At 38.3% G+C, this 72,089-nt stretch overlaps 4 protein-coding genes across 4 annotated transcripts; 2 read left to right on the forward strand and 2 right to left on the reverse strand.

The window, feature by feature from the left end:
• Positions 1-3,931: 3,931 nt before the first annotated feature.
• LOC136277057 (uncharacterized) lies at positions 3,932-5,997 on the reverse strand. Its single transcript, XM_066158691.1, has one exon. The coding sequence runs from the start codon at positions 5,956-5,958 to the stop codon at positions 4,573-4,575; it is 1,386 nt and encodes a 461-aa protein (XP_066014788.1). The 5' UTR covers positions 5,959-5,997; the 3' UTR covers positions 3,932-4,572.
• Positions 5,998-6,836: 839 nt separating this feature from the next.
• LOC131798749 (UDP-galactose translocator) lies at positions 6,837-13,405 on the reverse strand. The gene is made up of 4 exons (XM_059116417.2): positions 13,372-13,405; positions 11,424-11,761; positions 10,273-10,534; positions 6,837-9,191 (listed from the first exon to the last, which is right to left on the reverse strand). Exons 1-4 carry the CDS (start codon positions 13,397-13,399, stop codon positions 8,764-8,766), a joined length of 1,056 nt encoding a protein of 351 aa, XP_058972400.1. The 5' UTR covers positions 13,400-13,405; the 3' UTR covers positions 6,837-8,763.
• Positions 13,406-24,421: 11,016 nt separating this feature from the next.
• LOC131798747 (protein bark beetle-like) lies at positions 24,422-30,817 on the forward strand. Its single transcript, XM_059116415.2, has 6 exons — positions 24,422-24,460; positions 24,548-25,166; positions 26,098-26,576; positions 27,451-27,682; positions 28,091-30,726; positions 30,809-30,817. The coding sequence occupies exons 1-6, from the start codon at positions 24,422-24,424 to the stop codon at positions 30,815-30,817; spliced, it is 4,014 nt and encodes a 1,337-aa protein (XP_058972398.2).
• Positions 30,818-30,840: 23 nt separating this feature from the next.
• Positions 30,841-60,110, forward strand: LOC136284234 (uncharacterized). The gene is made up of 37 exons (XM_066174086.1): positions 30,841-30,961; positions 32,117-34,762; positions 35,380-35,514; positions 36,586-36,924; positions 37,476-38,333; positions 38,630-38,724; positions 39,008-39,145; positions 39,861-39,975; positions 40,814-40,992; positions 41,667-41,867; positions 42,421-42,522; positions 43,017-43,305; positions 43,671-43,868; positions 44,115-44,346; positions 44,997-45,153; positions 45,572-45,760; positions 45,909-46,084; positions 46,299-46,428; positions 46,896-46,991; positions 47,664-47,826; positions 48,674-48,905; positions 49,437-49,467; positions 49,627-49,847; positions 50,270-50,364; positions 51,712-51,849; positions 52,058-52,253; positions 52,460-52,608; positions 53,444-53,638; positions 54,346-54,503; positions 55,083-55,200; positions 55,553-55,642; positions 55,996-56,091; positions 56,457-56,546; positions 57,123-57,275; positions 57,441-57,863; positions 58,226-59,134; positions 59,850-60,110. Exons 1-37 carry the CDS (start codon positions 30,841-30,843, stop codon positions 60,062-60,064), a joined length of 10,068 nt encoding a protein of 3,355 aa, XP_066030183.1. The 3' UTR covers positions 60,065-60,110.
• The last annotated feature ends 11,979 nt before the right edge of the window (positions 60,111-72,089 follow it).

Consider the following 72,089-nt stretch of genomic DNA (forward strand, 5'->3'; position numbering starts at 1 on the left):
CCACTTTCACTATCCATATTTATCTCCTCTAGATCAACCTCATCGTCTATAGGTGGTTGTTCTCGTTTTGGAATTTGTTTTGGAGATTCTTGGCTTGATTTAGTTGGTAGGCCTTTCTCCATAGATCCAAATGCTTGTTTGCCAACAGGAACATTTGTACCAGTCACTTGAATATTGCTGTTTGATGACATCCCCTTTGATGAGCTTGTTTTATGGAGGGGCACCAACTTTTTGTAAATGGTTTTTTCATTCAAGTGAGAAAGTTCCCCAGAGCCACTTTCACTATCCGTGTTTATCACCTCTGGATCAACCTCTGTGTCTATAGGTGGTCGTTTTCCTTTTCGTTTTGGGTTTTGTTTAGGAGACTCTTGGCTTGATTTAATAGGTGGACCTTTCTCTATTGATCCTAATCCTTGTTGGCCAACAGGAACATTTGTACCAGTCACTTGAATATTGCTGTTTGCAGACATCCCTCTTGATGAGCTTGTTTTATGGAGGGGCGCCAACTTTTTGTAAATGGTTTTTTTATTCAAGTGAGAAAGTTCCCTAGAGCCACTTTCTCTATCCATGTTTATCTCCTCTGGATTAACCTCATTGTATTTAGGTGGTCGTTTTCGTTTTCGGTTTTGTTTAAGAGACTCTTGGCTTGATTTAATTGGTGGACCTTTCTCTGTAGATCCTAATCCTTGTTTGCCAACAGGAACGTTTGTACCAGTCACTTGAATATTGCTGTTTGCAGACATCCCTCTTGATGAGCTTGTTTTATAGAGGGGTGGCAACTTTTGGTAAATGGTTTTTTCATTCAAGTGAGAAAGTTCCCCAGAGCCATTTTCACTATCCGTGTTTATCTCCTCTGGATCAACCTCATTGTCTATACGTGGTCGTTTTTGTTTTCGTTTTGGGTTTTGAACGTTGTTCTTTCCAGATGCACTTGTTGTAAGGAGGGGCTCTGACTGTTTGTAAAGGTCTTTCAGATTCAAATGCCCATGCTTCAATTCTTTTTTCAATCCTTTCAGTCCATTTGCTTCATCTGCATTGGACTGTACATTTTTTGTGCTGATAGTTGGCCTTTCTGAAGGTGATTCCTCAAAATTTTTTGAACTGCCTTCAATGAATTCATCTGCAAGTCCCTGGTATCCATCGATGTTGGATACCAAAGGCAATGCAGTGGGAACATCTGCCTCCTCTGGAAATGTAGATGGTTGAGATTTTCCTAGATATCAAAATAAGAAAGAGGACTAATCAGTCATTCGCAACATTCGGAACGATGCATTAATTTAGGGTACATTTGTTCACCATCTAAAATAAATAGAATTTTAAGCAGAGCGGTAATGAGGATTGGCGCGATAATCTAGCAGATGTAACAAAAAAGTGCCAGGAATCACCACCAAAGAGTAAAAAAAAATTTCAAAAATTCTCATTAGCTTGTATGCTGTTAAAATCTTCAAACACTTTCAAATTGCCAACGAAACTTGTGCATTAATCGGAACAAGCCATCGTTATTTTTCAGCGTACTGGCTTTTGCTTTTCTTCAGCTACGCCCAGAAGAAATAATTTCTCACCTCGGAGTACAAGCACTGAACTATGGGGAAGACTGCTTTTATGTAATACCCATCAATGGCCGAGCAAAGGGCACTTTACTTTTTAAAAAAAAACTTGAGAAACATGACGCAATGCAAGCCGCCATGTTGTCTCGTGTTCCTCAAGAGTCTGGGTCGAGTGTGCATGCTTAAAATTTACTGCTTTTCGTGGACTGGACTTGAAAAGTTCAATGGTAGAACAAGATAAAAAAATGGTAAGGTGAAGGGAAATTCATTTCCCCTCTGCATCTGAATTCCATTTTCCTTTTAAATTGCCCTTATTCTTCCTATATAGAAAGAAATCTGGCAGCCGTAATGAAGATTCCCTGCGTATGAAAAATGCACGCGCGTTTTAGCTACATCAGTTCGCGTGATTCATTAATAACTGAATGAAAACTTCAACGGCTCAACATTGGTTTTGGGATCTAAATTTCACACTTGTGGCCAGCGCTCAGAGAACTTAATGAGTTTCACTTCCCCAGATTTCCTCGTTAATGTGGGCAGTTGTTTTGTATCTCACGCACTCAATTCCGTTGTTTTCTATTTAAGTTTTCAAAAGCGCGTGTCGAACTTTAAATCATCACAGAAATTCGTCACTTACCTTGAGCAAGGAAGGCAAATGCAAAGATAAGTAAAACAATCCGAAGTACTCTCATTTTCGCTCGCGAATCATTGCTACATTTTTCTTGTCGCAACTTACCCACAATCGAAGTGTCGAGTAACCTACGTCACAATATGAAAGTAATAAATTAGATTTTAATTAATGATAATAAATGCGTCATTTAGATTAATTATTTCTTTGCTCAGCTAATTGCAGTCTAAGTCCACGACTTCTTTAAACCAATATTGTATATAAACGTGATTCTGAGTATCAGAATTGAGGCAGCCGTATAGAAAAATATGTTTATGGCGATCTAATTTCTAAGATCTCTCTTTCGTTTTTTCACCACAGTGCAAATATATAAATTTCATATTTCTAAAATCATTTTTCATCACTTGGATGGTTTATTTGGACCCAACATATTGACCAGCTCCCAGTTGAGGGTCTCAATGGGGTGATGGCTTTTACGGCTATCGGTTAAAATTTTGGCCAATTACCGGCTAACGGTTAACACCTTTCCATTGTTTCCACCAGAGATACTTTTTACGGTTAACTTTTTTTACGTCTAACGGCTAAATATTTTGGCCGTTTTACGGCTAACGGTTGGGACCCTCCCAGTTGGCTTGTTCGCTCAGTTGGAAGAGCGCTGCACCGGTATCGCAAAGGTCATGGGTTCAAATCCCGTACAGGCCTGAATTTTTTTCAGGTCCTATTTTCAACTACTAGTTCAGTAGTGTTCTTCGCTGCGAGGAGCAGCTCGGAGTGACTAGCATTTAATTTCTCCTTACAATATCACTGATGAATCACATGTTATGATCATGAGAATAAATGAAATGATCACTAACTTAAGAAGTCCCTGATGGTGAAACAGATTCTCCTTACTAGCGCCTTAGGAAACGTATGGAAAAAAGCGAGGAGAATGCGCATACTGATGTTGGGGTATAAACGGTCAAGAGGGATTCTTAAGGCCTATTTACACGGTACGACTTTGTCGCATGCGACAAGCTTACGACAGGCCTACGACACGAATTGTATCGTGTAAATCAAACCTACCACTCGCTTACGACTGTCGTGCATGTCACGAAAAATGTCGTAGGATTTTAAAACATGTTTTAAAACGCTGCGACAATCGTAGCCAAAAATTAATAGAAAATGACGTATTTTGTGACAAACTGAGTAGGGGAGGAAGGTGAAATTTTCTTGCGTCAAAATGGCGGAGGAAGTCGCCTCCGGAAAGTCGAAGACTGCTTCCAAAGCGAAAAATACATTCTCAGATGAGGAAAAAGAGAATATGATATCACTGTGGAGCGAGGAAGAGGTTCTTTTCCTTCTCTTGCAAATTATTGAAACAATGACCGCGGCCGAAACGAGTGGAATTGCACGCGATTTTGGCATGTTGTAGGTGAAAATGTCGTGCGGGTGTAAATTGTCCTAAGTCATGTCGTAGGCCTGTCGTAAGCTTGTCGCATGCGACAAAGTCGTACCGTGTAAATAGGCCTTAACATAATCATCACTGGAGAATATGGATGAAATAATAAGTTTTCGAGTAAATTTGTTTTGTTTGTAAGTTGTCGTCGTTTTACTTCCTGTATTTAATTTATTTCCAAGGGGTGATCAGATACGTTTCCGAGGAAAACAAAGCCTGCTAAATTTAAAATTAATTTAAAATTCATTTCACTTTATCAAAAGCCATACAACGCGATAGAGCCGAGCAAATATCTCACCGGCTCGCGTTGCTGAGACTGGACCCTCACCAGTGTCGAAGCTTTTCACTCTACGTACCTGTAGTTGGCTGACAAACACTGACGGCGAAACATTGTTAAATTTCCCGAAATCAGTTTATTTTGTAAAAATTACTCCGAGTTAAAGCTGTATAAATGACTTCCACTTTAACAGTAGTTTGAATAATGAATCATCTACCAGGGTCTCTTAGACATGTACAATAAAACGTTAGGACAAGAGTCCATCTCTTTTGTTTTTCTTTTGTGATAACAGTTGACCACATCTTAAATCAATGTAAAGGAATTAAATTTCTAAACATCCTATTTTCTCATTATCCTACTAAATTTCTTCGTGGTCAGTACATTTAATTACGTAAAGAAATGACTCCATTCTTATATAATAGAGAAACATTCTGCGCTTCAAGCTGTGATTGTTTTGGTAGCAGAAAAAAATTAAAGGTAAATATGCGTAAAATATTTGAAATATTTCATTTATCTGATGCTGTCATGGAAGTTGATGTTGCAAACGTTTTTTTTTAATTTTTTTTGCGATCGACTGACATTTCATTATCAGCGATCATCTTCTGATCTCAAGGCATACCATGTTGGAAAAATTTTAGTCCTAGCTAGTCCTACAAATAACAAATTAACGTACAACTTGAAGTCTCCTCTAATCGCCAGACCCTATTTTCGTGCTTTCGTAATGAAATGTAAGCATTTTTGTTATTTCTTCACACAGTACCTTCCACTTTTTTCCATAGACTCCTTCATCCACTTTATCAGGATGATAAACGGCGAGAGCTTTGATAAGAAGCTTCTTATATGCTTTGGAGGTCGTTTTCAATTCTTCCCAATCTTCCATTTCGTCCTCGCTCGGTTTCTTCCAAGATTGATTTTTAGGTGGATAGTTGGTGTACAAGAATTTGATTAACTCCACCGCAAGATCTTTGTGGTCTTTAATTTCCTCCAGTTCTTGTGACAATTCCTCCAAGAAACCTGACCTTTCCTTGCTTTTCTCTTCTTCGTCCCTCTTTTTCGCTTCCTCTTGGTATCTCAGCAGAGTTGCTGTGCAGTCTTTGTACCACTGACAGGCTGTGAACATGCGAGGTTTTAATGATTCTGCCAACTCAAAACAATGGGTGTAGTAGGCTTTCGCTCGCAGGGTGATCCTCAGGACCTTGTCATAGACATAACCCAAGCGACTTTCGGCAATAGCTTCTTGCTCGATCTCCACATTTCTTGCGAGAACGACAGCTTGCTTAAACCAGTCGATAACTTCAAAGATCAGAGTCATTTGCAGTGCTTCCTGCTCCAACAAGGCGCTCTGAAGAAGTTTCTCTCCCATCATTCGTGCTTGCACGGATTTAGCGGCACAAGTATGAAAGAACACATCCTTCTCTAACACTCTAGCCTCGTTCAACATCTCGTAGTTAATTCTGAGGGCATCACCGCGCTTCGATAACCGTTTAACTTCTTCAATTGGTTGATAACAGTCGGTCATCCGAGACAGGCATTTCTTGTAGTCGCCATTTTGTAACTTGGTCGTACCATCGTGAAAATAAAGTGTCGCTAGACTCATGTGCACGTCGATCGAAGCTTCGTCCACACTAGTAATTAATGCAAGTTTTTCAAGCTGTGCGATCTTTTGATCAGTGTCGACGAAGGCTTCTGAAGCATCGATCACCTCTTGTAAACAAGCACAAATTGTTTCAAATACTTCGCCTCGCCACTCGTCATCTTTCCACTCTTCACTGATGTTGTAAGCTTTACACAAAGCTTTGATGGCCTCATGAAGATAAAAGATGATAACATCTGGTTTCTCTTGCGGCTCTTTATTAGTGAGAATATCGGCTATCTTCCATGCAGCTTTGCCGATATTCTTCGCAGCAGAGCATTCTTCCTCCTGGTTCTCGGATTTATCTTTTGCCTGGTAGTAGCAAGAAAGTGCTCGCTCATATAGATCCTTTGCTTGCAGCGGTGATTCATCCGCGTTTAAACTTCCAGCCTGACGGAAAAATTTGTTTCCTTGATTCCTAAGAAGGCTGGAAAGAGACATGCCGTTTCACCGTCTTCTCCGTTCGCTACTTCCGCAATTTACTTGTAACACTTTCTCTTCAGTTGCCGTGGCAGAGTAAATTGAAACTGGGCCCCAATTTCAATGTTGGACCTCGTCCTCCGCAACTTCTAGTTTCAAAGTGACTTAGCGTGCTTTCGTAGTCACGCAGTTTGACTCAGATAAAAGAAACAGCATGTTGATGTAACTATATGACCATTTGGATAGAAAATGAATTATGTTCTTGCACAAGAGTGAAAGGGAGCGAACTTTCTACGGGGCGAGACCTCCATTTACCGTTCAGTGATCGGCCATGATTTAAGTCCGTGAAGTCGTCACGCAACAGTCAAGTAAGTATTTTGCAATGAAAAGTTCGATATGCGTTTTTTTTGAGTCATCTGAGAAGGGTTGTGTGGCCTGTAGCCATATTTGGCGTGATAAAGGAATAGAAAGTGCGCCAGGAATAAGAGCAAGGTACGGAAGCAACTCATTCAACGTAAACAAAGAGCAGACAACTTACTTCCAGTTGTCCCCTTCCTTCCCATTGAGAGGTAAAGGCCTGGGTGTAAAGTTGCCTGTTGAGTGTCAGTTGGAGCTCACGGTTGCAACAAGGGGAGGGGGGGGAGCTGATCATGACCCCCCTTTGCAAGTCTTTCTTTAAGAACACAACATATAATATTCAGATGAGATGGCGAACACTAGTGAGTAACTGTGTGACCCCTCTTCCCCCTTTGGAAAATCCTGGGTACACCCCTGAAGGTGTGATAGGCCCCCTTCTGTCACCCCCTTCTCCCTACTCCGGTAGCACTGAAATCTAATGAGCTCTTATCATCACAAGGTTTAGTACGATAGAAGTGGAGAGAACACTTAAACCAACACAGTACATCAGATCACAGTTTAATCCATTCATGCTTCACCTTAGTTCCTAATATAAAGACCCTATAAAACAGGGTATCATTAACAACTGCACACACAAGTTACTACATGGCCATACTGACAAAAATACCTCATGATCATAATATATCTTTCCACATGATCATAACACAATTGGTGTAAGGTGCACATGTCTGTTTGGAAGTTGTTCTACTATCTCTATGACAAAACCAATGTACATATTCTTTGTGATATCTTTATCATAACTTAGGTTGTTAAAAAGAAGGAAATCTATGGAAACTCTACATGTGTTCAACAAGTTTGGTATTTTGGGGAAAAAAATAACCTATTTTTTAAGTAACAAGAGTTGCCCTTGTTAAAATACCACAGATGGAAGAAAAATTACCCAAAAGCATAGTACCCCATGATCCACAAGTAGCAAAACTTAAAATAAAATAAATTACTAACAGTGATTTTAGTCAGTTATTTAACCCTTTAACTACTATGAGTGATTAATTCTTTAACTCCAAGAACAAATTTTCAATTCTCCTTACTGTCAACCATACAATTCTTACAGTGTTAGTTCAGAGAATTTAGTATTCAATCAACTAATTATCCCCAAATTAATATTTTTCTTTATTCTCATCACTCATCTGTTTGATATTGTATTGATATTGTAAGGCGAAACTCTGTCTTGGTCACTCGTGGTAGTTAAAGTGTTAACATTTAACTTATCCTTATAACATCCATACATTATCCACCAAACATGTAATGAGATTACTTAAACTTGTCAGGTACAAGTTGTTATCTTGATCGAAGACCACACCCTCATATCAAATGAAGGGGAGAATTAATACTCAGATCTTGAGGGTTAAGGGGTGTCATTTTGAAACAAATATCCTCCTTGAGTCAGTGTTCACTTTGAATTAGCAACTAATGCTATTAATTAAAGAAATGATGCTGTGTTGAATTTATTAAATATAGAATTTTAAGAATATTACCATGATGGTGGACTACTAAATCTGTTCAAAGATTGGGGCATGGTCAACAAGGATTCTACAATCATTTTTTACATTTATTGGTAATCCTTGCCTCTGTAAGATTGACTACTCTGAAAAACTAAGGAGATAAAAATTCAAAATACCTTTAATGTATTATAGTCACTGCAGTGCTTATGTCTGTCCATGAAACATAGCCAATTACAAGTGGTTTATTCTATATACAGCCTTTTCACTTGCAGGTTAAATGAACAGTTGTTTCCATTTTCCAAACAATATTAATTTTGCTTCAACCTAGTAAAAACCCACAATAACTTAATTTGACTTAAATAAATATCCTTTCAAATAGTCCTAATAGTAATCTGTGAGTTATTTCCAATACTTAACACAAATTGTTCAATATTAATTACACACCTTGAAAATAACCATTATGATATCTTAAGAGTAAAAATTATTACTAATTAATAATTCTTTCTGTTGAAAACAATTTCAATTGGAGGGCCACAATTTTTTTGCAATAAATCTAGTATTGTTTCAAAATGGGGCTAACCAATTTAACTGGGGAAATTATTTAACATTAATAATAAACAGTAAATGATAATAGAATTTAAGACATTCAATGACTGGTGATGACATGGCAACAATAAAAATAATGATGTAGTGACTATAATAATGATAACGAAAATGATGTTGATGAGAACAATGATGACAAAAATAACAGCAATTATTTCAGAATAAGGACTGGCATGTATTGAACTCAACTCCTGGTTGTTCATTGTTCAAGAACTGAGTATGAGATTTCCTTGTGGTATATCACATATCAACAAGTTTTTTGTATTATTCAATACACATGTAAGTATTTCCCTGTTGCACAGTGGCCCAATTTTCTGAAAAAAATTGGCACCCCTTGCCATAAATTCTGCAGTGAACAACAAAGTTATACTTTTGCCACAGCAGTCAGTTTTTCACTCCCTGGCTTAGCTTGATTCTGTGGTCTTCCATACAACAGTACAGCTGATATAACCAGTGCAGCACCAAACAAGAACTGTCCACTCACATGAAAGTCGAACAGATACACAGATACTACACAAGAAACAATAATTGCTAATGATGTCGCAAAGCCCTTAAGAATGTTATCTGCATACTTCACCACTACAGCAACCAGAAGCCCACCAAATGCCTGCATAAAGATTACAATCCAAACCAAGGTGGAATATCCAAACATAATGCCTTTCTCATCAATCTTGTCACCATCCTTGACACGCATTCCAATAAGGCCAATAACTGTTCCATAGATTCCCAGTTGAATGTTTCGGATCCAGATGGATGCTTGTGAACCTTTCAAAATCTTCTCAAAATAAACACCTAAGACACAACAGGGAAAAGCACCAAAATGCAGCAACAATGAGTAATACCATGTGCAGGGGTTTCAAAATGTTTTGAAATAGGCATCAGACTCAGCAAAAGTAGGTGACTGTTAAAAATTCATTAAAGGCCAAAAGGTAATTATTTTGACCCGAGTAACCAGTGACACGTCATTATGCCATTAAATAGCTGGTGAAACTCAGGCAGTCACCAGCTTGTTTTAAAATCCCTGCTGTATAGTAAACACATACACCCATCAATATTTTTTATAGGTCAAATACATTTGAATTTTGTAATCATATCAACAAAATCTCTGAAAAAAATGTGACTTCTTGGGAATATCAGAGAAAACACTCTTATGACTTTGATTCCAACCTTGCTCAGCTAGAGGATGCACCTGCTTATGAACATTTTTTAACCAAATACTTGCCAAAATTTTTGAATGAAAGTTGGTGGTTTGCCAGTTAAAACAAAAAAACTTGGAGCTATCTTGCCTCTACATGAAGGGTGAACTCTTAGCCATAGATAAGGATTCAAATAAGACATATTTATGTACTGTAGTTCCATTCAATATAGCTCGTTTATATTGAATTATTTTAAAATGTTATTACTTGTTGCATTGTACAGATGGAGGCTATGCTAAAGATTATACACTTAGTGCGAGTCAGCTTACATACATGTTTTTCAAATACATGCAGGGTTTTTCTTTATTATTGTTACTGGACTGGAAATATCAATTTTTTTTGCAATGTTGTATTGCATGGGGTTTTCTAAACTGGGAACCTGAATTATGTCACAATCTTCAAAATCTGTTAAATCTACAAAAATTTCCATGGTACACTGTATGCACTATTTCATACTTTAACTCATTAACTCCCAAAATCTTAATAGAAATTCTCCTCATTGTCTGCCATACAATTCTTGTGATGTTAGTTTGGAGAATTTGGTATTGGATCAACTTATTATCCCCTAATTGATATTTTTCTTTATTCTTATCACTTGTCTGATTGATATTGTACTAATATTGTAAGGAGAAATTCTGTCTTGGTCACTCATGGGAGTTAAAGGGTTATAGCCTAACCTGCAAATCCAGAGCAAAGTGTGGACAAAATAACGGCAACCAAACCCAGCAGTGGGCTCTGAGATTCTTTCAATTGCTGTGCCGTCTCCACAGACTGGTTATCTTTATCACTTGAAGAAGTTCCACCTGTTGGCTGCAGCTGCACAATTGAGACTCCAACAAAGAGCATGACTAAAGACAGCCACTGAAGTTTCACAAGAGTTTTGTTGAGCATGAAGACTGAAAACAGGGCTGTTGTCAAAATTTTTAACTGATATGTCACCTAAATGGGAGAAAATCAATAATAAAAAATTTGAGTTATCCCTAACACTCTAACATCAAGATGCATATTCTCCATTCTGTTCTCTATACATTTTTTAAGGCATTGAGAAGGAGAATTTGTTTGACAATCAAGAACTCCTTTAGTTGGAGATCATTTACTTTATTCTCATGATATTAATGTGTGATTCAGTGGTGATATTGTAAGGAGAATTTAGATGCTAGTCACTCTAAGGGGTCAAATGACTAAATAAAGGTGAAATGAATATTAAAGATAATTTCTGCACTTAAGGAGAATGACTGACTTAGGGGTGTAATGAATTCCATGACTATTATCACAGTGTACAGTCTCTGAAATCACTTCAGTCAGCAATTAAACCAAAAAGAAAATAAATCATCATCTAATGCACTACTAGGCCCAGTTGTATAATGGGTGGATAATGTTATCCAATGGATAAATCGCTACCCAGCGGATATGTGATAGCAAAACATGTAGCATTATTCACTGAATAGAGATTTATCCAATGGAAAGCATTATTCGTTCTTCAAACAACCTGGGCCTGATGTATTTTTTTCTTCCACCTCCGCACAGAATTTTTTAACCATGTAAAAGAAAAGTTATCAAATCAATCAACAAATAAGGAAAATAATGAAAATGGGTAAGAGTACAATCCAATAATTAACCATTTACACTCTAACATCAGTACTCATATTCTCTATACAGTTATCTGTACATTTACTAAGGTGCTGACAAGGAGAATTTGTCTAATAATCAGAGTTTCTTTAGTTGGTGATCATTTCCTTTATTCTCGTGTAATTAATGTGTGATTTAGTGGCAATATTGTAAGGAGAAATTAGATGCTGGTCACTCTTAGGAGTTAAAGGATTAATACCTGAAAAGTGGCAGCATCCAGATTTGAAATAGCAGTGTACTGTAGATTATTCTGTACGGTGTAAATTAGTGCTGGAACAGACAGTTTCAGTGTATCCCACGGCTGTCCAATAATTGATGAATATAGCAAATCAAAAAAATCTGGAAAGCTCCGCTTCTGGGCAAGTATAATTAACAAACATGCCAGTACTTTTAAGACTTCTGCAAACACCACGGCAGTTGTAGCAATGTACATATCTCCAGGCAAGGTGCGTGAGTAACGTATCGTAAGAATAAGAGAAGCATTCTGTATTGTCAAGGTGAGGAGACTAATGTACTTCAGGTTACACCAACCACTACCTGTGTGATGAACAGAAATAATGATAAGAGTGACATCAAGCCAACCATTAGCCTTTGAAGTAAACTTTAACACTTTAACCTTTTCACACCCAACAGTGATAAAAAAGAACATTCTCTTTACAGATTTGATACAATTTTGCACAGAATGGTGATGAGAATCAAATGATTAAATAAAGGGAAAATGAATATTAAAGAAAATTTCTGCACCTGAGGAGAATGAATGACTTAAGGGTGTAATGATGAATTCCATGACCATTATTACAGTGTACATTCTTCAAAATCACATCATTCAGCACAGATAATCATCAATTACAAGGTATAGTTTCATTTTAACACCAAATTCTCAAAGCAAAAATTATAAAAAAAGTATAGCAATCTGTGCAGAGAAGTTATGTATTGATCTTGGGAGTGAGCGCATGGGCTAATATTTTGATTCATTGCACAGAGGCCCAGGAAATAACAAAATTAATACTTTTAATCAATGTATCCCTTGGTGGAGAAGGCTATCTCAGAGTGGAAACTCCTATACTAAAAAAAAATCCATTTTGAGCTACAAGCATGCTGCAGACTTACAGACTTATGAGTTCAAAAGATCAAAGAAGGAAGAGAGAATTTTGATCTAATTTGTTTCTCCAACGTGATAATGATTGATGGAAGCATAAAGTAATATTGTAGGTAATTTAGCTCAGAACAGATGAGTTTGTATGTTATTATATGGTGCAGTGAATCATTCCCCTTATCTTTTCCCTTCCTGAACTAATTGTGAGCAGAAGAACAAGTTCCCAATAACAATATCTGTACTAAACTCCAGCTAAAATTATCAAAAATTCAGGTACCTAACCTCATCGAGGAGCAACCATGAAATACTGGCCTATCGCCCTCTTAGTTCACCTTGTTGCCAATTGCAAGGCTATGGCGATGAGGGATTACAAAATTTAAATGATAATGCTAAAACTTATTCAATAAGATGCAAATTAGCGACCCTGTTTTCTGTAATATACCCTTTGTTTAGTAACAAAAGCATTAGATGTCCACGATAACTACAGATTACTACAAAAAAATATAGAATTATTTCTACGGCAGAGATTTCAATAATTAGGGTCATGGTCGACGGGGGCGGTTACTTCGGTAGTGGAGACAAGCACAGTAGAATTGAAAAGGGTACTGTTCAAGCACAGTTGAATAAACACCATTTATTACCACACGATTTATTTCTGCCACGTAGATATAAATTTCGAGCTTCGTTTAATTTTACATCTTGACTTTTCAGATTAGATTCGTAGATATCAGATTTTCCACTGTTCTTTCGAGGAATACTAGAGCAAACATATTACAAACCCACAATTTCTGCAGATCGATATTTGGCTCACAGCAAATTAAAAGATTAACAATATACACCAGATACCGCGATATTCTAGCGGGCGAAGAATTAAATATTGTGAGAGCACACTGCAAATGTTTATAACAAATTTGGGCCGAATGCTTCGACAATTCAGCGATTGTCATCGTTACGCTCGACAAAGGAAAAAACACATTTAGTTAACAAGATAAGAAATGATTGATAAAATGGGAAGATACATCCCTGTAACCTAACAATCTGATTCATTTACCTTCATTCACTTGCTTTGTTGCCACCATGTTTGTTGCCTTCTGTCTTATGAGCCCGCGATGCCAGACGCTACGTCAAGGCGGACTTCAGATAGAGAAGGAATACAATAAATATTCTGTAACGTTTTGCTAATAACACTGAAGTATGTTCATCATGTATGATTCGTGTTAACTGTACAGGCATTTTAGGCGTGCTTGTAGGTACGATGAATCCCTAAGGCTACCAGGCTATCTAAGATTTTGTAACTTTTGCATGCAAGAGCCACTCAAAGGCGTCTCTGTCAACTTTATTCACTACCGTAATTTCTTTGTAACGATGTAACGCTCGCTGTATCCTGCATCAATAAACGAGATCCCCTCTCCTGATGCTGCGTTTGTGTTTATTAAGATTAATTAAAGAATATTTTATAATCGTTTCAGGGTGATTATGGGATTAAAGGACGTCTGTGGCTGTACGAATATGGGGGCACGCAAACAAAATTAGTTTCCCGTTGCAATCAAAATACATATTTAACATTCCCTACCCGCAGTTAATCGAAGGGGTGGGGGGAATAAACAGTGACAGAAATTCTTCAAAACCAACATCTTGAAGGAAGCGGTCGATCACCATTACGGCTTAACTGCGTTGATGATATGTGATTGTGTTGAATCCCTTGCGAGGAACTGACATTTAGACTTGTGAATTCTGATGTTCTTCTCCTAAGAAACCGATAGACCACAAGCAGTCACTGCTTTTCAGCGAGGTTCATCACTCGAGCCGTAAACTGGAAAAATCGATGAAGAAAAAATTTTAGGTGTGCAGCGCGAAACTCTGGGGATGGGGCGCACCTAAACTACGATTCGTCACGACTCTGAAACACAGTGCCCTCCACTGAACCGTCCGTAACCTTGGGACCTGCGACAGTAGCGTAATACGACAGAAGAACTCACAGTAGCCGAAACCAAGGTAAATTAGCCTCTAAACGCCGAGGTTCGATCCTGATTGGAACAGTAAAACACAGATCTCGTTAGCAACTCTTGTTCCGTGAAGAACTGATACCTCAGCGCTGGAACGCTAGAGAGTAAAGCTAATCCAATCGCATTGATAATGCTTATCTCCCGCGACCCATGACTGCTGGAGAAGTCGGGAATCGAGTCAGCATGGAGTGCTCCGTAGTTCATAATTAATTTTATTTACACGAAAACATTGCTACGAAAATATCGCTACAGAGGAATTCTGAAAAACGCCGTAAAATTTTGCCCATGGCTTCCGCAATCAGTTAGGCTCACCTGCTTATAAAGGCGCTAATATCGAGAAACACTGCTTACGGTCGTGATTGCAATTTGCGTAAATGTCTGGGCTCTAATTGTCGGAACACAGATGGATTAACTCTGGAAACATACATTTCAGTACCATGGTGCAAACTTTAAAATGAAATGTTAGAACGGACCTGAAAAATTAAAGTAGTGAATCTACCTGATAAAATACTGAAAGAGAAGAATCTTTTCGTTTGAAGAGCCTTTACGAGAGAAAATTTGTACACCGTCCTAGGCAAGAGAGGTAAAACTGTTTGGCAGCCTATGTTTTTCATAGGAACGTTAAGTGTGCGCGATTTCTTTCATTTTAGGATGTGCTTTTTCGGTTTATAATTTATAATGCAATGTTAAGTTATTAAAGACCCTAACAGAGTTGGGTTCGATCAAGATAACAAAGCTTCAGCTGTAGAAACTATGCTGATGTAGTCTCTTCTGGGAATAGGATAGATTGCGTGACGCCTTACTCGGCAGTGGACTAAACTCATTGTTCACACCGAGAGAGTCTCACGTTCGATTCCTCGTGGTAACTCAGAATTTTTTCTTTTTCCTACGCTCTAAAAAAGACAAAAAAGTATCTTTTTAAAAAGTACGACATTTATTTCACCACATGTTTTCCGTGCGTTTATAATGTTGGCAAGATAACCACAACCCGCAACCATAACCTGGCCGGTTGTGAAAGAGTTGCGAGAAGAAATGCCCATATATTTGTTCTGATACCTGTTCGCTAGTAAACTTAAAAAATGTCAGATTCGTAGATCTAATAACGCAGTATGATAGGAATGATTTCTGAGAACAAATAATTTGTATTAAAATCACTTTACCGAGAAAAGGAGAAGATAACCAGAAATGTCATCGTGCCTGACCCGAACATTAACGAGATCTGTACGATCTATCATAGGTGAGCCTGTAGGATCTAATTTTTTTATGTTTTTCTTCCCTTGTCAATGCGTTTTTTTTTCGTAGAGAAAAGCTTATTTATTTTCAAATTCTGTATGTTTTCTTCATCATTTGTCTTTCGGTACTAAGAATAATAAAACACGATACGTTACATCGTCAAGTTCGCGTGCAATTTTTTAGTGCAGTGTTTCATGTCTCAAGTTTCAAAATATTGGCCAAAAAATATTCAAAATTAAAATGCTCTCGGCAAGAATAGAAATCACGAGAAACAGAACTTACCATGCACATTATTACGTTGAAGAAAGAATTGTACGAAGCAGAACCATTTTGTTTTCGCTGTTGACGTAGTTGTTGGTTTTTGAAAAAAAATCATCGATCGGTAATATACCAAACAATTCCTCTAGACTCAATGGCTGCCGCTTTCCCAGAATTACGTGACGTCACTGTGTCACTCAAACAGTATATATCTTTCACGCAGTGGGATGCTATTGGAAGATTTTTGAGGTTACTTACCCAAGCGAGAAGTTCTCAACTCAAAACTCATCATTGGGCGGCGATGATATTTGTTTCTTCTGAGCTTCTGAAACAGGGAGGATAGTTTACGTAAGTTTTTACATTTTCTGTATTAACTAGACGCGTCGCGCAAAGAAACTTGGAGAAAGCTTCTTATATAGCAACGAAATAATTCAGTTCAATTTCGTCCATGGGTATTTTCCATTATCCAACGAGGTTCGAAAGGAATGGAGATGGAGTGGATTTTCTCCAGTATAACTTTTATAGCACAAAGATGTGAGGTTGATTTGTAATTTTTAGTGTTCGTTGACTAACTCATGTAATACAAAGATGACTAGCGTGTAGAACAAACCGTGAAAGTAACGTGAAATTTTATTTGATTTGTGCCTCAAGTTCACAGTTGACCCACACACGAAAAAAATATACCATGTATTGAGGAAAGGATAAAAACAGGGCAGTCACTCAGAAGTTTTATGATTAAAAAGCGTGTCTGAATACTGAGTTCGAATGAATTTCCCGGAGATCAGACAGATTTTGTGAATTTGGATAAACACTTGACGTCTGAAGATTTTGGGAGGAAACTGACTGATGCCTGGGGTTGTAGCGAATCGACTGCTCCAGTTTTAGCTTTGAATCAAAAGCGAACATGATTTAAGTGTAACCGCTGCACTATGAGCGCATTCATCGACGGTTTTGAATGTGCGTTTATCATAGTTTCTTGTCTTCGCAAACAAACGAGACACATCAATTAATCTCAGAAAAAGGGCAACGTTTCCGGGAATAGAAACATAAGGTCATTCGTTTCTTAAGAACTACAGATCCCAGAAATAACCTTTCCTAATGAGAAAAATTACATTAACCTTTTAAAACACGGTCATCGTGGATTCAAGTCGAATGTAAAGGAAAAAAAAAACAGCGCGCCAATGATTGCAACATGAACTACCCTGCGTTTACTACAGATGTGTGGTGTCTACATTCGCCCGAAAATTATACTATCTTTGATTGCGTTTGTTTGACTATTTTTTTGGCATCTTCTATCTTCTACCATAAAAGGATAGAATTACATAGAAGGTACTCTAAGATGTTATTTTTTCACTGAGAAAAACGCCACAAGCGGCAAGGATAACTGCAATGTTTCATCGAAAATCACATGCTGCACGTTGCGTAATTATACCTCAATGGCGGCACAGCCATTATACCTCAATGGTGGTACAGCAAACGCTTGTTGAGAAAAGATAAGATGGTGTCTTATTTTTTTCGTTTGGAATGTTTTTCACAATGCTACATTATTGATATTGTGTCCCAGCTAAAGGAAAACTAGTCCATTAATTTCGTCTCTAGCTATATGATAGTGACACTTTGGATTCTCATCTCATGGGCACAGAGCAATGTTGTAGACATTCTTTGCCATTTGCCACGGGAGTTGTTGATTTTCGAACTCGCAGAAAATGATTTTACTTTGTTAATTCTAGAATAGTATTTGTTTACATCTGATACCATTGAAAAGCATTGTAACTTGTGGTTCTAAATGACGAAAATCAAGAAATAATTGAAAGGAACCGAGTGCAACATGATTGCATGTGCAAAGTTCTATTCAGAATTCGTGGAAACGTTAGATGGAATTTCGCAAAATCATCTGAGTTTACAAGACACATCGCAACAGCAGTCCTTCTTGAGATCATATCTATTCACACTATTAGTAGTGGCTGCATAGAAATCAATGTCCAAAGCTGAATTCTACGAGTAACAAACAAAGGCATTAATGCAAGTATTGTTAAGTATGTTGACAGACTTTTCAGACTCGTTTCAGCGCTCGGTGAAGAAAACTTCCTCAGGTATCACTTGAAGAGAGCTTTTCGGGAAAGATATCTCCTTCTTTGATATTCACAGTGCTCAGTTCGTTTAAAGCTTGAGCATGAAAGCTCTCGAATTCAATTGAGTGGTTTAAGTGTCTGTGAAAAAGACGGCAGAGGCCGATGAAATGGGTCAGCAGTGAGATCTCCTCCATGTTTACTGTTGCTTGCTGCCCCTTCCAAAAAGTCTTGAATGTGAACTTTCTCAAATGGCTGTTTCCCAGCAGTGTTAAAAGATACATGAGCAGAATACAAAGCTATTTCAGATGTACTCATAACACCAAATGGTGCCACCGTCTGTCCATTATCTTGTTTTAAATAAACAGCAAAATGGCGCATGAATTACTCTGAATAGTTAGGACCCAATTTAAATGTTTGTGAGAAGGAGCTGTAAAAGTATTGATGTTTGCTTCCCTCGTTGCGGCGGAGGAGAAATCTCGTCGATTTTTCGGTTCATAGACAAGCTTCGTTAGCAAGAACGCTGCAAAACCAGCATGTCTGGGTTTGGATAAAATTTGGCCCCACAAGATGGCCACTTTACTGCTTAAAACTTGCAAAAGATACAAATTAATTAATACGTGTTCTTCCATTTATTATCTGCTAAGCGCTATTAAAGGTAAGGGAACATAGAAAAAAAGGACGAAAAAAAGATGCCCATACCAAATACATATAATGAAACAAATAGCAAAATGTAAGGGGAGGTCCAACTGCTCTTGCTTTGTGTGTCAGGTTCGGAGACAAGAAGGATGAAATCGAGAAACGTCGTACTATGTCATTATAATGATTCCTAAAGGTTCAGAAGTTTCCATCAAACTCGTAAATCTTATCCAAAGAACCCTCTATTGTTATTAAGTTGCCAGATAACCTTGTAAGAGTTTTGCAACTATTTCTCAATCAAGTTTGGAAGCTTGACCTTGACCTTACAAATTAATTTATTATGCTCGTTTGGGATTTTTTGACCCCCAAAGCCCAGATGACGAGAAAGAGAATCCGCGACTGTCGCTTGATGATGAAAAACTCGTTGAAGACATCTTATGAAACACTGGATTTGCATTTTTGCTGGTCTAGAGGTCGCAAATAGTAGAGCTTTCTATTTTCAATTCGGTTTATTTTTTAATTTAAAAACAAGAAATTTGTTTTGAGGTGAAACCTGATTGTTTGGTTGAAAAGCAGCTCAGGTATCTTTCATGTTTGTTTCTTTTTAATTTCTTTTTATTTTCGTAAACCAAAAAGTCAATTGGATGAAACCGTGTATAATGCTTTTCAGCCCTTCTCATTCTCTGTTATAATCTGAAGGGCCATAGATTCCTGAAAGTCTATTCCGCTGATGACAAATGCAGCTAGTCAAGCAGGCAGTACTTGAAACCGTACTGTTTTGGCGTTACTCATTTATAATCTGCTCAGGTTCGTATTCTACACTACAAGAGCCAGAAACATCATAACATTGTTGATCCTTTTTCAAGCAGTTTATTTGTCTTCGTAGTGTTTTGAATTTGAGATTTTTTAATCATTTCTCGGTAATGTCTTTTCATGAATCGCTTGATTTCTTAGAACTACCAAATGTTCCAAGGCGACCCTTGATATCACTCAGAAAAGATACTTGACCTTACGCCAAAAGATGTTTTGGGAAATTTCTTACTTAGAAATCTTGCCGTCTGGAAAGAAATCGAATCCGCTGACAGAAAAGAATGTAGAGAAAAACGTTAGGGAAAGAAACCACTCTCGTGTCTGTAGTTGGACAGTTGGGCATTTCGTGAACTGCTCACAATGTCTACGTTTGCAAACCTTTCTCACACACTTGTGTAGTCAATAACAAATTTCTTTTTCGACAAGATAGATGTTCAGAATGCTTTTGCTTTTTGCCATAGAAGGGCTTGTTTATATGTTAATTCTGCACGTCTAACAAGAATTGGATATTTACTACTTCTTTTCCCTTCATTGTCAAACGTAATCAGTATATTTATCACTTCGTTGGGTTAAAATATATATTTTTTGAATTTTTGAGACTACTTTTTGTCATTTTTGTCATTTCTCGTTTTCTTAATGCTCTCCAGAATGATAATGAATTATAATACAGTTTATGCTCATGGCATGCTACGAAAAATGCTACGAAGTTGTCGAACGTTATTTTCCAATGATTCCATTCCCTGGAGGCCTCGCTTCTATTTGGATCACTTTCAAGGCGCTTAGGACGAAGTACTTTATCTATAGGAACAAGTTATTATACTTCTTTACACGAAGTATTTTAATCACACGGAGTATTTTACTTACGGTTTACAGCAAGGTATCCTCAGGGCTGAAATAAACAATTGCTGCTCAATCACAAGAAAAGAGGTCACAGCTTTTGACTAACAAAGACACTACGTCCAATTTTGTAACATTCAATGTTCGTGGACTAACTCATTGTGTGATGCGAAGATGATCAGCGGAGAGAACAAATTGTCAAATAATATACTCTGTAGAAAAAGAAATCCAAAGAAATGGCAGAGACCTAAAAGTTTTATGATTGACACGTGTGTTTGAATATTGAGATCGAGTGAGTTTCTGAGATTAGAAAGACTTGTTAATCATATTTGGAGACATACAGGTCACCTCGTGTTTACGAGGAAACTGTTGAATTTGAGGTAGCATGCACTGGATCAACGTAACTTGTGATCTTTGCACTATCACGCTGAGGTTTTCAATTAAAAATATAAATGATATTCGATGGCTTGAAATATACTTTCCCCGTAGTTTGCCTTCGTAATTTGTAAACAAGCGAGACATAGCAAAGGCTACATTTCCGGGAATTGCTTTATAAGGTCACTTGCTTCTTAAGAACTACGGTTCCCTAGAGAAATTCTTCAAGCGCACAACGTTGATTTCGCCTTTCTTATATTGATCATCGTACATTTTAGTCGATCACCAAGGGAAAAGCGACGAACCAATAATTTCAAATTGAACTACCATTTGTTACTGCTGATATGCGGGTTTCTATACTCGCCCGAAAGTTAAACCAGCTTTGATCATCTACGACAGTTTTCGTTTGATTCCTTTTAAGGCATTTCCCACAATAGAACTGTATAGCGGATTTTCGAAGATGCAATTTCTCACTAGTAGAAGAAAAGGCGAAAGGTATCGAGAGAAATTGCAATTTTCAGTCGCAAAGCTCCCATGTAAAATATTACATAATTGTATGAATATCACGACATTCGTGGATTATCAAACGTGTGCTACTTCTGAGATGATATTAATTCGTTGTCATTTTTCGTCTGTGTTGTTTTGTATCAAGCTTCAGAGTTGACATATTTCTCCAATTACGGGAAAACAAGTCCCTTTTTTCGTCTGTAACCATTAGGAAAAATTGATGAAAGGCAGAGTGGTCTGACTTATACGGCGTGTGTTCAGAGCTTACTTGTGGACAATCTTTACCATTTACCAAGGGAGACGTTCATTTGTAGATGGAAATTATCCTGCTTTTATTCATTTTGGGTTTATGTTTTTATCTATTTAATGTAATTGGAATATATTGTAAGTCAGTTACAGTTCTTGACAAACGGAAAGTACATTGGAACGTATGTGGACAAATTGGTGCTTAGGATTCGTGGAATCTATCAACCAAATTTCCCAGAATCAGTGCCTAAGACGGAGTGAAAACTGGCTACAGTTGTCCTTGTTGAAGTCGCTTTTAATCACTTTTTTACTTGCGGCTGGTGGCTGCAATAAATTTCGTTCCGAATCTGATTTATGCATAAAAGACCAAAATTTTTGTCGATAACATGTTGACATACTTTAGCGCCATACTCGCTTATGCACGGGAATCTGTTTCTTCACCGAGCGCATAAGCATTTTTATCTTTGTTGTTTACAAGACTAATGACAGTAGCATAGTGCGTGTGCATGGACCTCTATGAATGAATTCGAACGTATGTGAAACCAAGCCACTTCCAAAGTTAAGCAGAAATAATGAGGTCAGCACCGAGATTTCCACTTTATTTCTTGATTTGTTGTTGCCCCCAGGAAATTAGTGATCGACTTCGATTGTTCCGAGAACAGACTAACGAAAAAGTATCCTTAGAGGGGTGGCAAATTGGAAAGACTAACTCTATACGGATTTCAGAGGGGCATAATTCTGCATTAATTTTTACAACTGATTCGAGTATTTATATCTGTCCTCGGCCCGCTTCGAAGCGGAAATTGGGGGCTGTCCTGGTGTACCAGTACACGGGGGAATTCCTACTGTTTTCACATCCATACATGGAGTTGTGACGCATTCGTTAATGTTTCGTTCCTTTGTGTACCGGTACACGAGGACACAACCGGAAATTGCAACGCAGTCTCCGTTCTTCGGTAAAGTTCTGTACATCACTAAACGATGCACAGTTCGAGATATTTCCAAAAATACTTTAATATTTCCTGAGTGAAATGGCCATTTCTAGATAGTTCGGAAAGGCGCAGACACTAAGCTACTTCTGATTTTCTCGCCGAACAATTGAGACAACAAAGGAAATTGAGACCGGTGCATTTTTAGCGGTTGCTCGTGTTTGTCTTATGTATTCACTGAGCCCTCAATTTACTAAACTGCTCCTGATTGTATTCGACTTGGTAAAGCCAATATGGATCTCTGTCGGGATTTCCTGTCTCATTATTACCTATTTTTGCCTCCATGGAAACTAATTATCAACGAAATAACGAAAAGTGTCAATGAGCTTTGAACATTGCGTGACAGAAGGGAGTAAGTGATGTTCGCATTCTTGTAACGGCCAGTCAGCTCTCAAAGATTCCTTACCAAAAAAAATTTGGTCGCCTAAGACTGCGTGTGGCTACTGATATGGCACAATTACCAAAGCATCGAACAGAAATACAGATTAATGACGCTAGAAGTTAGTTCTTAGTTCTTAGATCGAGTTTTAAATACAAGAAACAGGAGTAACGCGCTGCTGTGTGATAGCGCTGCTTGTCCCAGAATTACTCACAATGACCTCATTGTGTCACTTGGACAGCGTTGCACTTCAGTCAGTGTGAAGTTGGACGAGCTTAAGGTTGCGCCGGCGTCCCAACGTGAAACATTTATACAGAGGTAATCATTGAGCAGTGATGATATCTGTTTCTTGTGAGCTAGTTGCTAGTCGAACTGCGTCACAACTCCATGTATGGATATGAAAACAATAGGAATTCCCTCGTGTACCGGTACACCAGGACAGCCCCGAAAACCCTGTGGGTTTGAGGTCGCGTGACGTCAGTTATTTGATACGCTAGCTGAACGCTTACATTTTTTGTAATTTGCAGCGATCGATCTCGGCAAGACGCGAGAGATCTCGAGAAATGTTTCATAAATTCCGCAAATCGTATCATTTCATCCCCAAAATCCGCTTGATGACGGAAAGATAAATAATTTCACTTACCCTCTCCACGCCAGGGCTGGTTTGTACCGTCTTTCGACCAACACATTATGCACTGGAGTGGGGAGGGTCGGGTGAAATCTGAGCTCAGTTAGTGATTAATTTGAAATTTAATAAGGTTAATCGAAGGGATTGTGACGAACCTCTTCGGTCACATCATCTGTTGACGGCAGATGATGAGCGAATGTCGGAAATCGGGCACGCTTTTGAGGTGGTTAGAGGCGGGAAATTGCACTGATTTTTGGTTTGGCTCTTACACGTTTATCGACTTTTAACGTACCCGAAGCTGGGAGGTGAGCGACATTTGGAAGCGAAAGAATTTCGGCGAAGTTCTGGAGACTTTCGGCCCTGACGGTCCTAGAAGTTGCGCGCCTTGTGTTTTTCCTTTGCAAAGTGGGGAATTAACCGTCCCAAAATCCCGCAAAGTCACTCGAGACAACACAGAAAATAATTTACCTGAACGAACCGTTTCTCAATTGTTTAGCGAGGTACAGATGTAAAGCTAATTCTGATTTACCGCTAGAAATTCTGGGGTATGACTGCTCGTGGGGTACTCAGAATTTTTCATTGTTCCACACTTTTAACCAAATGAATAATGTATCTCGTACCGAGCTAAATGATTTAGAAACTTTCTTGGGCTACCTTTTCTTTAGTGAATGATCTCCAGTCACGCAATTAATGTTTAAGGCGTCATATCATTTTTTCTTAATGCGGAATATGACATCAAGTTCAGGTTCAACTCGGAGTATTTAAGGAAACTTAGTTTATACCTTAGACAAAACAGAGCACTCGCAAAAAAACCTCTGGTCCCGATCGCAGGAACTAGTTTCTCTAACTTTAATTTTTCGTCCCAAATCTTTCGCGACTCTGCCACCAATGCACAATTTCCCTGTAGATAGGGATGTGTCGCTTGACTCCCATCAATTTGAGAGCGCCAACTACCTAGCTTGGACATATAGTCGCCTTCTCTCTAATTCTTAAAGGTGTCGAATTCATCGGACGTACAAATGCAGGGTAAAAGGAGGGTAGATTACCCCCCCCCCGCTCCCCCTTCCCTGCACTCCCCTACCGTAATTTGGCGAAGCTAGCAACGTAAAAGTTGAGATACGAATTATGCTACGCTACGAAGGGTCTGTGACAGCATTTAAAAAGGTGAACATTTGGGAAATAAATGTTTATTTCGTCTTGAGATGAACTTTTATGTCTATTGATTCCAGTTCATTCTTTCCGTAAAAATAGACCAGAGTAGACACGATGTTTCTAAAATACTGCATTCTATTGGCCATCTTTCTCGGATATAGACTTTGTGAGAGCGAGATAAATATTTCACTACAGTTGAATGGCACTGTCATTGGTAACCAGACCCTTGCGCGTGCAGATGGGCCATACTTGGTCACCAGTGACCTTGTGGTCCCAGAAAATGCCACTCTAACTATAGAACCTGGTGCAATTGTGAATTTTGTTCCATCTGTGGGGATTCGTGTTCGTGGATCATTTCACGCAAAAGGGACACCTTCGCAAAGAATAACTTTCCGAGCGGTTCCCTGTGGAGAAACAAGTTTTTGCAATAAAACAGACGGGGCTTTATTCTACAGTCACGGGATAAGACTTATAGATGGATCGTCCTACAACAACGGGCGCCTTCAGCTGCAGTATAATGGAAGGTGGGGGACTGTCTGCAACGACTGGGGATCTTGGGATCTCACAGACACGCACGTGGCCTGCAGACATCTTGGATTCCTTAGGGGAAAGCGGTATTACTATGATCCCGGCAGCGGCCCCGTGATGATGAAGACAGTTGGCTGTAAAGGAACTGAAAAGAGTCTATGGGATTGTTCTTACACGCTATCTTCCTGTGGTAAGTTCATTTTAGTCCTAAACAATGCTTTTGCTGTTTGCCGAATGTGCCTCTCCATGGAAAAATTCTCTTTCTGGCCGCAAAGCAAGTGATTACCGACAAAACTATATAACAATATGCCCTCACATCTGGTCGGGTAAAGTCTATTTAATTCATGAACTAAGAGAAGCTTTCGCTCGTGTTTGAAAGCAAGATGGCCCCTACGGGCAGCAAAAAAAGTGTAACTGAAATACTTTTCTCACTAGTAATCAAGTACAGGTGACAAATGCTCGGCTTTTCAACGTCTTAGTCACCTTTCTGTGGAACCGGGTACCGGAGACAACCTTTCCTTCGAGAAAACATCATTATTCATATTCTCCATTCTGTTCTCTGTACAAAGTGCTCTAAGGTGCTGACAGGGAGAATTAGTCTAACAGTCAGGAGTTTCTTCAGTTGGTTATCATTTCGTTTATTCTTGTGATATTAATGTGTGATTCAGTGGTGATGTTGTGAGGAAAAATTAGATGTTAGTCACTTCGTTAGGCATTTGAATGCTTGGTGTACGCTCTGTTTTAACTTTCTTTTGATCTTCGTGGACACCAGGCTGCGTTAAATTTGGATTTCTTGTGATAATATGAAATTTTTGCACTATGAAGCTGAACACTTCGTATGGCTATCAGGTGGGTGACCTTAGTCTCCATATGAACATAAAATTATCCTGAATGGCCAACTCACCCACCCGACTTGAAACCCTAATACAATTTTATTAATGTTTAGAGAAACAGAGCATAGATCAAGAGAGGAAGAGGTTGTGTCGAGGTCCCCAGAAATCATTTCAGTGAGGACTTTCGTCAGTAAAAGCGTCAAACTACAAAATCGGCTTCTTTTAAGCCACTAACCACATTTCTATTTTAAACCCTTTTATTTTCCATCGCAACAACATCTATCTCAGGTCACAGCCGGGACGTTGGCATTGAATGTGACACTCTCTTGCCATATTTGGCCGAGATTTTTTACTGGAAAGGTATTTACTTCGAGCCGACGAATTCCTCTGAGATGAAAAGAAGCTCTTCTCTTGAGCACGTGGACATTGAGAATGCTCTCGAGGCGGTAAATGCCGTGAAAAGCGCTCCAGATTTACTAAATGTTAGAATCAACGATTGCGCCTCCGGCTTAAATATAAAAGAACTTGCCAAACCCTTGGCCGTAGTCGATTCTTCTATCCTCGGGCCTATGCTGGCTGGTGTGAACATCGAGAGCTCCTGTGGTTATGTTTTCATTGAAAATGTCACAGTCCAGAATACACGATTTGGAGGAGGCCTTATCTATAAGCGCCTGGCAGTGAATCTATGTTCTGTCATTCCAGAGAAAGCTTCTTTTCCTTTGCTCCTAAATGCCGCTGGAAATCATCTTCCGGTTGATTGTAGTAAGGTAGGATCGAGTGTTTTAGTTAAAATGTCTGAGTGATTTGGTAAAAAGAACTACGGAGTACGCTTTGAATTCAAAACCAATCTAATGTGAACTTTAGAATATCTATAAATATCCAACACCTTTTCGAAAACAGTTTTTTTTAGTCAACTTCAAGGTTCAAGTTTCTTGAACTTTAGTTAAAATGTACAGGTTTTTGTCACATTTGGTACATATTTCATTCAAGATTTTACAAGGTAGAACGACAAGCTTCCAATAGTGAGGGATTTAATTTTTCTATCAAACCAGGCGAATCCTTTGAGGAAAACAACGCGGTCTCCATGAGCTGAAAGTTCTGGATCCTTGGCGATCCTTGGAGAATCGAAGGAAAAAAATATTTTGATGATTATCGAAATAATTTGAATTAGAAAGGACACTTCTTCCCTGTTATAGGTAGTGGTTTTTATTCGAAGGGAAGATTTTTCATGAAGATCACAATGCAAAAAGACAACCCCTGGTTAAGGGGAGTTTCATTCCTCCCCATATGCAGACACTAGTTTTCAGACATCTAAAACTAATAGCCAACGACGGAATCAATAAGTTTCCTCGAAGGCTACAGGAAGAAAACACCTACATCAATGCCTCTTTTTCCATTTTCATCTGTCAATTGAAGTCGATTCGCACCTCTCGAATGTTATTTTTTAGGATATTTTTCCTCAAAAGGAAAGTATTCGTGAAAGACATCTAAATTATCAAAATGTTGAGCCAGGTTTCAGGCTCTATAGGACTAACCGCAACTTTTAACGTAGAGAAATACTTATCTGTATGTTGCTTCCTTTTTTTATCAAAACTCTTCCAGTGAAAGAAATGAATTAAAAGAAACATTTGCATTCTTAAGATTTTCAGAGCTTCACCAGGAAGAAAGATCTCTGTGTATTTGAGAATAATTAATGGAAGTGGATTTGAACTAAATATTACCGATGCAAGCACAGCTATCAAAACCAGACTGCACAGAATCACAAGGGACTACAATGGAAAGACATTTAAGACTGGTTCTACTTCTATATTGGAACTTTCCTTCTACTCTAAAGGCAGTTCCAACTTGGAAATGGTCGTTATGGAAGATCAAGGTAGCTCTATTTCTAGTTATGTCTTTAAATGAGACGAATTGGTCTATCTTCTGTTCACTTGAGCAGTTCATCACTCATTCAAAAGGGTAGTTGTGTAACCTCTCCATCAGTAACCTCGTCAATTTTTTCCTTTGATTGACTAGACCGTCAGTCAGTCGACCGGTCGGTCTGTCGGTCGCTCATTCGGTCGTTTGCTTGTTCTTTCGGTGGGTGGTTCGTTCGGTCAGTCAGTCGGTCGCTGAGTCAGTTAGTCAATAGGTAAGCTAATTACTCAATAAAGAATCGACCAAAATAATTAATTAACTATCCAATACGAAGACGAAATGACTGCCCACAATTAGTCTATAAATTTGTTTGGATGATGTATGCTCTTCGTAACATTAATCCATTGGCCTTTGATCATTTTAGGCGAGACTTCATCACTTGTGATAACTAACAGTACCTTTTCTAACAATTCTAAGTCCGGTATTACCGTTGACAACTTGATTGGTAATTCTCGAATCTCCCAGACAACGGTGATAGGGAACAACTACAATGGACTCTACATAACCAAGACAACAGGTACTTTAGAATTTAACGACGTCAATTCCTCGAAAAACCGAGCGTCAGGAATCGTAGTCGATGCTGGAACTCTTTCATTCCGAATGTCTGACAGCCTTGTTGAAGAAAATGGTGGTCAAGGATTGCACATCTTAAACCAGGTCAACTCCACAATCAAGATTTACAACTCGCAATTTGTTCGTAACAGTAACGGTGAAGGAGTTTATTTACAAACATTTCGCTACTGCTATGTTCGACTAGTGGAAGTACTGTCTCTTGGAAATTCGCAAAATGGGGCTCTGTTTACGAGATTATCCGATACCAGATTAAATTTCAGCTCTTGTAAATTTGACGGAAACTCGAATAAAGGAGTTTACGCTGACTACTTTTTAAGAGGAGGACTTCACTTAGAGAAGATTTCTACCTCAAACAATTACAGATCTGGTTATGCTTTCGAATTTGGGGATACCAACATAAACATAGAGTCTTCGTCTTCTTTTGGTAACGGCAGGGATGGTTTTTACGTAGAAAATCAAGGAGGAGAAGTTGTCTTAAAGGATTTTGTTGCTGGTGGCAACAAACGAAACGGATTGTGGTTTCCAGATACCGAATCAGCTCGTCTTCGATCAGTTCATCTTCTAAGCTGTAATGTTTCAGGGAACATTCAATACGGTGTGCTCTTTTATCTCACGTATAGATTTGATCAACGCCCGGAGAACTATATCATTAAGGTTTCAAACTCCACAATTTTCAATAATTCTCTTGGTGGTTGTAAGATCTATCCTTCTAATTGCGGTTGGGGAAACGATGGGTGGCAGAGAAGCGTTCGACTTTTATTCACTGGTAATAAAGTAAAGAGAAACAAAAAAAATGGTTTGGATATCTATGGCCCTGAATGGTACGTGTTATCTGCTGTCTTGGCTAATAACATATATTACGAGAACAGTGGACTTGCTCTGACAGTGAGACATGGGCGAAGGTGTTCCTATGAGAATTCCTCACCCTTCAATCTGCAAGTTTCATCCAACATCTTTTTGAAGAATAAAGGGGAGAACATATTTTTCGTTGATTGCGGAACGTTACCCACAAAATGCCGTGTAACCATCAGAAACAACACGTTTTTTGACAATCAAAGAATCCGCCTGTTTTCCAGCAATTACCTTCGAATTAAAACGCAGGCAGTTTTAGCTGTAAACGGAGGCAACGTTACCATTAAGTTTAATTCGTTTATCAATCCTTTGTTCTCTCACGAATTAGCAACTCTGCTTAAAGACCGCGAACACGTTCTTCTTGCGGAAGAAAACTGGTGGGGAACAAGAGATGAATGTAAAATAAAAGACCGAGTGTTTGACTTTGAAGATCGAGTGGAACTTGCACAGATCCAATATTATCCATTTTTGGATTCCTACAATTCTACCAGCTCTAAATTACACGATGGTGTCAGACCTTTCTGTTTTCTTCGAGGTAATAAGTTAGGAGGAACATTAAATCAAGTATTAAATATTACAAACCAAACTGATGCCTACAGAGTTATCAGTGATGTTACAATATTGCCTGACGGCGTTTTGGTTATGGAAGGAAACATCACTTTAGAATTTCCATTGAAGAGCGTTTTCCTAGTACAAGGAAAGGTTATCATAAAAGGCACTAAAAAAGAACGGGTAAAGTTCCTTCCAAGAGGACCATTGCAACAGGACATTAGACTCGACGGAGGTCCTGCTCCGTGGGAAGGGGTAGTTGAAATATGGATCAACGGCAGGTGGATGCCAGTTTGTATGCGTACCTATGGATACGAGCACGACATAGTATGCAGACAATTGGGATATGAACCGGTGGACTATTATTACCATGACCCAAGTGGAAAAGAGAAAGAATTTCTACATAATGTCATATGCAACACAGATCAAGGAGACAGCATAACCATTTGCAACAAAAACAACTGGAATGTATTATCATCCTGCACAAAAAATGTTTTGTATGTCGGCTGCAAAATTCCTTACTGGGCTGGCGTTCATCTTGCTGTGACTTCAAAGGAAAGCGTCTTCAGCGATGTCGAGGTGCGCTATGCAGGTTTTCCATATAGAGACGACCTGACTATCCCCGGAATCGCCTTCAGAGTGGATCTCCCACGTCACGTGATCAGCGGTGTCTTTGTGAGTAATTCTGCTGCCATTGGTTTCCAGATTATGTATCCAGACCCCCTAAAAGATTCAAATACAATCGAGAATTCAACAATAGCTAAAACTGAGTCGGATGGAGTACGTTTGGAGTCTCCATTTATCGAGTTTGTAAGTACAAATGTCGTAAACACAAAAGGCTACGGATTTTCGTATCGTTACAACTGGAATGCTCTCAACACACACGTGATAAAAATGGCAGATGCAACTGTGAAGAAGTTTGTGGACATATGCACTGAAAGTGAAACATTTATCAGTGACTCTAGTGTGGTGTATTATCTAGTTGTGACATTATGGAGCAGAGCAGCTTGCAGGGCCATAATTACCGTTCCACCAGAATATACGATAGGATTGCAGCTAATATATCACAATGTATATGACACAGTTTTCCACGTGTACAATGGAACAGACAAGGTAAAGGGCACTCTCTGGGATATCCATATGTTAGATTGGTACAGCCGTCCTGCTTGGATGTCTGGCAATAGCTCAATCCTACTAGAGAAAGGGTATGGATATCCATATAAAGACGACACGGTGCATTTCCTACTGTTTCTCACCAAAAGTAAGTTCAGCTATTACTTTAATCATATCGGGTTAAGCAGTGATCTCCGTCGGTAGACTGCAATTTTTGCAATTGCAAAAATAAGCTGCAGGGTTCGACAGGCTTTGAACCGTGCCTCTGCCTATTTGGACGCTGTTTGCAAAAAATCTCCAAAGCCACACCGTTGGGGTAAGGCAAATTTTACAGTTCTTCTTCCCCGTGGAAGAATTTTACCACAATTTTTAGTTTAATCAAAACTATCACAAAATTGTTGTCACCAGTCCAATTTGAGCACTAATAGGACGGTGTACGCGTCATGCTTGTAATTAGACAGTGCGATCTGTGCAAGTAGACAGATCGCGCCATGTGGGCGCGCTGTTGTCTCACATTTCGCTGAGTTAACTTTTGGTTTTTTTTTTTTATGAAAAGGGATAACCGATGTCTAGTTTCTTGCTCAAATTTTGTCGTAGTTTTGATTGATGGCAACAAGACTTCGTGTTGTCTGATTCCGTCAGTAATCATACTTGTGATTAACAATTCAGACTCCCCCTTCGTGGTCATCCGATTTTGTTAATCACTCGTATGATTACAGACCGAATTGGATTCCACTTAGTCCTATTACCTCTATAAACAGAAATTTAAGGAAATAAACTGTTTCATTATGAAATTGATCATATCGGTGGTAACATTTCAAGAAAAAGTAGTTGAATATGGATCCTTTGGTGATTTCCACGATGTCAACAAAAAGACACAAGTCATCAATGAGGATGATCACCAGTTTGTTGTTTCAAGAACATGTTTCTTAAAATTTGATCATGATCTGAATGATCGAGTTTCATTGTGTATTAATATATTTTGTAATTAAGGCTGTCAAATGCACCTCTTTACTGGTAGGCATCGAGCACTCGTAGGTGGGCAAGAGTTGCACTGCAAGGATCGGAATCCTTTTTTGTGATCAAAGGGCCTAAAGTTTATTTAATAACCACTTTCATCATCTGATTATGTTATTAAAACAATGAAAATTTTTTAATATTCATTAAAAAGTCAGTTATTGATCACAATCCATGGAAATTTCCTCTAATTCTTTTTTTTCACAGACATGCTTTATGTCAGAAAAAAGTTTTGCAAGGCTCAGAGTAGTATTCATAAACAATTATTTTTGTTTTCAACTAACAGGTGGTGGAAAGACGAATATCAGATCACCAAACCTTGTAATATCCAAAAGCAATTTCAGCCACAACAGTGAAGGTGGAATTTTGTTGGGTGGAGATAACGCAGGAATAGTTGAAATCGAAAACACGGACGTACGAGACTCACCCGAGAATGGCTTGTCGACAGCATTTTCCCACGTTAACAGCTTGAAGCTGCTGAATTGCCAATTCGTTAGAAACAAGATCGGAATCAAGCTCTCTTCATTTTCAGGTAACGTGAATATCGAGAACACCAAGGCTTCTAACTCGACCGAAAATGGACTTTATGTGGACACGAACGGTGAAAAAACAATCCATATTGAAAATGGTGGTGTTTTCCATAGCAATGGATATGGCCTGTTTCTGGATGGTAAATATACCAAAGTGAAACTTACTGCAACCAGGATATTTTTTGGATGGAATAAGGCATCTTCTGTTTATTCGCGTAGTTATTATGGTTGCAATTTGCCTTGTTCATCCCATACTTCCTTTACAAACTGTACATTTTATGTCAACCGAGGCCCTGTAATAGACATTAACGAGTCTCCACACTCTAATCCATGGCAATTTAACGGTAACCTTTTCCTGAATAACACTCAAGGTCCTGTTATTTTGACTACGCGTTATACGAATAGATACTACACTCCTGAATTATTTGTGAGAAACAATAGTTTCTTGTTCAACTTTTGCCAAGATAAAAGCGTCATAGACATTATAGGAGGCACAAAAGTTTTGATTGTAGAAGGAAACATCTTCAAACAAAACTACGGGAGATCCGTTTATATAGGAAAAACCTCTCCTTCAGGCGCAACTATAAGAAGTAACGTTTTCACAAACAACAGCTGCCTGAATTGTGGAGTCATTGAGATTCAGAGGATAGGTAAGGACATCGCAATTGTTGACAACATTCTTAAATCGAATAAAGGACAATTTATGGTTCTTCTCCAGTGCGAATACGTTGTAGGAGTGAACACTGGCATTAAGAATGTAACGTTTTTGAATAATTCACTCCTGAACAACGTGGCTGTATCATCAAGTTCCCCAACCTGTCAGTTAAAAGTCTCTGGATTTGCGGAATGGAGACCATTTTTCATCAGTTTCAACAGATTTGGCAGCCAAGACTTCTCAAAAGAACTTTGTGTAAGCACCCAAGATTCCTCGCACAGCAGCACAATGCAGGCTTCATTAAACGTCTGGGGTTATGATGACGAGGAAAAAGTCAAGGAAAGAATCTTTGATGGTGAAGACAACTACGAAAAAACATTTGTTGTTTTTCGTCCTTACATCAGTAATGCAGGAAACATAATAAAGGGTTCGCAAGAAAATACTACCTTTAACGCGCTATCGAAAAGCTTTCTGGGAGGAAGGATATTATCCAACGTTCTTCTAAGAAAAGAGAAAAGTCCTTACACAGTTGTGTCCGATGTCACTATTCTGCCTGAAGCTTCACTTTCAATTGATCCTGGTGTTGAGGTGCAATTTATGCCAGGGGTTGGCATGTTGGTTCTTGGTTCACTATTTGTGGGCGGAAATGTACATCAACCTGTCAAATTTTCTCTTTCAAAAGTTACAAAAGATGACGATTTTCTCAAAATTCGATTAGCCGGAGGTAAGTTCCCTTGGGAAGGACGTGTACAGATACTACACAATTGGAATTGGACCTCACTGTGTTTCAATGAGACGCAAGGCAATAAAACTAATGACGTAAAACTGATATGTGAACACCTGGGCTATCAAGCACCATTGTCCGTCAATCATTCCCATCACGAATCGTCCGGCCCTTGGGATGCTTGTGCCGCTCTTCAGTGTAAAGGAAGTGAGTTAGATTTAGCAGAATGCTCTATATCTTTCCAAAGCCTTAGCTGCAACACGTCGTGTCATCTCGTGTTGAACTGTGGCGAAGGAAGGCCTTGGGGAAATATAAGATTTCTTCGCGAAGCTTGGAACACTTCAAACCTATCAACATCAAGTTTAAAACACCTAAGAATTGAGCACTGTGGCGAGAAACATGGCCAAAACGTTGCTGCCATTGAAATGATTCAGTACGTTCCAGAAGTAAATCATGTAACTGTTCTTAACTGCACATCAGGTGGTATCAAGGTTTTGTTCCCAGAAAAAGAGGTGATTATAATGAACAGTTCCTTCGTTAATACCGGAGGAAATGGAACTGATTTTATCAGTACGAAAAACAATGTTACACTTAAAAACGTCAAATCGATAAAAAACGAGTTTGGACTGAGTTTTCATGAAGCCTACGGTGATTGGTTCAATACTATTTCATATGGGAAAGTTAATCTGTGCTCCCCGCAAAAAGTGGTGAATGTCACGGATCACGATGTATTCGTTTACTTTAGGGCACCATTCGTGTCTTTCTCAGATCTAGGGGTATCCTGCCAAATAAAAGTTCAAACAGAGGCAAGTGCTGGTTTTGCTATTCAGCTACTACTCCTAAAAAATGTAAGATCTTTTCGGATAGAACTGCCTAATAGACGTGAAATCTTCAGGACTTATGGTAGCAGCCTAGGTCTACTCTTAAAAAGAAACTTGATCAGGTGGGATTCTTTTACAGTCCACTTTGAGGGACGGTACAGTAGCGAAATGCTTTTGCAAGTTCAACGTGTTGATATCAAAGGTTAGTGGCTGTAAAATTTTCATTTTTATTATTATTATTATTATTATCATTATTATCATAACCATTATCAATATTATTATCACTCTCGTTATCATTACTATCGTTCTCTTTATCGTTATCGTCAGTGTTCGCTATCGTTAACGTCAGCATTTTAGTTATCATAATCATTATCAATTATTGTCGTCATCATTGTCATGGTCAACACTTTTTCTTTCTTTGCCTGTACATAAAGCACAGGCCGCACATGGAGAGTTTGAAAAGAAGCGGTGGGAGTCCAACTTTGAATCAGGAAACATTGATCTTTTTTACTATTTTTTCAATCTGGAGCCAAAACAAGCTAAAAAAATTTAAAGACAAAGCAATTTTAGATACTTCAAGTTGAGAAAAATTCGTGATTCTGTATTTGCAAGAACTTTGGTGTCGCACAAGTGATATGAAAAACCCAAATGTCTGAAGAGGATTGGGGCTTAGACTACCGGACCCCCATTCTGGATTTGCTACCGTAACGTCTGTGCTTTGTTTAACAACTGTTCGGTAACACCTAAGTGTATTATGTGAATGGGCAGAATGTGCCAATACGATGGGATCTGATAACAAATCTGCCTAATTTTCCTCAGATATTCCATGCTCATTTGACCGGGGATTTTGTGACTGGAGACGCTATCCCAAATCACATTTTGAAGGAGTTGCCTTGAGGAAGAAATGGTATGTTGGAAACAGTCGCTATGAACACACCTATTCAGGAGGCAATGGTGAGTTTAATAAGTAATAGAAGATTGAACTTTAAAGATTATAGAGAGGACATTCGGCTGCGTTAATCTCCTAAGTTTACATCTATCTTGTGATCGGATATGAGCTGGCATAGGTTACAGCTCGAATGTTCTACGAAGTAGGAAGTTGGGTGGAGGAGCCGAGAACTCCTTCCGTCGACAAAACGTTTTCCTCCCGGCCGCTTTTATGGATATCGTTCTCTCGGTCGAAAACCTAGAAATAGATTTTAGGACTGTGGGTGACTCAGTGAAACGTTCTACCTTATCGAGTAAATTGGAAGTTCTTGAGAACAACTGTACGTAAAGTTCAAAAGATCGTTAAAGGACATCAGAACAGCAGCCCAAGTAAAATTGGGACTCTGAGTTTTTCCAGATCAGCACCCGCTGGAGCAACAAAGTCAGGGGTGTGTACATTCAGCTGAGTTGGAGGCAATCGACCAAACAACTAAACGATTGAATGACAAAGAGAGAAGGCTGGAATTGTGCCAGTGTCGGAAAGCGTTGATCGTCTGAGAACATTTTTGCTTCAGGAATTCAAAATACTCCGCCAGGACCTTTCTCATCGAGGTCGTGTTTGTTGATATCTTGATCTCTGAGCCCTACATGTCAACTTCTAGTACTCTCAAAGGATTGGCTGAGAGGAGCAATCTTGAAACTATGTCAATGCCAGTGTTGTCGATCAAAAAGAGGATTTCGTTTTAACTATGACCCGGGACTTGAACTTTCGAAAATCTTGTTGATACTGTCTCATCTAGAAGGGGAATATTCCTATGCAATCTCAGCTGAAGTGGTAATGAGCGCTTACACTGTAACAGAAGCACGGGATTTTTCGGCTCTCCCCATGTTTTTCTGTAGACAATTTAAAGTTTTGAAACTAACCTTTAAGGTGTCATATATTTCACCCTCTCAAATTCTATCAGATATTTGGTAACGAGTCGCATCCCCTGTCTTTAAGAGTATCACTGCTTAAATTACCATTGTTAAAACAGCAACAAATGCGAGTATCTGTCAAAGACGTAATCAAATGTCATATTTGATTTATATCTTACGCAGGGGGATTACTATATCTTTGGCGACACTCGTTTTCTGGTTACGGTGCCTTTACCAGCCCATTAATTTCCAGCGACAACAATTACTGTTACTTAGTGTTCTACTACAAGCGGGATGACCCTTACTCCAAGTCATCAACAGCGCTGTCCATTTTTCTGATAGAAGACATTAGTAACAATTCGACCTTGCTCTTGTCCATTAGCGATTACGTGACAGACTGGAAAAAGATAGTGATTGAGCTACCCTATACTGACGCCAGTTACTCGATTGTGATATTGGGATATGAAGAGTCCTACAACATAATTAAAATCGATGACCTGGCCTTCGTCAGTTGTGACCCATGTAAGTTGTGATATATTTCAAATTGACATATACATTACAGGAGAACTGCACATTAGCTAATGAAATCCTTAGTGTTTCACAAAAAACATGCTAATCAAATTACACCGTAACAGCTAAATAATTGCCTCCTTAAGTTTTAGGGAATTTTTTAATTGGTGAACGTCGATAAGCATGGCGCTGTGCGCGAGGTTTTAAAAAGCATCCCAGCTTTTGACAAAAATGGTTCTTTGGTCAGCCAGGTATTCAGTTAGGGTCGTATATGCTTGGTGTTGAAGAAACTGGGGGATACTTTTCTTCCCTCAGGTGAGGAATTGTTTTCCATAAGTGATGTTTACGTTATGTGGTAAACGTCTAAGTAAAAGAAGGTGATTCATTAATGTCTCCCCCATAATTTTAGTCGACATTTCCAATCCGTATACAGACTAATGTATTAAGGCTTGAAGAAGATAAATGTAGCCGGGAAATTAAATACTGAAATTAAGATAACCTCCCTTGAAGCTTGTTTGCCTCGAGCTGTACACAAAAAAAGGTAAATTTCATTTTCTTAACAGCTGCCACTACTGTACACCAAGTAACCGGAAGTGTTTTTAGTGGTAACGAGAAACAAGGTATACATTACACGACGACTCAAAGTGAAAGCCGACATATTTTCAGAGTAGAACGTTGTCAGGTAACGAACAATGGTCTGAATCCTGTCCTAAGTGGAAGCATACCAGGAGCGATTCACCTCAATGCTTCCAACCAAGTGATTGAAATAGTCAATAACTACATTGCTGGAAATAACAATGGAGGTATTTATTTCGAAGTACTCAATGAAGTGTCCACGACAAGACCACCGGTCAGCCATATCCATGCAAACACCATAGAGTACAACAAAGGAGGCATATTACGCGTTGAAGGAGTTTCTGGGCCCTATATGAATGTTAACGTGAGCAATAACTATTTTTCTCGAAACTTTGCACGAGATTTGGATGGCAAAGCAAATAGCGTCTGTGTCATAATAAAGTTATGGGCGATTGTTCAAGGAAATTTTTTTTATAGCAACGTCGGTCATTACGTTTTGCTGTATGATAATTCTCAAACAAGTACTGTTGGTCTTCGATTTGTAAATAATACATTGTACAAGAACGGTGCAAGGGGGCTCGATGTTAACTACGGAGCGACTATTCTGTGCAATGGAACAGCAGAAATTCATGGAAACGTTTTTCAGAATCCTAACAACCGCTATCAATTCAGTACCACAATGAGAGGGAGTTCAATCACAGTAAACGCCACTTTTAATTGGTGGGGAGAGAATGTACCAAATCTGATTTCTTCTCTGATCATGGATAAGACAACGGATTATCGACTGTCCATAACAGTTGTGTTCCAGCCGTTCGTCAAGCTACCACCTCAAAGAGCTATATCAGGTAAATATGTTTTGGACTTTCCAGGTCCAAGTCTATCTTTTATGTTGTTTAGATGTCTCACTCTTCCAGCTTAGAATGAACCTCTTTTGTGTCAAAATACTGCTCAGCTACTTCAAACATCAATTCCCTCTCAAAATGTTTAAAACTGTCAACTCTTTCCTCAATTAAATCGAAATAAACCGTATTTTGCTAAGTGTTTTTTGTTTTTTTTTCATCACTTTATCATAATTTAGAATACAAAACAGCTTATCAATTTTCAGCTCATCAGTTTTTTATCTCATCAATTGTCTTCTTAGTTTCTTGCCCGCCTGAATGGATTAAAGTCGATGAGATGTGTTACATGTACAAAGGAGGCTCCTTCACTTTCACTGATGCCGAGAAATATTGTGGGGTAAGCGCGGTTGATACTGACACTCTATTTTAGTCTCTCCTTTTCTCTTTCTCCATTTGTCCGATGGAGCTGAGACTAGATGAAATGAATTTTGAGGTGAAATGAATGCACTAGGTGGCGAGGCAAATCAGCTCGAGGGCGACGTGACGCTGGGCGATGTAGGGGGGTTTCATTTGCTTCCTCTCCTAGTCCCTCGGTTTCGCTTTCCTCGAACTGTATTTTGTTTCCTTATTAGAAAAGTGCCATATGCTCGCTTAGGGTGTTATTATACGTTCATTTGCAGAGTTATGGTGGAAATCTCGTCACCATGCTTTCAAACGAAGACAAACGACTCATAAAGCATCTTCGACAGAAAGAATCCTTGGTTCATTCAGGCGTGTTGCCTTCCCTGTGGACCATAAGCAGGCGCTTTTTAAGAGAGGTTAGAAAACATCAAGCTCGATATTTAGTTTCTGTTCCACAGGTATTTTTCAAGTAATTTGATTGCCCAATAATATCATGGGCACCAAATAACGTTCATAGCCTCGAATCAACCCGTGTCGACTCTTGTTTACGCGATGAATATTGTTTACAGATGACCAAAGAACATTATCCTCATGAAATGGGTTAAAAAACCCGCACAAAGCCTTAAACATGCATTGTTGTCGGTGCGAGGTCTTTGTATAAACACTTTTTAAACAAGAATTGTAATACTTTTAAACTGTTTTACCCTAAACGCAAATGAAACATTCTGTGGTTTTGCTTTAGTGCGAAAGTATCTTCCTGTTCAAAACGTGAAACTTAATCGCCATTTTGGCACCTTCGAAAAGGTTGGGATGGCTCTTAGTAATTTTTCATGCAACAAAATATTTTTTACGCTGAAATTTTCTTAAAAATAGTGGGGTAGTTTTTCACCAACGATAGAGAGACAAAATAACCTAATTCCTCAACTGTTAAGACTCACTTAAGGCACAATGATGAGACCTTCCACCATTTTTGTGTATCCATCTATTTGTCTCATTTACTCCTTTTCTTTGCCTTTATTCTTTTTTTCTTGATTTTTTTCACGACAAAAAATTAAATAGTAATTATAATGTAAAAGAAAGAATAGCAGTGAACATTCGAGACATTTATCTTACCATTTTTCTTTACTGCAGTCCCATATTGGATATGATCAGGAAAATAAAGTATGTCCTGTTGTGGCTGCTACCGGAAATATTTCACAGGTTCATTGTGATGAATTTCTGCCATTTGTCTGCGTGCGAAGGCCAGGTAAATCACATTCAATATCATAATAGTCCATTTTATAGTAGTGTGCTTGGTCACCAAGCCTTCGAACAGGAATGAGGTTAAGGGTGACCTTGTTATGACACAAACCTTGCTGCTTTTCAAATGCAAATTACTTTGTTATCAGGCTAACTAGATACTGGTCTCTATCACAACAAGATCACATTCAGCCTGACTCGAAATCAAAGGCTTGGCAACTAAGTACACAACTGTAAAATGGCCTATTGATAAATGAATTCTATAGTTGTATTACATGATCATGCTAGATGAATATCCAGACGAAATCATTTAACCTCATCACCCGACAAAAAGAAATAGTAAACTTGTCGAAACGCAGCAATCCCCAATTGATAGCTTGATTGTTCATCTGCATGTACTAGTGACTCTAAATTGAAAGACAAAACCATTAAACTTTCATCATCATAGCAGAGATGAGTAACAATGATATAATCATCATTACCACTGAGGCGCACTCTGTCGATAATTTTGCCTGCTATGACGCGCTATATCATCATTGCCATTGTTACTATCATAATAAGATAAGCGCTTCTGTGCATAGCACCACGTCCCACAGAAGCATGTTTGATATGCAGAGTCTATAACGTGTATTTCCTCTCGTAGAATAAATAAAAGGATATCAATTCACGTTAAATATTTCTACAAGTACTGAATCACAGTAAAAACCAAGGGGAAGGGAGGGTTTCCATTCAGGCCCCTCTCGTGTCCTGTCCCTCGGCGGGGGTGACACCATGTCTCAGGAATATGCTTACTACTTATGAAGGAAGCAGGTACCAACTAGATAAACTTCCTTTTGGTTTCTTAGTTATCCACTGCCCGAACAGCTGTTTCCATAATGGGGACTGCATAGGTGCCACGTGTTTCTGTTACCCCGGATGGACTGGAGAAGACTGTTCCAAGTTTCACTGCCACGACTTGCATAACTGTTCTGGTAAAGGTGACTGCATGGGTCCCAATGCCTGCAGATGTTACCCCGGATATTTAGTAAGTGGCATTTCTTTTCAATTCCATAATAGCTCATAACTTTGTTGACTGTAGCAAATTTGATACCTGGCTAACAGGGCCACTTTTAAAAAACTGGAATCAGCCTTGGCTAGATAGAAACTAGATTTGTGCTGCTGGTTCTGTGTGTGAGTGATTTAGTGCGCTCTCAGTAAGTGATCAAGAGTGTTAAAATTTATCTCTTAGAAATCAGATCTCAAGCGTCTTTATGGTTTATGTAATGTTAATCTCCACCATCTAAAACTCATATGAAAACTTATCTTAAAGCGCTTTTCGATGTTCTGCGGAAAATCTTTTCCAGTCTTACACAATTTGACAGATCGCCAATAGATGGAAGAAGGAGAAGTGAGATCGTGCTATAACCTCGCATTAGTCTGCAAGATCTAGGAAGCCAGCATATTTGGTTGAGCTTCCAGCACATTTGAACAGAATTTTGGAAACGCTAGGTTAACTTTTTGAAATGTAGTCGCCACTAAGGACTCTAAAATGTCTTTAGCATTCTAATCTGATCAAAAGGACACCAGTCACTGCGCTTTCATGAATTTTCAACCATTGTGTTCGAGACCCATCGGTTCTGTCTCTGATCGCATGAGAACAGTAGTAATTATCTTTTCCAACACAACCTAATGCAGGAAAGTTTATGGATGTTTCTTCAGGGTCTTGGCTGCACTTACTCCTTCTGTGGAAAGTACGAAAGTTGTGCTGATTGCGTGACAGACCCATTTTGTGGATGGTGCGACAGTTCACGCTCCTGCCTCGGAGGTTTTGCCGCGGGGCCTCCAGGAATAAGTTGTCCCGCTTGGTTTTACTACCACTGTTATACAGTAGGAGACGGACGTTGTTCACGAGATATAATGGTAGGTGAAGAGGAGAAAAATAGTTCATGGTGCGAACACATCAACGCTATGCTGCAATCAGTTCGATATAAGTAATCAATGCAAGAGAGACGGGAAGGGGCGGCACTAGCGAGTGTTGCTTATCAGTTGGTTAGATATGTATTTTCGGATTATCTTTTGCTTGTTTGTTTCCTTTTTGTTTTATGCTTCGCTGTTTTTATTCTTTATTATAACTATCTTAAATCCAGCGGCCCCTGACCATGAGAGCACTCTCCGCTTCAAACACAAAGCAAACAAGCTGTAGTTTTACCTGATTGCATACCGGTTTATGCTTATAACTCTCAGTGTTTTGTTTGGTTTTCCTATCAGTTTCCCGATATACATTTGTGCTGCTACGCATCGAAGGACACCGTGAAATTGAGTTGCCCAAGAAAACCGAACAAAACATATGCACTGCCAATGCACCATAGTCTCTGGGCACGATGATCGGTAGAATAGCTCAAAATACTGCGCTACTCAATGTTCCATGCTTATCGTCTAACGAAAAGTGTTTTCACATATTTTTCTTAAACAGAGGGTGAATTGTAGAGGTAGGCATTGCAACTTCAAAGATGGAGGAGCGACCATTGAATCTTGTCAAAAATGCAGCGATCTCGAAGGATGTCACAAAATCACAGTAAGATTTTTATCTTTACTTTCTGTTCCTCATCGTTGGTTATTAACAGTGACAGTTTAAGATAGTCTTCAAGGGCAAAAACTGAGTTGAAAGTAATGGTACATATATCTAGGTGCAAACAGCAACTAACAGTAAGTTTTAGTAAACTGCTTTGATAGAACCAGTTAATCTCACTTGCAGTATCATAACCAGTAAGTAGGAAAATTAAGTATGAAACACTTCGTTTTGAATGAAAACAGAATATTTGACCTATGGGAGTATATCTGGTTAGAAATCTCTTCAGCTCTACCTCACTCTAATTGCCAACTGCACCGTGCCGTCTACGCCTCCCTTCCCCCCCTCTTTTGTTTAAAAAAAAAAAAAAAAGGGAATCGCAGAAGGAAGAAAAGCCGGCAGGGCAAGCGGCAAAAAACCGTTCCCCCCTCTTACCTCAAGGTTTGGATCCGCCATTGTGAAGGTGGTATTAATCTGTCATCTATTAAACCTCATAACAGGACGACAACCAGTGCAGGTCGTGGAATGAGACTAAGTGTCCAGGCGGGAAAATTAAAGTGAATTATACAGATCCCCAGAGAAGAAATAATGTGGAGTTTGCTAAAAACGTGAAGTTTGTGGAGCCTAACGAGACTCTCGTTTACGCATGTCCAGTAATTTTGCCAAATCAGGAGAAGGTGTCGCTAGTTTTAGTTGCACCAAAAGTCCTAAAATTTCAAAAGGGTGATATACTTTGTAGTCCTCAGGCAGGAGGTATTATGCATAAGATTGTCAAAGAAATCAGCGATGGTGAGTGTAATGGCTATAAATTTCTGTCACAACCTTTACATAGTCCTCGACCATATCGATCAGTTGAATACTTGAGAGTTTGTGGTTTTAAAAAAGCTCTGCGTTAGTAATTCTTTTAAGGGGCATGGGCTGTAAATGGCTGACATTGGCTTGCTACCAAGTGTCGCTGGAAAAGTTTTCCCGATTTTTTTCCAAGAACTGTACTCCATGAAAATATCAAATATAAGATAAGCCATCTGGTTACCGTTGTGAATTGTTTGAGATCTTACTGGACTACAACTTGATTTAAGTACAATTAATAGCGAAGGCATCTCTAAAACATACCTAATTGTGTTCAATGTTCAAATTTATTATTGTCTCGAAAGGTCCTTTTCAATTGATGTTGAGCGCCCCAGCAGGGTTAGAAGAGGTTATCAAGTATGCGGACTTTAAAGACGAAGTAACTGCGGTGCAAGTAGACGACGACTCGACGTTTGAGGATGAGCCCAATGAAGATGACCTGCGGGACGTTATTACAGGCAACATTACGTTCGATGAGGGTCGGGTAATTGCGCTTTCAAATGGTAGGTTAACATTTTTGTATCAACCAGCTTAATACTTCGTAAATGACTGAAGATCATTTAGTTATATCTACGATTCAACGCGTTGTATAACTCCTAATAAGTGCATGAAAGACACACAAGGGAGCAAACAAGCACAGATACGATAAACAGACATACAAACTATCAGAACCTGCAAGATATTTCTGGTTCGAAAAGTCATACTCAACTAAAAAAAATTCAAACAGATTTCTTAATCATCATTTTTAGAGATATACAAGTGCCTTGGTCACACATACGACACTGGAAAAATCATTGTCCACTCGTTTTACTTGGTAATAGAAAAGAACAATACCATCCCAAAGAAAGGTGACATAGTTGTGTCCAATACTAGTGATGGTTTTATCGAGACTGTTGTCAAAGTTCATAGAACGAACAACACCCATTACTTGGAAACGAAATTTCAGAGATGTGAGGCAAACTCTCATTGGAAAGGCACAAGGTATTTATGTTAATGACGACGCCTTGTTTTAATATTAGGCGGTGAGACGATGACATATCTGCACCAGTATGATTGGGGTAGGAGAGATTTGACAGGGAAAAATTATCACCTTCTTTCCCCAAACGCAACGATTTCCCGTAAACTGCACCTAGAAAGTTGTTGACTAATGACCGTGTTGGCATTGTTGTTTAAGACTGACATTTTTGCTTTGATGAAAAATTCACGCATCTATACTTATTAAGTCAACATGTATTTTATCAACTGTTCATAGACTTTTTAGATATATGAATGACTTATTGGGGTTGGCAAGCCTTGGCATGATTACTGGTGACTCAGTAATTTACTTATCGGACAACAAATAGATAAATATCTTGAGCAACAAAAGTCCCAAATGATTGACCGAAGGAATTCCAGCTGGCTATTAAGAAGCATGAGCGAAAAGCCGAACTCGTTCGAAACCACTTCTGCCCACCACATTTTATTTACAAAAGTATTGTCGATAGAACTAAAATCTATCTACAATTATTGTGCATTAAGCTGTTAAAGTGTAGGGGATTCTAGCCTGAAATCCAAGACCTTAGATGCCAGGCTCAACTTATCCTTAAGTTTTCGTTTGAGTTAATTTACTTTTACTTGCTCCCACAAACCAGACTACAGGAAAGTAAAACAAGGCTTTCTGGGTCAGTATCCTGCAGCGGAGGGGATAACAACGAAGGCCTTCTTCTGTCAAAGCCAGAGGATGGAGGTCGGCAGTTTTTTGTCAATGACTCAATTATTGGAAGACCAAGTGGAGCCTTCATTGCAAAGGTAATGTTCGTATATCGTGGGGTCCATGTTAGATTAACAAATTAAATTACAAGCATCTTAGATCACTGAATACTAAGACTTATCGTGGTCTGTTGCAAAGAGTGCTGCCATTGTTCAGAAACTGGAAACTTATAGCATGTCTCTTAATAGAGTGACAAGCCAACTCAACAAACTTCAGGATATTTAATTTTAATAGGATTGTTATTGCCGTCCCCACGAGTTAAATAGTGTTCTCCTCTTGGGGAAAGAAAAATGTATCATAAAATTCATGATTCGAGATACCAGGTTGAAATCGAGCTAGATGAAGTTGTCTTTGTTGAGTTGTCATTTGTTTCATCGTTGTCATTTTTTTCAGCTGCTTTTACATTTGGTAATCATCTGAGCTAACTCTACCATCTTATATCACCTCAAACCTCAGGTTGTAGAAGTCCACTCCAGCGGAACTTTTCTTCTGGTGGAAGTAATTTCTGCCAAATTGGACGGAAATGGAACCATTACTACAGCTGTAGATATAAACATACTGAAAAGCCACAACAGACGAAGTAGGCGGTCGACGAGATTCGATTTCGAATTGGCAAGTTTCAAACCCGACAGCATACATCACAAGGTACAGCACCTTTTAATAGTTCTACAAAAGTATTTTAAACAAACCGAGAATTAGGTAATTGCTATGTTAAGTTTGCTCTCTGATATCTATCTAAATCTTCTCAGTTTCCCCCCAAAGTTATGTCCTTTAAAATTTTCATTTTCCTCAGTTGTTGTCAACGGAGAACGCCGAGCTACAAGTCTCTTTGGAAATGTTTTTCGAACTGACTATGTTTCTTGAGATAGAACCGAAGTGGTTTGGCGGAATAGAGGATGCGGCTGTTGGTCTGGAGTTAAAGGGAGAATTAGATTTCTCTCTGACATTTAATGTTGATGGGGAGTTGAGGTAAGCAATTTTAATTAAAGAAAATAAAATGAAATCTGAGAAACTGTCGTTGCTGTGGTGGACAGTTTTTCGTTCTTTTCTGCGATGAAGCTAATATATTTTTTTAAACATTGATTCTTGTGTCATTTTGAGGTCCAATATGGTCAGCTTACGAGCAAAAGACGACTTAGCTGATCGGGATTAATTAATCATCCTTTTTTTTGTTTGTCTACAGATATGAAAAAGACCTAAACATCATGAAAGAAAAACAGCTCGGTCGTTCAATTTACATTCCCGTTGGGCCAATTAAAATCCCTGCCGGTATCTTCTTGGAAATAACAGGATATGCATCTGCTGGATTATCTGTAAGTTGGCGATACAATTCACTAACGTTTTAGTTTAACCACTGGCCTTGAAAACATCACAGCTCTCTCATTTAATGTCTATTATTTAAAATGATTGTACGCTATCATGAAACACTTCAATGAGTTAACACAGGAAAATGTATTTCCTCTATTGCCTACTCAGTCGCAGTCGGTGACCCAGTCAGCAAGCTACTCAGTCAGTCAGCTATTCAGTTTTACTATTTTTTGGTTGGTTGGTGCGAAATCAATGATGGAATGTAATGATTGCGTCCTACCTGTTTTAGTTGTCTCGACGAGATCAAGGAGCACCAAAACACGAACGTGACCCAGCAAGACAACAAATATTCAATAAGTATAGTACCGTGGCCAAGAAGTTCGCAGCGGCAATTTATGCTCTCGAGTAGTTAAGGAAAATATCGTCCATTTACAAAGAGATTGAATTAACTCACTGTCTTTTTTTTCCCTAGGGAAAAATTTCCCGTGAATTATCAGTCAATGGAAGGGTCTCTCTTGGAGGCGAATGCCGTTGGAGCCGTGGTAGTTGCTACAAAACTGCTGATAATGTAAGGGAAGAAAAATTGCATAGTAATGTTTCAGTTTCTTCATCATTCAAGTGTTAGATGTACTCTATAAACTTTTTGCCGTTGGACTGGTCCCTACCTGTTGACAAAATGGCGGCTTGTACCTCTTACTCTGTGTAAAGGATTGCAACACTGCTAATTTTTCACAAAGTTGTTCCAAATCAACAGATTTCTGAGCTTTTCCGTGATTAGCACCGTTATACGTTTGTGGGTTCTCCGTGATTAGCACCGTCATACGTTCGTGGGTTTTCCATGATTAGCACCGTTATACGTTGGTGGGTTTTCCGTGATTAGCACCGTTATACGTTTGTGGGTTTTTAATTTATCACGACCTCAATCAAGTCAAAACTTATTTGGATGATGTCTTTAAACATTCGTCTTCTTAAAATTATTCTTATCAATTATCCTCTTGCTAAGAAGACGAAGGCCTACCGTTCTCGCTTTGCATTTAGGATAGAAAAAAAAATTTGAACGCCTCGTCACTGTTCCGCGGCAACTGAGCGCCAACAAGCCTGTGCAACCACGACTCGATCTCCTCTTCATCAGCATCAGCTACCTCGTTCTCGTCTCCTTCTTCCTCTCTTCTTATATATTTTTTCTTTTTTATCCATTTGAGACCAAATTTTATCCTTTTTTGACGTATCACTAATATAGGTTACTCTTCGCAAAGACTGGAGAAGCCCAGATCCGCAATTGGAAGCTGGAGCATCCGTCAAGATTAGAGTCACACCCAAAATCTCAGTGAAACTGCCAGCGTCTCCAAAATCGCGATCAAAATCAACCAAGTCATCCTTTTTTAGTTTTTTCGACGATTTAGGTGAGATCAATCAAACAATTCTTTCGTGCGGCCTACTTCTATCCAAATTTAACCAAAGTTCCTGATTTATTAGTTTAGGTAAAGTCTACATCAGGTAAGGTGCAGATAAGCGATAGTTGCATTCGAGTTTTTGTTTTGCTTATTGGACGCAAAACGCTCTCGCCTTACATCAACTCAATCAATTTTTTTCTTGAGAATAATCGGCTCTCCAACTCTTTAGACCAATCACAAGGCGAACTAAAGCAAAATCGATGCAATTTCGGAATACCTTTGATTCCTATTTGGACATTGCTCTATTTTCAATACTATGGTTACCTCAACCATACGTTCTAGTCTTATAATGGGGTTTTATCATGACCATTGCAAATTCTTCAAATGTTATTGGTGCATTTGCAGCCTCATTTTTCACTAATCATTCTGTACAATTGTAATTTTATAGTGCAATCGGATAATTGGCTGTAATGGGACACCCATAATCGGACATTTAAAGCAGCGAATCATACAAGGTCCGCTCAGCTAAATCCACCAATCACAGAATTGATCGCAATAAGCAAAGCAACAGCAACTTATCCAAAAAAAAGGCTGGGAAATTTCCAAAATGGAAGAATTTTTAACTAAAGACATTATCTCCTCTGGAGAGATTTGCTCTGGGTGTATTTGTTGTTTTCGGAAATTTAAATGGTTATGATTAATTGGTAACAGGACTCCTTGTCATCCAACCTGTGATTGACAAATTGGACTCCCGCTTCGCGGTCGTCCGATTTTTTTTATCAATGGTATGGTTACTGACCGAATTGGACTCCATTCGGTCCTATTGTCATTATTAATAAAGATAATTTTGTTTCAGTTGAAGCTAGTTTTGAGTATGTGGACCTTTCCATGGCGGTATTTGTGAGCGTACCACTAGAAGCTGATCTGGCCATACGGCTTCCTACGTCTCAATGCGGTGGGAATAACCACGCTGAATTGGAAAGCTCCTACGGAATTTCCGGTGTAAATCTCGGTGTCTCGGTTGGATTTCTTAAAAAACATTTGACACTTGAACTTCCTTTGGGATATCGTCAGAGTAAACGCTATTGGTAAAAAAATTCACGTTTTATAGAAACAACTTGACTCCTGACATATAGAATAGTGACGCGAAGAAGTAACTGTCATACACTCACTTTTGTTAATGAAACTAACTACCTAAAATGCACGAGCACAAGGAGGCTATAAATGAGAAAAATGATATCCCATACCCTTGCAAATATAATGAAAATGCTAATGAACAAAGTAAGATCTTCCCGAACTAATAGAGGTAAAAGAAACATATATTCTAAAGAGAAAATCACTTCCCACGTTCTTTTCGCATAATGAAATACATAAAAACGTGCTTAGAAAATAGAAACAACAATAATGATAAAGTGAATTAAGAAAATTCTGTGTTACTTCTCAGCTTTAGGAAAGAAACCTAGACCCCTTGTTCTGCTCGTAAGTAAGAGAGCGCAAGAACGTAAATAGGTAGATACGCCAGTAGATAAGAAAACGGGCCTTATAAAGATAAGTGCACGGCGGACGTGACTTCCGTTTTTATTTAACTATTAAATCAATATTTTACTGTTCTTTCCTAGGGATTGTATATGTCCAGTCAAAAGTGAGAGAGTAAGTTATTATAACTATAACTTATATGAGTTATTGCTATCTTTTAAAATTTTACTTTTCAATTCTATTCCGCCTGCCTTTTTTTCCTTTGTAGTAAGCGTCCTTCGTGTAACGTTATTTTGTTAGTTTTAAATATAATTTGCATCTTCTTTGTAACAGTTATGTGCGGGACCTCCACCACCGCGACCGAGACCACCCGAGAATAGAGATCCAAAACCTGGGAATGGCAATCCAACATCTGGGAATGGAAATCCAAAACCTGGGAATGGCAATCCAACACCTGGGAATGGAAATCCAACACCTGGGAATGAAAATCCAACACCTGGGAATGGCAATCAATCACCGAAAAATAAGAATGGATATAAAGTACTTCCAAGTGGGTAAGAGTGCTGATTATTCTTTCACATAACGTGTTATAGCCCGTAGGAAGCCTGGGGCTTCAAGCGTGTAAATAACCTCCCGTTCCCAAATGCTGCTGTTTGCTTGGTCTTAAAGTGATTTTTAGCCTCATAAAGAAAAAAAAATGTGCTGAAATGATCATGTCACTACAAAAGAGATTGGTTGAAGCTTTGCTAGAGATATAATTAGTTGGAAGAATATTGCAGCAATAATACAACTGACTGGCCAACTGGCCGACCAGCCATTTGGCTGACAGGCTGAAGAAATGACGGATTAATTAATTGATTGACTAGCTGGCTGACTGAATAACAGATCCAGCAGCTGATTGACTTACTGACCGACTGACCGACTGGCTGACGGATGAATTCATGGATTCATTATTGATTTACTTTCTCGAAAACAGAAAGACCGGAAAATTTCAATGTGGAAAAGGACCTATCTGTTCTGGGGAACGAACAGGCCCTGACTGCGATCAGCCACATAGAGGGCTTCTTCGGAGTATGTAACAGTGAATGGACCTGCAAACTATGAACCTAATTGCAGTAACGTTATTATGGAAAAAGCAAAAAGAAACAAAGAAAAACCAAATTCAAATCAATTGGCATATAGCGTAAGCATATGTCATCAGCATTACAATTTGATTATTGACAATAATTACTCAGCAGGGCCCAGTTGTTTCGAGGGGCGATTAGCGCTGACTCAGGCTATTTATTTATATATTTTATTTATTTTTTATTTCTCAATCCAGGTTTCTTTATTTCTTTTTTCAAAAGCCTGTAGGGAAAATTTTTCCATTCTTCTTAGAACATCCAATAATCAAATTGCAAGCAAAAAGATTTGAACTAAATTTCCTTTTGAAGAATGGCTGCCTTGCGTTTTGTCAATGTTTTCGAGGAGGTGATAAGCGCGATGAAAGAAAATTAAATTGCGAAGAGCACAAAACATGCTACTAAGTTTGGCGGAAGAATTTTTAAAAGAAGGATAGAGATCTCTTTTTTTTTGGAATCACTTGAAATTTCTATGACAACTACATCTCAAATTCTCAAGAAGTTGGAAGAGCTTCTATGTTGAAATTTTGAGAAAATTGTTCGGCCGACGTGCAAACGGCTACAGGATATTTCTGTATGCTAGCTAATTCCTATTCGGCTTTTTTTCCTTTCCGTTTTTGCTTTTTCTTTATAGTCTTATTGCAAATAGATATGTGTTAAATAAGTTTGAATTCATGAAGCTAACATTGTGTCCAATATTGCTATTACTGATATGAAGATAATCGGTGGTGGTGAAGATAATCAGGAAATCAAGAGCCGCATTTGTTGTAGCTCTATAAATCAAAGTTTAATTTGATAATTCCATTTCGAACCCCGTAAGAGCGGGGAAAAACAGGAGCAAAGCAATTTTTCAAACTTTTTCAGTTTTATAACCCTACAATAGGGGATTTCTTATTCCACCTTTATCTCATTTTCTGGCATTCAAACATTTTGTCTACAAAATACTTCCCGGCCGTTCTGAGCGTCTTACCGATCGCATAAGGTGTGCGCTAAAAACAAAAACAACACAGGCGAAACTACTAAAGTGTTTCTTCTGACCAATGCAACAAAAAACTCTGGTACACTTACAAGTTCCTTTCTTAAAAAGTTGAGCCTAAAAGCCGAAAAAAGCAAGTTTTCGATCATTCAGCGCGGCCAGAGTAATACTCTGGCGAATTTTGCGCGTCCCTTTCCCCTAATCATGACAATGTGGCGAAGTAGTGAAATAACAAACGTATTTATGTATATTTTAGTACTCTCGAAATATATCACTGCAATGATCTTTCTTTTGGCAAAGTCATGATAATTCGCTTTACAGATTGTTCAGGTAACGGAGATCCTATCATAGCCCCAAAGTGTGAAGCGGAGTGTAACTGTTCAGGTGGATGGGAGGGAGAATTTTGTGAGCGCTTAATTGCAAATGGTGGAGGTGACCCACATCTGGAAACATTAGATGGTAAGTAGAGAAGAAAAACAGATTCTACATTCACTCATTTTCGAGCGAGAGGTAAAGAGAAATTTAAAAACCCTGAAAGAGGTCCAACAATTTGTCCAAACGATAGATTTCAGACAATCCTTTGTGTTTTCGTTTGTAAATGAGAGCTTTATTTCAGAGTTTGTGTAATGTTTATGACGGCAGTTTTGATTTTTGCCTTCTTCGCTAGGTGTTAATTTTGACTTTTTTGGAATTGGAGAGTTCTGGGGTTGCAAGAGTGTTAAAAACGATTTTGGTCTTCAGTTCCGTTTTTATTATTACGAGCGAGCTTCGCTTATTGGTGGAATTGCACTCAAAGCTGGGAGAAGTGTTGTTACGATTATGACGATCAAGACTGAAAGAGTTCAAGACTTGCCCATTACAAGGTTTGGTTTATGCTTCTTAATCAATAAACAAAGCATTTCCATAATAGAGGCTATAGCCAGGGTGACTGGGATCTTCAAGTACTTACTTGTTCAGATACAATCTATTGCGATGTTGACTCACTAACCCTAATAAGGAGATGCAATTCACCTTGATTGAACCAGTATCATTCAAGAACTTTTTATGACTGACCCTGATTTCTCAACAGAATCGATGGAGTGGAAATGAATGCCACCAGTAATTTGTCAGAACCTATTGAAATAAGTAATGGCACAGTGTTATTGGATCATCAAAGACGTTTTTCTTTTGAGGCTGAGGAGAACAGCGTCGTTTTAATTTCACTTCAGTATGATGCAGGCAAGTCCTTAAAAGATATTTCAAGTAATTTCCTTTTTGCCCAAGTCATTCATAAGATCAGTAGGTATGAATACTAACCAGCTGGACTTTTATCCAGAAATAAACAATGCTTTTAGTTCCTCAAATTGCCCCAAATAGGAAATGGTCTTACGCGAATAAATTTCCAAGGGATGCTCTTCGTCCATCATGTTGGGCCATAATTGGAGGGTTTTCGTTAAGTATATCTGTTTGTTTTGTTTGCTTGTTTGTTGGTTTATCTGGCCTTTCACTGGTGAGAGAAGGAAAACCTACGGTCCAACCCCGAGAAAAATCCTCCAAGCCAGTACAGGAACTTTATCACTTAACCCTTTAACTCCCAAGATCTTATTAGCAATTCTCATTACTGTCTGCCAAACGATTCTCATTATGTTAGTTTAGAGAATTTGGTATCAGATCAATTAATAATCCCATAGTTGATGTTTGCCTTTATTCTTATCACTTTTCTGCATGATATTGTATAGATATAATAAAGAGAAATTCTGTTTTGGTCACTCACGGGAGTTAAGGGGTTGAAGAGTTTGACTTTAATGAGATGTCCAAGCTGAGAAGAAATGTCAGCAAATCAATCAATAGGACGCGGGTGAACTAGCCCGAGACGTTAACGAAATGAACTGAGAAGTTAACGAAGTGGTCGAGGGCGAAACGACGCTTAGGCGAAATGGTTAGTTATTGCTAGACGGTAAGTGACTCCGGTCTCGAATGTCGAAGGTCAGAGAAGAAAGCCCTCGTTACCGTAGTATTACAGCCTCGCCACATTTCGTTACGTCTAAGATATGACTTTTTTTACTTCTCTCAGGCGTAACAGTAACCATCGACGTTCGTCATAGTCGAGTTATGAAGAGACAATATTTGAATATTCTTTATTCGCCAACTGCTGCTTACAAAGGTCACACTGAAGGACTGTGTGGCTTCATGGATAACAATGCCACTAACGATTTCATGGGAACCGACGGAACTCTTTATGATGACGCCGTTCAATTTGCCGAATCATGTAAGCAAAGCTTATCACAAAGTTTGATCTAGATGTTACCCCAATATTTTTATTTGAAAAATTTATTGGCACTGAAAATTTTCTTAAAATACAACAAAATTTTAAGGTAAATACATATTAGTATCCTCGTCTTTTAGGTCTGTGCAGTAGGTCACAGACCAGAACGGAAAAATAAGTATCTTTAACTTACAGTACGCACTGAATAAACACGTTGTTAACAGGACATTCTTATCTTTATTGTGCGTTTGGTAGGTTAGAGAAGAATTGCTTGTCAAAGGGGACAGCCGCAGAAAATTTTTGAGTGCTAGAAGCAAAATGAGTAATTTTGAAATCATTTCTTTAGTCGTTGGAAAATTCTAGCACGTACTTAAAAGAAAAAAAAAAGGATTAAAGTCCAATTTTTGAAACAAAGACATCAATCTAGGCGGGCCTAGTAACTGAGCGAAGTTGTAGAATGATGCAGGTGGACACCAAAACTTTAAAGAAATTGAAGAATAAGCTGAACGAGGATGTTTTAAATAACAGCAGCTGCGTTATCCGATGTAACCTTTCTCTGGTTTTTTAACTACGAAAAATGGGGTAGTCTTCGGCTGGCAAAATAAGACAATACCCTGATAATCTCTTTGTTTCCAGTATGATAAGCAATGTACATAATGACGAACTGTATCAACCTACATACCGATGAAACTGTTTCTTTCATTTAAAAGGGAGGATCACAGATTGTCACGATGGCTCAGGCACGGAGGACTCTTGGTCATGGAAGTCATCAAACTTCTATCACGATGACATAATGGACATAACGTACACAGATCCCACATACATACCTATGTATTCACTAGACGGAATTTCTCAGTCTCTACTACAGGTTAATAAACTCATGTGCATAAATCAAAGCCATAACTTAGATCTGTTATGTGATTGGTCATTTAGCAACACCATCTGAGCAATAATAGGACTATGTTGCTGCATTGCTTTTATTTGGACAGTGTGATTGGTTAGTCTATACCTTATGCATGTGTTATTGGACAGAACGCTTCAATTCCTCATTTTTCACTTGAGTGATCACGGACCAAATTGGATTCCGTGCGGTTCATCTCTCATTATTGAAAAAGGGGAAACTCGACTGCAACATAAATAAAAAAAAAAAAAATAAACCCTGCTTCTTTGAACAACCCTGTGGCATACAATCTGATCGCTGTTATGAAGAACGCACATAAAAATGCAAAACAAAACAAAAAGCAGAAATTAGAAACAAAACCATCACGTCTGGCCACGATTTAAAAAAAAATGTAGTGAGTCTCCTTTAGCTTGGTGTCCTTTTCTTTACCTTAATTTGAGATGAGCATCCAGGCGCTTGTTTAAAGACTTAAGATGATTGAGATAAACTTCTTAATTTGAGATAAGATTTACTATGACTCTTTTTTGTTATTCATCTTCAACGTAGATTGCAACAAGCATGTGCCAATCTTTAAACATTTCTGATAACGATTTACAAAGCTGCATATTCGATGTCGCCATTACCAATGACACGACATTTACTGATCAGGAAACTTTTAAACGAGGTAAGCTTTATTAACGAGTTTTTGTAAAGATGATTTCCAAGTTCGTTTTTCTATAAAGAGTAAAGGACATTTGGTGTTTCAATTTATATCAAAATGTTACTCCTTACCATCCAAAAATACAAATATTAGATGAAAACTACTTTGAAGATATTGTCATTGATAAAAAGTTTTATTAAACATAACAACCTGAAAGTTTAAGAGTACGAAATAGGAAATTTTCAAAGTAACAGTATATAAAGGCTGGAGCGCTAACTTGTTGGCCTCAACATGCTTACGAGATCTGATTCTTTAAAGCTAATATTTCAAATGGCTTTTAATAATTCATTCAAGAAATTGGATTTCTCTGTTTAAGGCTGTCCAGACCAATGCTCAGGTAAAGGGAGATGTATCAATGGAACATGTAAATGTATCGAAGGTTGGACTGGGAAGAGTTGTGACAAAGGTATTGGTTATTTTCAGCTTGAATCCTAACAACAGGTGTTAAATAGACAAAGCGGACGCCTGGAACTCTCTGCTAGAATTCTTAAGTAAATTTTATTTCACTGTATTCTGTATAAGACATACTATTATACCCAATATAAAGGCTCGCTTAACTTTGTTGTGCGTGTGTGTTTTCTGCTTCGTTTTTGTGTTGTTGAGACTTTTTCTGTTTTCGGAGCTTCTCAGCTAGTTCAATTTTCATTCTGAATTTTAACATAGCACAATTGGGTTTTTCAATGTTGCCATCTGGCATCTTCACAAAAAAACCGTACCTCTTCGACCCTAATGTTGTCATCGTAATTTTCTTTTCCTCAGGCTCTTGTCTGAACTGTTCAACCATCCATGGCGAGTGTGTTAAAGGATTTTGTGTCTGTGACCTGGGCTGGGAAGGACGAAGCTGTGAACTGGAAGGTTATGCCGTTCATGGTCATCTTCTAAATAAAATAGAGTATATTCATTTTGTTCGAAGATTTCCTTATATTGACACTAGGGAACTCTTTTAAGCTGCTAAATGGATGTTCTCGAAGACATTATGAATGAGCTTGTTTGAGATTGTTTGACCAGGCTGGATTTTCTCTTTTCCTCAGGAAAAGTTGATCTAATTTTGCAACTGGCATCGAGTTTGAAACTATTGAAAAAGAAAGAAGGGCGCTTGCTTCTAGAGGTCGAGATCTGATTTCATTTGCCGAAAGTAGTGCCCTTTGTGATGATTTTTCAACGACGCGCCTTTATATCACACCAAAATACTAACGTTTATAAATTATTGTGATCTACAGCCACTTGCTTTGGAGTTAACAACTGCACTAGCCCTGAACACGGCAGTTGTAAAACGACAGATGTTTGCCAGTGTTATCCCGGCTATATAGGTCAGTTACATGGATCTTCTTGTGGCTGTTTGTTGTTGATGTTATTATAAACGCAAGCTAAATTACTTAAAAAAAAAAAAGATCAATGGTAACCAGTGATATTGTAAGTTCTCGGTCAGCGGAGATCAACGAATGAGAAGGCGTGAAAAATCGATGGGGGTCTGCGGAGGAGTGTTTCATTTCAGTTGTTATAATCGTGAAAACCAAAAAGACTGAAGATGGATCGGTGGCAGCTTGCACCTTGGCCCGTGGTTGGTGGAGAGCGAAGGCGAACTATTAGTCACAGTGGACGAGCGGAGGGGATAATTAGGGCGTAATTTATTTTAGAGATTATAGTGTAGCAAGTTAAAAAGTAGACAGGTGATGGCTTTTTTTATAATCAGCCATAACAAGAAAAGATGAGATTGATCAATTATTCAATCAATGCACTTTTGCTTTTAATTGTTCTCAGCAGAAATCTTAATCTAAAGTTCGTACTTTACATAGCTGCCTTGTGCTTATAAAAATACTATCAGCCCGTTATATCGCCCGAAACACTTCTTGTTCTTAAAACAGGTACATTTCTCGTATTTCCAGGTACTAACTGCAGTATTGTTCCTACTTGTTACGATGTATCAAACTGTTCTGGCAATGGAATCTGTGTGGATTTCGATGTATGCAAATGTAATACGGGATGGACTGGAAACAATTGTGCTCGATACTCTTGCGAACGATTGAATTATTGTTCTGGTGAGTTATCTCGGGAAATCATATTCATAGTCTACGAAGAGATGTATTCTCGACTATCCTTCCTTCCCTCATTGCTTCTTTTTGTTTGTCCTTTATAACGTTCTCCTGGTCCTATGCTAGTATTAATGTTTTATTGTCATTTCTCTCCCCCTTGCTGTTGATAAGAACACGGTAGCTGCGTGGCATTTGACAAATGCACCTGTGATTATGGCTGGACCGGAGTAAGCTGCGCCCTTCCTGACTGTGAAGCTGTTAATCAATGTTCAAATAAAGGAGAGTGCATTTCCAGCGACAAGTGTCGCTGCCTTCCGGGGTTTATTGGAGCGGATTGCGGTCAGATGGCGGACTGTAGTCATCTTGCAAACTGCAGTGGCCAAGGCGTTTGCGTTTCCACCGAGATGCTGAATGTGTCTTGTAGTTGCTATCTAGGTTTTACTGGAGAGAACTGCAGTCAGCCAACTTGCACAACCGTGAATAATTGTTCTGCCCATGGTGCGTGCGTGGAAGCCGAGTTCTGTAAATGTGACTTTGGATACATTGGAACTGACTGCAGTAACTTTTCTTGTGAGGCTGTCAACTATTGCTCCGGCAAGTGCATTGGTTTAAAATTGTTTTGTGAATAATCTTTTCCTAAGTCGCAACTCTTGTGGACACATCATACTAGCGAGGAGAACATTATTATTGTTAACAAAAAATGACATATCATTTCCCTTCCAGTGTCTGAGAAAAATGGTTACAGAGAGTTTCAATGTCTTTGAGTGGTCGAAATTGTGGGATACTTTCATGTAGAGGTGCTTTACTCACAACGACCACAATCCTGTCTCTATGATAAAGATCTTGACGTTCTCCCCGACAACTTTCATTCCCGAATTATTTGTAGCTGATGCTTCTATAACAAAGCGATACGGTAAGACAAGGCTGACAAACGATGTTTTTTTTTTTTGCTGCAGGAAATGGAAAATGTGTTGGTTACGACCTTTGTCTTTGCAATTCCTCCTGGTCGGGTCGCGCATGCAGTGTTCCTGATTGCAGTGCTGTAAAAAATTGTTCTGGCCAAGGAGATTGTATCCTACCCAACGTTTGTTCTTGTTATCCAGCTTTTGATGGCGAATACTGCGACCAGAAGGCAAAACCAAACATCAATCCTCCAAGATTTAACCAAACATTTCATAACGCAGCCATTATGGAAAATTCTCCTGTAGGAACAGTGATTTTACAAGTAAAAGCCACCGATACAGATTTAGGAAGAAACGGTCAGATATTTTATGCCATACTTGGTGATGATAACGTAGAAAGTGTTCTTACCGTTGGTGGACAATCTGGAAAGGTTTACAGCGCAAAGAAGCTGGATTTTGAGGCGATTGAGATGAAATCATTCAATGTGACCGTGGTTGCTGCAGATAATGGATATCCACAGAAATCTGGAATCGCTATCGTACAGATAACAATAGTGGATGAAAATGACAATTGTCCAACCTTCATCGAGCCACCAGGAGATCTAAAACTAGAATTCCTTGCACTCATTCCCGGAGAAACCGTAACCAAAGTTTCTGCAATTGACTTGGATAGTGGAGTAAACAGCGACATAACTTATAGCCTATCCAAAAATGACGCGTTCTCTATTGATAACAAAACTGGTGTGGTTACTGTGGTGTCCAACTTGACAGAGAAAGTTCATCGTCTCATTGTTAGTGCAAGTGACAACGGGGACGTTTCTTGTATAACAGACATCAGTTTGACAGTTGAAATCGGCGTCTCCCCAACAACAAAGCCCCGCACTACACCTACCACTCCCTTCACGAACAGGAAACCTGAAACCTCCAGTACATCTACCTTTCCTGTGACCACGGCGTTCACAGGTCAGTTTGTTTCCATTTGTAGATGACGAGAACATTATCAAAGCGCTTTTATTGGCTGAATAGTTAAATGACAACCTCAAACCAAAGAAAATAATTGATCAATGTGGTTACAAGGGTGATGAACTAATATGGAGCGAAGATGAACAAACGACAATATTCATCCAATTAAAAATGAAAACCTTGAAAAATTTACGTTAAACTTTTCGTAATACACGAACCACGATTTAATCTCTTTAACAATAACTATTTTACATTTCAAGATGCACAAAACACGATTTTACCTCATTAACAAACAGAATTAACTATTTTACATTTATCACTGAAATTAAAGATGGGATCAACTCGCTTACCGATTCGATTTTGCAATTGAATTAGTACTGGAGAAACCTTCAAAAGATCGTGGAGAGATTGAAAAGAGTTAACGTAAACGTTATGTACATTTAAAGTGCAAACAAGTTACCAATTGTTATAACAAATTCAGAAAGTGTTTAACTATTTTAACATCATTTGTATTACAAAAAGGTAGTAACAATTCATTAATGAATAAAATAAACCGTGGTATGGAAACCCGCACCTCGCATGTTTGACGTAAACAGATCCGAATCCTTCATCAAGCGGATAAGTAAAAAGAATGAAGTAGCCGGAATTCATTCATTTCTTTGTCGTTCGAGTCCAAGTTTGAAAAATATTCTTTATTCTTTCTTTTTAGACGAAGGAGCGACCACTTCGCATGTACCAACGGAGGCAGGCGCGGATCCCCAGGAAGGTCCAAATTATGCAATAATTGGTGGGTCTGCAGCTGGAGGAGTGCTGCTTCTTTTGATTGCAGTAGTGGTGATCAGAAAATGTCTTTGCAGAAACAGCACATCTTCAGAAACTACGGGGAGATGGAATGCTGGTATGGATTTTGAGATGTCTTGGAGGAAGTGAGAACATGTTATATCTGATGACAGATTTCAAAATGAAAGTTTGCATTAGAGAGAAAAAACCTGAGACAACTTCTTGGGTTACCTGTGGTCTCAGTCCTTTACTCGTATACACAGTAGTAAAGAGAAGCTTTTTTTTATACAAGCGGAGTTGATAGAATTAGTATCAATATCAGTCAGTGACAAACAAAACATAAGCGTTGCAACGTTAGTGGTATCAAGAGATTACAACTCTCACTTAAACCTAGTATATCGCTGTTATATAGTGATTATCAGTAGTAACGGAAGTAGCAGTGGTAATACCGGTAACAGTAGAAGTGATATGACTTTCATATATTCTTAACCGCCAGTAGAAGTGATTGTAGCGATGTAAGAAGCAGTATGCTGTAGGAGTGGTGTTAACAGGGGCAGTAGCAGAAGGCCATCAACTAACCTAACTATACATCTATATCTCAGTTAGAGATGGTTACTGGTGACATATCTCTAGTTTTCCATATATCATAGGTGAATAATTTTAGGAACGAAGAGTAGACATATTAAGTTTAATTTTCTATCTGATTTTGAATGTGAGATAAGTTTGAATAAAAGCATGGATGGTTGCTAATTTCGTTGTACAGTAGTCGTTCAAAGTAAAACAAACTACAGGCAACTTACTTCCAGGGGTTTCCTGCCTTCCCATTAAGGGGTAAAGGCCTGTGTGTAAAGATAACTTTTGGGTGTCAGTTGGAGCTCAAGGGCGTTGTAAGAGCGTACTAATGAGGTCCTGGGTAGCCGGTGACTTCCTCCTTGCACTCCCTACTCCCTACACTGCTAGCACTGAAAATCTTACCCATTGATATCATCACAAGGTTTAGCACAAGAGAGACAAAGAGAACAATAGAACTAACACGATATTAAAGTACATCAGATCATAGTTGAATTCATTCATGTTTCACCTTAGTTCCTATTATAAAGACCCTGAAAAACAGGGTATAATTAAGAACTAGACACAAAAGTTACAACATTGCCATACTGACAGAAAACCTTATGATCATAATATATCTTTTCACATAATCATGACATAATTAGTCTTTATAATAAAGCTCGGATATAACATGTACTGTCATTGGTTGAAAGAGCGTGCTCTATGAGAGTATAGAGCATAGAACTGAGCTAAAGCTGTCACGCCATCTGCCAAATCGTACTACGTCCGACCTTTTCCTGGACATCTTTCTAGCTTTTCTTTCGTTAATAAAAGAGAAATTTCGGAACAAGCAAGCAAAGGTTTGCAAAAATGCCAGGCGCAGTAACTTACGTTACTGTAACGTGAGCAGAGACAAAAATCCTCAAAGATAAAACAAGATGGAAAGTCCGAGTTTTTTTAACGGTTTTCACGCTCAGTTAGATTGCGAGTTTACGTACGGTAATAAAAATCAAACACAGCTAACACTTGTATAGTATATAGAGTTTCGATTTCAACTAGAAAAAAACAGGAATTGTGAAAAATATAACCTGGCATAACTGTTAAAATTCATACTAATCATGACGGTGTCAAAGACTTAAGGTCTATCGCGGCTAGCTAATCATGGCGATCTTCGGTCATCGCAGTGGAGCAAGCCTCAGGAACTAAATCGACTACCCTTCGAGTGAAAAAATAAGAGCTTGTCCTGATTACCTTTCCGACGCGTTGAGTGGAAGGCCAGATCAGTCACTGCAGCCGAGTTTTACGGCGCTGTCATTCCGAACGATCTTATTGTCTTGGTGAATTCGGCTGTTGTTCATTCATAATACACTCGCCTTGAATAGTTTGTTTTCTACTTGTAATGTGAAATAACTTGCGTATTTTTGTGAGCCACGATTGGGCCGAATTTCACTGAACATTTCACTTTTAGATCCTGTATTAGAAACTAAAAAACTTCAGGCAAAAGTGTTAAATTCGACATGCCGAGCTATTTTAGTTTGTAAACTATTGCAGAATATGAACTTTGATGGTTTGACATTTTTGACAGCTTTAGTCTTGTACAGCCAATCAGATTATTTGAACCATTCTAACAGGAATTCCGATTGCCTTATTGTAGCGTGCTTTATGAGAGTATAGAGCATGCTGACGACACTGTTGTTCGCTTTGGAAATAAGATTTGTTTTGAAAATTGAAAGTAATTCTTGGGGAATTTAACGGATTCTTTATTATAAAACAAATAGAGAAGCCTTGACTGTGCTCTGTTCTGTTGTAACGCACTTAGGAAGCGGCTAGAGCACTAAAGAAGTAGGGAGAAACACTCGACTACGTCTCGTGTTTCCCCCTACACTTCTTTCGTGCTCTAGCCGCTTCCTGCGTGCTTTACAACAGAACAGAGCACAGTCAAGGCTTCTCTATTTGTTAAATGGTGCAATTAAGCCTTTCTATTTGAAAGTTGCTCTACTGTATTTATGACAAAACCATGAAATGTGCATGTTCTTTATGATATCTACATCATAACTTAAGTTGATAAAAAGGAGAAAATCTAGTGAAACTCTGCATGCGTTTAACAAGTTCGGTATTTTGGGAAAACAACCTTTTTATGATGTAACAAGAGTTTCCCATGATAAAACGACGCAAATGGAAGTAAAATTGCCAATAAGTACCGCTCCATGATTCAAAAGTAGCACAAAAATGAATTAAAGCGATTTTTTATCAGTTAATTAACCCTCTAACTCCCATTAGTGATTAACGTTGAACTTATCCATACGTACACTTATAATAAATAAAAAATGATAATAAGATTTAGGATAATGACAATGACTGGTGATGACATGGCAACAATATTGATAATGATGTAGTGACAATGATAATGGTAAAGATGATGATGATGATGATGATGATGTGAACAGTGGTAACAATAGCCATTATTTCGGAATAATTACCTGTGTGTATCGAACTCAACTCTTGTTTGTTCATTATTCTAGTAGTGAGCATGAGATTTCCCTGTGGTAAATGTATCAATCTGCTTCATTTACCTTCAGTCGCTTATTTTGTTGCCACCATGTTTGTTGCTGTCTGTCTAATATAAAGATTTAGCCAAGCCTAAAAGCGGAGCTCTTGTTAGTTTATTTTCCAGCCCTTCATTCTAGTAAAACTATAATAAAATTCTTCAGCCTTGGCTGTTGAAGAGTTCTTTTAATGGGATGTAGGGACCACTCCGGGGGGTGGGGTGGAGAGGGGGCAAACATTGACGAGGTATGGAACCTGGGGACGATGTTCTGGCTTTCTGGCTGGAAACAATGGCGTCTTTTTGAGATTTTTTCTGTCATTTAATTCGGTAACCTCTGCTGTAACTGGATGTAATGTAAGAGTCTTTATGCCGATTGTCCATGATCTTTGCAACTTGAGCTACTGAAACACGAAATTAATCAAACATGTTTCTTACGCCGCGAACAATCGATTTAAGGAAGACATGCTAGAAATAGAATATCATAATAAAATTGATGACAAAGAGAGACTTAGGATTCAACCATGAAGACATTTGTAGAAAACTTGAGATAATACCTCGATTTCATTTCTACATCACAGAAATTAATTCCAAACATCAATCAAGTTTTCTCTTTAGTTTAAAAGTACAGAAAGTTGAAGCAGGTGAGTCTATATAACCTGACTTCCTTGGCTTGGAATTGTGTTATTATAGAATTTTGCTGTGTAAGCAACCACATTGTAACATGTAATATTATTTAGATTGCATTAAATAGTCTTGCCCAAGCTTTCAATAATGGATGGTGTTTCTTACCAATGCTCATACCCAACATAAACATTGACATAAGGAATTGGGCATAAGCTTAATGTGAGCACATAATGCACAAAGCAAGAATAGAAATAGAAATGGTAAACAGTTACAACTAATACAAAGTTGAAAGTTTGAAAGCTAAAAGATACGTATTAAAATCATCAAACCTTATGCATCTTGGCAAAATAGGGTAAATTACCACCACAAGTTCTCCCAACATTCATGCATACACAAAGACATTTTTGAGAAGAGAATATTTGAAAAGCTACTGTATTACAGAATGAAGGACTTTATTGACAAAAATAAGTTAATACATTCCTCACAGTATGGCTTCCGTAAGGCACACTTCCCAGATCATGCGATCCTTGATATTGTCGAAACGTTACAGAACAATATGGATAAGCATTATTTCTCGTGTGGTGTTTTATTGACCTAAAAAAGGCTTTTGACACCGTCAATCACAAAATGCTATTTGATAAACTTAATTTTTATGGTTTTCGAGGGATTATCAACGAGTGGTTCCAGTCGCACTCAACAAATCGAACGCAAACAACTCAAATTGGATCGCACGTATCAACTAAACTAATTTCTCCCTATGTTGTGTTATCACTAAAATAAGTAAGACCATAGGAATGATTGCTAAGCTGAGACACTTTGTTCTATCATCTGTACTCACAAATATTTATAAATCCTTAAGTTTACCTTATTTAACATATAGACTCGTTGCTTGGGGTAATGCGTCAAAAAAATATCTGAACAAAATTGTTGTTCTCCAAAAGCGAGTATTACGTCTAATCTACTTTGTTGATAGAAAAGAACATGCAATCCCCTTATTTGTAAATGCGAAAATTCTGCCTATTACCTTCTTATATTATGAAGCTGTATGTAAATTAATGTTTGATGTTCATAACGACAGTGCACCTTCTAACATCACGAAACTTTTTACGAGAACTTCAAACATCCATACATATAATACTCACTCATCAACGTCACAATTCTTCAGCGTTAAGTACTCTAGGCTTAAAAGGGAAAAAAAAAGCCTTTTCGAGTGTTAGTTTCAAAGTCTGGAATGAAATACCTAATGAATACAAAAATTTGTCAAAGAAATCCTTCAAAAAAGAAACAAAAAGAGCTCTTCTCAATATTCTAGAAACTGAAGATTCTTATATGGAGCCTGATGAGATAATGCTAAAATTCAAACATTTTTCTTTTTTTTTTGCGTATCTTTTTGTCCTGTTATATTATATTTCTTCATTTCCGTTTTATTTCCATTGTAATTAAATTAAGTCAGTAGAAAATAAATAAATAAATAAATAAAATTGACCCGCCTCGATTGGCATTTGCTATCCGCGGGTCAAAGGAATATCTTGTAATATGTAAGAAAATGAAAAACAAAATAAATAAAAGTGTGATAAAAAAGAGTAAAAAGTGTAATGAGAACTCTGGTCCACTTTTCGGTCCACAGTCAAGCTTCGTTAGTAAGATCGAAGAAAGAAGAAAATAAGAAGAAGAAGTAAGAAACGAAGAAAATAGAAACCAGCAAGTCTGGGTTTGGATAAAATTTGGCCACACATGTTGGCCAATTTACTGCTTAAAACTTGCATAAGATATAAATAATTTCTACGTTTCTACCATTTTTTATCAGCTAAGCTCTACCAAAGGTGAGAGAATATAAGTGATGAGGAGAAAAAGATGCCCATACCCAATACATATAAAATTTAACAAATGGAAAATTGTAAGGGGAGGATCCAACTGCTCTTGCTTGGTGTGTTAGATTCGGAGACAAGAAGGATGAATTCGCGAAACGTCGCACTATGTCATTATAATGATTCCTAAAGGCTCAGTAGTTTCCATCAAACTCGTGAATCTTATCCAAAGAACCCCCTATTGTCATTAAGTCGCCAGATAATCTTGTAATAGTCTTGTAACTGCTTCTCAATCAGTTTTGGAATTTACCCTGGCCCCTTAATATTTGCCCCATTGTACTCCATACCATTCCTCGTAAACTCAATGACACTCAAAGAAAAGCCAAAAAAACAAAACAAGAACTCCTTTTTTTGGTTACAAATTAATTTATTTTACTCGTTTGGGATTTTTTTTTATCCCTAAAGCCAAGATGCCCGCAACAGTTGCTTGATGATGGAAACCTCGTTGAAGACATCTTATCCGTACACCTGGTGACCTCGCAGTTTGGATCGCAGTCTTTGTTCTGCCGGTTATCTATGCCATCAACCAGTTATTCTTGTTATTCTGAATAAATTTAAACACTGCTGTTGTATATTTGTGTGAATGTATTTGAATCCTCTTAAGCAAGAGAATAAAACAAGCCAAAGGTTTCGCAAAACTTAACCCTTTCCCTCCCCACCCTGAGCATTCATATTTTCCTCCAGTTTTCCTTACATTTCCCATGATACTGACAAGAATTCTTGAGAATAAGGAGCTTCTTAAATTGGTAATCATTTTCTTTTATATTCATAACCTTTACATTTGATTCAAGGGTGACACTATTAGGAGAAATTAGATGCCAGACGCTCTTGGGGGTGAGAGAGTTAACCTGCCCTCCTCTTACCAGAGGAGTAGTTTATTTAGGGAGTGACTTGGTTCGTAGTAGGTAAACTATCATGAGTAACTTGTTGCGGATAAGTTGGGGTATGCAAACCTCGAGACAGTTGAGATGTTAAAAAATAAAGACTTCGTAGGTATAGGACACGGCAGGAAAATTTGTTCTTTGTGGCAAATGAGAAAGAGCTCATGTCAATTCTATATCGTGTCATTTTGGCACTATAAATCATAAATTAACTTGTCAACTGAATTTGTCTCTAACCTGAGTAATATTTGTTGACATTGACCCACGAGAATAACTTGTTTGTGAGGAAGGAAAGAACCATTTTCTGTTGAAAAACTCTCTTTGGACCATTTGAAGTTCCATATTGCAAAATAAGAGATTTACTCCAACATTTACCAAAGGCATAGTTTACATTTTTATTTAGTAATGGCATTTTCCAGTCACAATTTCCTTCAGAAGACACAACTTACAGCTTGCCTGGCAAACAGAAAACAAGATTATATAGTCTTCAATTACTAAGCAACAATACATGAAAGGATGTCAAAATGCCAGGTATAATACTAAATACATCAAAAAGTTTGTGTTTAAATACTGTGAAGTTTTCTTCACCCATAGAGAGACAGTAGTAATTTTGAAAGGATCTCAAAAGGCTAACAGTTTAAAGGAGAACTACAGTGCACTGGGAAAGGTGAAAACACAAAGAAACTTTCCATGATAATTTTCTGTATATTCTTCTTAACCCCTAAACTCCTTGGATATCATTGTTAATTCTCTCCTCTAACTGCTACACATTTCCTTGAAAACTACTTTAATTTTTGGCTGAAATTGTAATTACATTGCCCTAGCAGAAGAGTTGAAAGTCTACAAAATGCTCACGGGAAAGTGAGTACTTCAAATGACCAACAATAACTTGAGATGGCAGTGACATGATAAAAGTATACTATCCAATACGTTTGTGCTCTTCGACAGGCCTCTTGCATCCTTCACAGACAACATCATCTACATCGATCGAATGGCAGTTGTTGACGTCATATCACAAGGCGATTTTTTCTCATGAATGGCCAAGTTACTTGCAACTGAAGAAATTCAAGTACAGTTGGACTCTGAGGTCCAGCACAGCTATACAGGCTGGAAATCTCACTAGTGGTATCACACATTTATCAAGATCAAGTTGCTAACAGCTTTAATATTTTAACTGAATGTGTAAGGAACTGTATTGACTTCAATCAGTTCTCTTAAATGATCCTTAAGCATTTGATGAAAAAGGTCAAAGAAAGATAGCCTTTCAGCTTGATGTAGTTTTTACTTTACATTGCTAAATAGGTATACTTATTTTACGTCTCCTATATTTGTAACTTTATTTCTAAGCAGATGTATTTCGTTTTGGTAGAAATAACTTATTTGAATTTTTTTAGCGGATATATTTTTAAGGAGATGTATTTTGCAGATGAAGAGCCACCTTGAGGAAATGCAGAATAAAGCCATTATTATAATAATAATTATTATTTTATTATATATATATTATATATTATTATAATTATTATTATTCAATCATAAGACTCGAAGTCGTTTGTATAATCTTTCGCCTTTAGAAGATCACTTCCTTCCACACACCACACAACAATTTTAAGACTTTGACGCTTCCATCTAAGTTACAGAGGGAAAAAGGACAAGAAAGGTTGTCTTAAACATGACAAGAAAGATTGTCTCAGGTAAGGTTGTTTCAAATACTCGACCCATTGTTGTTTTCCGACGTATTTTCCTGCTTCTCTTTCCTGAGGCGCGTTCCATTCGACCAAAAATTCCGGTTTGAATTACCGAAATGTTTGTATGTCGAATGGAGCGGTCAGCCAGGCCCATGTGCACTTTACTAACTCACGTGAAAAAACTCCACTGTTACAGTAATTCTAAGAACACGCCACGGCCGGAAACGTAAACCTGAAAAAACCAACTGTTGGAAAATGGGGACCGTGTAACTCTAAGCTATGCTATGGTGTCGCCTTTGGGGTTATTGGGCAAAACTAACAAAATAAAGCCTAATAATATGAATATGAGCAGAAAACGAGATACTACATGAAATAGCTAAGAGAGATAGGGACCACTACGGATGGTAAAGAGATTAAGGCTAACAGAGTAAGTGAAAACTAAACTAAACAAAGCAAGTTGACGCGACGAGGCCGACCGTAGAATGACACGCATAACTAACCGCTCACTATTTCATACCCCCCAACCGCGGTCTCACGCGTGCTACACTAGAACCCAGTTCACCGCTCCGTGCCGGCAAAATAATAATTTATGTCAATTCCAATTTACACAAATTACATATTTTGCCTCCTCTACGCAACCGAACACACAAGACAACACTTGGAGGCATGGGCACGTCGGTCAGCCACGCCCATGCTAGATAATAAAAGAAAGGGCTTGAGCTCAGAGGGACAGCCGGGCCCATGCTAGATAGTAAAAGAAAGAGCTTGAGCTCAGAGGGACAGAGATTTAGAGACTTCAAGCCTGCTAGATAGCGAGTCTTTAACATAATTCTGAACTTCAGAAAAAGCCGGAAAAGGCGAAGACGAACATAACTAAGCTTCTTAAGAGACCATTTACGCAGACCCCTTACTCCAACTTATTTGCATGATTTCAAGTTTTGCAGGGATTTGAGTTTTCAGGGTCGGGGTTTTTGTTAGACCTAGAATCATCTCCCAACTGAGAACTTGTAATTTTTAATTGTCTGGGTAGGGGAGATGGGAGGGATTTGGCTGTGTCACAAGAACATTTACCTGATCCCCCACTAAGGCTGTGTAGTGTTCGAGTGATCCCCCCTTGTTGGCAGTCAAAATATAGTTCTCCCTTTATACTCTGTCCACTCTCCCTTTCCCCCTTACCCCCTTTTCCCCTTCCATCTGTTTGGCGATTAATAATGGGTGGTTTCCAGCCCGGTAATAATAGGTGTGATTAACTATATTTTTGCACCCGTTACTTAGAATGTTCTCATGTAGTCAGACTCAATAGGGGCAAAAGTGATATAGTATCTTTGTTTTGCAGCATGATTACTGTAGTGCATGATTACTGTAGTGCATGATTACTGTATTTGTTGATCAATATGATTAAACTCTACGATGTTTTTGTTGCCCTGAAAATGGCTCTCTCGGCATGGGTTATTATTAACTTAAAATAGTTGACTGTTAACATTTGAAATTTGAAAGGGGACAGTTGGAAGGCTTTTGTCCCTACCATAAGGTGTTCCTTGTCAGAAAAGAGATGTTTCTCCCAAGCAAGCTAGGGTTGATAAATTGATTGATCATCGAATTAGAGCGTTACCATTTACTATCTTTTTGCCCAATTTTGTCATGATTTGACTTCCTTAATTTTTTCGTTTCAGGATGAAACTTCAGCAGTAAAAAAGCAACAACACTAACGTTGACCATTCTGATCGGCGGATCTTGTGGGGCTGGCTAAAGAACTGATGATGTATTCTAAAAGAAATTACCGTAATGTGACATGTACAATGATTATTACCTTCCAGTTTTCGCATTTTTGTTTTCTTTGAAAACACTTCAAGACACTGCATTGTGATATCAGTCTAAGTGGGCTTCAAAGTATGGTGAACATACCACATAGTTTTTTTCTTTTTGATACTTTGATTAAGAACTCTCTTCTTGTTGTAGAAATCTAGATGACAGTCTGCCAAAGAAGAGTTACCTGGAAATTATCATAGCATAGACGCATACATGCATGTTAAATTGTGCTCTTTTCATTAACAAATGGTGCAACACTTTTATCATTGTAAATAGGACTATTGTAGAAGGCACGGTGGCCAAATCGTGAGCGTGCCGAAGTTTGGCTTGAGAGGCCTGGGGTAAAGACCTGGCTGGGTCATTCCGTTGTTTTTTTTAAGAACATACTTTACTTTCACACTGCCTGTTTCAAGGGAATATTACGGTACTTTGTGAAATTGCAATAGCTCTTGATTTCACCTTTTAAAACTTAGACACATTTATTGAATGCTGATTGGCTGCGAAAGGGGCCATTTTTCATTAAGTTTGGTAATTGCCCTGGGCAAAAGTCCATAAAATTGATTGTTTCTCGTGTTGCTTATCAACAGTAAAATAATTGTCTTGTTTCTGTCTGTCTCTAAAAGCAATATTATTTGCAAACATTATTTAGCGGGACTGGTTTCATTGCTTTAGCTTTCAGCTGATTGGCAGGTTTTACAGTTCATTAAGGCTAACTGAAAACTGAACTGGCTTCCTGAAATTGCAAACCAGCGCACGTTTTTGACCTTCTTTATTACCTTAAAAAAAATGTGCCCTTTAAAATTTAAACGAGGTAGTATTTGCATGTTTCCTCACAAAAATTAAGGATTTTTTTCAAACCCATTACACCAGAAGAAGTTAAACAGGAAATATTATCCCTACCAAATAGTAAATCCTGTGGCTTATACTCCTGCCCTACACAACTGCTTAAATCTTCTTGCAATATCATATCTCCAGCTCTTTCTCATATTTTCAATTTATCTGTTATCCATGGTGTCTATCCTTCAAAACTTAAGATTTCTAAAATAACGCCAATATATAAAAGTGACGACGAGACCGACCCTTCAAACTATCGACCAGTATCTCTTTTGTCTAATTTTAATAGGATTTTTGAAAAACTTTTGTACTACCGGATGAAGGAATTTATTGACAAAAACAACCTATTGTACTCCTCACAGTATGGCTTTCGCAAGTCACATTCCACAGAGCATGCAGTACTTGATATTGTCGAAGATATACTACGTAATATGGATAAACGGTACTTCTCATGCGGTGTCTTCATTGACCTGAAAAAGGCATTTGATACGGTCAATCATGAAATATTACTCGATAAATTGAACTTTTACGGTTTCCGTGGATTGATAAATGACTGGTTTCAATCATATTTAAAAAATAGAACACAAACAATTCAGATTGGAGAGCACTTATCAACAAAACTTATCTCTCCCTGTGGTGTCCCCCAGGGATCAGTCCTTGGACCTCTTCTATTTTTACTTTACATAAATGACATTCACCTTTGTTCTGATAAACTAAAATTTTATCTCTTTGCGGATGATACTAATATACTTTATGCTGATAAGAATCTTAAGGCGATCGAGCAAACGGTTAATGTAGAGTTGAATAACGTACATGACTGGTTAACTACAAATAGGTTGACATTGAATACAAAAAAATCAAATTTCTTAATTTTTCGTCCTCGTCAGAAAAAAATGCATTTTTCTCCACAAATAGGTATTTTAGATTGTGAGACAAACCGAAGAGTTAGTTTAGAGCAAAAAAGTTATATCAAATATCTAGGCGTTTTAATTGATCAAAATTTGTCATGGAAAAACCATGTTGACTCTGTTATCGTAAAAATAAGTAAAACAATAGGGATGATTGCAAAGCTGAGGTACTTCGTTCCCTCTACTGTCCTTGTAAATATTTACAATTCATTAATTCTACCTTATATAACTTATGGACTCCTTGCCTGGGGCAATGCGTCAAATGCTTATTTAAACAAGATTTTAGTTCTTCAAAAGCGAGTTTTGCGCCTAATCTATTTCACCGATCGAAGAGAGCATGCCATCCCTTTATTTGCCAAAGCAAAAATTCTGCCTGTTACGTTCCTATATTATGAAGCCGTAAGTAAACTTATGTTTGATGTGCACAATTAGAGGGCTCCCATTAATATTTTGAAACTATTTACTAAAA

Source organism: Pocillopora verrucosa, chromosome 11, assembly GCF_036669915.1.
Source record: "Pocillopora verrucosa isolate sample1 chromosome 11, ASM3666991v2, whole genome shotgun sequence".
In the NCBI taxonomy this organism is placed as follows: Eukaryota; Metazoa; Cnidaria; class Anthozoa; order Scleractinia; family Pocilloporidae; genus Pocillopora; species Pocillopora verrucosa.

Coding starts and splice junctions, on each gene's coding strand:
- LOC136277057 (XM_066158691.1), bottom strand. CDS start 5,958: ATGTCTCTTTCCAGCCTTCTTAGGAATCAAGGAAACAAATTTTTCCGT.
- LOC131798749 (XM_059116417.2), bottom strand. CDS start 13,399: ATGGTGGCAACAAAGCAAGTGAATGAAG. Junction 10,535..11,423: donor TGGATGCTGCCACTTTTCAG/GTATTAATCCTT, acceptor TCTCCCATTTAG/GTGACATATCAGTTAAAAAT. Junction 9,192..10,272: donor ACTTTGCTCTGGATTTGCAG/GTTAGGCTATAA, acceptor GTTGTGTCTTAG/GTGTTTATTTTGAGAAGATT.
- LOC131798747 (XM_059116415.2), top strand. CDS start 24,422: ATGCTACGCTACGAAGGGTCTGTGACAGCATTTAAAAAG. Junction 24,461..24,547: donor CTGTGACAGCATTTAAAAAG/GTGAACATTTGG, acceptor CCGTAAAAATAG/ACCAGAGTAGACACGATGTT. Junction 26,577..27,450: donor TTCCGGTTGATTGTAGTAAG/GTAGGATCGAGT, acceptor TGCATTCTTAAG/ATTTTCAGAGCTTCACCAGG.
- LOC136284234 (XM_066174086.1), top strand. CDS start 30,841: ATGTTAGATTGGTACAGCCGTCCTGCTTGGATGTCTGGCAATAGCTCA. Junction 49,468..49,626: donor GTCCAGTCAAAAGTGAGAGA/GTAAGTTATTAT, acceptor TCTTTGTAACAG/TTATGTGCGGGACCTCCACC. Junction 52,254..52,459: donor CAAGACTTGCCCATTACAAG/GTTTGGTTTATG, acceptor ATTTCTCAACAG/AATCGATGGAGTGGAAATGA.